Source organism: Schistocerca nitens, chromosome 7 (genome assembly GCF_023898315.1).
Source record: "Schistocerca nitens isolate TAMUIC-IGC-003100 chromosome 7, iqSchNite1.1, whole genome shotgun sequence".
Classification (NCBI taxonomy): Eukaryota; Metazoa; Arthropoda; class Insecta; order Orthoptera; family Acrididae; genus Schistocerca; species Schistocerca nitens.
Genome location: NC_064620.1, coordinates 520,957,650 through 521,029,738, shown reverse-complemented (window position 1 = coordinate 521,029,738; position 72,089 = coordinate 520,957,650). Strand labels below are relative to the sequence as shown.

At 44.1% G+C, this 72,089-nt stretch overlaps 1 protein-coding gene across 1 annotated transcript; it reads right to left on the bottom strand.

The window, feature by feature from the left end:
• Positions 1-21,440: 21,440 nt before the first annotated feature.
• On the bottom strand, positions 21,441-59,286 carry LOC126195723 (uncharacterized). Its single transcript, XM_049934352.1, has 4 exons — positions 59,041-59,286; positions 49,301-49,444; positions 31,761-32,119; positions 21,441-21,552 (listed from the first exon to the last, which is right to left on the bottom strand). Exons 1-4 carry the CDS (start codon positions 59,284-59,286, stop codon positions 21,441-21,443), a joined length of 861 nt encoding a protein of 286 aa, XP_049790309.1.
• Positions 59,287-72,089: the final 12,803 nt, after the last annotated feature.

Here is a 72,089-nt window from a genome sequence, read left to right as displayed (position 1 = left end):
AATAGATCTCGCCGCGACGAAAAACGTCTTTGCTGTAATGACTTCCATCCCAATTCGCGTATCATATCTGCCACACTCTCTCCCCGACTACGTGATAATACAAAACGAGCTGCCCTTTTTTGCACCCTTTCGATGTGCTCCGTCAATCCCACCTGGTAAGGATCCCACACCGCGCAGCAATATTCTAACAGAGGACGAACAAGTGTAGTTTAAGCTGTCTCTTTAGTGGACTTGTTGCATCTTCTAAGTGTCCTGCCAATGAAACGCAGCCTATGGCTCGTCTTCCCACAATATTATCTATGTGGTCTTTCCAACTGAAGTTGTTCGTAATTTTAACACCAAGGTACTTAGTTGAATTGACAGCCTTGAGAATTGTACTATTTATCGAGTAATCGAATTCCAACGGATTTCTTTTGGAACTCATGTGGATCACCTCACACTTTTCGTTATTTAGCGTCAACTGCCACCTGCCACACCATACAGCAATCTTTTCTAAATCGCTTTGCAACTGATACTGGTCTTCGGATGACCTTACTAGACGGTAAATTACAGCATCATCTGCGAACAACCTAAGAGAACTGCTCAGATTGTCACCCAGGTCATTTACATAGATCAGGAACAGCAGAGGCCCCAGGACGCTTCCCTGTGGAACACCTGATATCACTTCAGTTTTACTCGATGATTTGCCGTCAATTACTACGAACTGCGACCTTCCTGACAGGAAATCACGAATCCAGTCGCACAACTGAGACGATACCCCATAGGCCCGCAGCTTGATTAGAAGTCGCTTGTGAGGAACGGTGTCAAAAGCTTTCCGGAAATCTAGAAATACGGAATCAACTTGAGATCCCCTGTCGATAGCGGCCATTACTTCGTGCGAATAAAGAACGCACAAGAACGATGTTTTCTGAAACCATGCTGATTACGTATCAATAGATCGTTCCCTTCGAGGTGATTCATAATGTTTGAATACAGTATATGCTCCAAAACCCTACTGCAAACCGACGTCAATGATATAGGTCTGTTTAGATGGATTAATCCTACTACCCTTCTTAAACACTGGTGCGACCTGCGCAATTTTCCAATCTGTAGGTACAGATCAATCGGTGAGCGAGCGGTTGTATATGATTGCTAAGTAGGAAGCTATTGTATCAGCGTAATCTGAAAGGAACCTAATCGGTATACAATCTAGACCTGAAGACTTGCCCGTATCAAGCGATTTGAGTTGCTTCGCAACCCCTAAGGTATCTACTTATAAGAAACTTATGCTAGCAGAATATTCCATTCGTCTTCCCTGGTGAAGGAATTTCGGAAAACTGCGTTCAATAACTCCGCTTTAGCGGCACAGTCGTCGGTAACAGTACCATCGGCACTGCGCAGCGAAGGTATTGACTGCGTCTTGCCGCTTGTGTACTTTACACACGACCAGAATTTCTTCGGATTTTCTACCAAATTTCGAGACAATGTTTCGTTGTGGAACCTATTAAAGGCATTTCGCATTGAAGTCCGTGCCAAATTTCGCGCGTCTGTAAATTTTAGCCAATCTTTGGTATTTCGCGTTCTTCTGAACTTCGCATGCTTTTTCCGTTGCCTCTGCAACAGAGTTCGGACCTGTTTTGTGTACCACGTGGGATCAGTTCCATCTCTTACCAATTTATGAGGTATGAATCTCTCAATTGCTGTTGCTACTATATCTTTGAGCCACATCTCGTCTACATTTATATAGTCAGTTCGGAAGGAATGGAGATTGTCTCTTAGGAAGGCTTCTAGTGACACTTTATCCGCTTTTTTAAATAAAATTATTTTGCGTTTGTTTCTGGTGGATTTGGAAGAAACGGTATTGAGCCTAGCTACAACGACCTTGTGATCACAAATCCCTGTATCAGTCATGATGCTCTCTATCAGCTCTGGATTGTTTGTGGCTAAGAGGTCAAGTGTGTTTTCGCAACCATTTACAATTCGCGTGGGTTCGTGGCCTAACTGCTCGCAATAATTTTCAGAGAAAGCATTTAGGACAATCTCGGAAGATGTTTTCTGCCTACCACCGGTTTTGAACAAGTATTTTGGCCAACATATCGAGGGAAGGTTGAAGTCCCCACCAACTATAATCGTATGAGTGGGGTATTTGTTACGAGACTCAAATTTTCTCTGAACTGTTCCGCGACTATATCATCGGAGTCTGGGGGCCGGTAGAAGGAGCCAATTATTAACTTAGTTCGGCTGTTAAGTATAACCTCCACCCATACCAATTCGGTTACATATTATCCCATTCCATCAGTTCTCATCATCCTATTACACCAACATAATTCTTTATGCGTCCCTTAAGAGTGGGTACGTAGCTGAACGTCTTGCATGGTTTGTAACTCCCAAGGAGTTCGCCTTCGATCTTGACGATGCGAACCTTTGTAATCGGCGTGCCACTTTTCATTTGGTTTTCGTTGTTAGTTTGTTTTGTACATTACTGGAATTTAGTCGATGTCCGTTTTCTGAAGTTTAATACATGCATCCCATAGAGGGCTGAGCTCTACACCTCCCATGCACTCATTTTCTGTAGCCCTCCTGCTGAACATGCTGAGTCAGTAGAAGCTAATATTTTTCCTGCCATAATTGTTAACACAGCACTTTCAAATCATCCTTACTAAAGATTGAACTTGTGTGACCTCGCAGTCGAGGGTTTCGTTGTGAGCTGCTATCGGGCTACACAAGTAGCCGAGCGACTGTGTCTCTGGTTGCGCCTACCTGTAATGCCTCCGCTCAGCTATCGATAACGTACGCTGATGGGGATTTTAAAACTTGTGTGATCTGTAGACATGAGTATGGAAATTGGTGCAGAAGTGGGAAGTATATGGTACTTATTTGCCAAAAAAGGAATTTACAAAAATACATGAAAGAGTTACAGAACCTTTACAGCTCATAGCAAGAATAACAGATTATTCACTCGTACGAGCAAATATAAAAATGCAGTAAATGAAGCAGGTTAAACGGAATACAGACATCTAAAAACAAGATTTACAGAACATGCAACGTGGCTAAGGAGGAATGGCTAGAGGCCAAATACGTACAATGCTGTAGGAGCAAAATAGCTTTACCAGCACTTCACGATCTTTCTTCTCAATAGCCATTAAGTTTCCTACGGATAACTTCTCAATACTTTGTACCAACTGTCACTTCGCAAAAGAAATCGACAAGCTTCACCCAGCGACAAAAGCATACTGTCGTTAAAACAGGAAACGCTTCACATTGTGACTGCTCAAAGCGCAATATTTTTACCTCGTGGCAGGAAGTGAAAAAGTTATGTTTTTCAGCATATTCCTCAAGTGCAGCCATTAATGAACATACCTACGATATTTCATATTCCTGACACGTTTACAGCTTACACTGCAGCACCCAGAATATCGTCATTTTAATTATAACCACACGGTGCATGGCCGTACCTCTAAATGGGGCGAACCTTCCCATTACATTCTGAAAATCAGTTTATACCTGATCGTAGTCGTCGTCTAACGTTCATGAGCTCAGTTACGCTTCATTTTTTTCTAATAAATTTCCTAATATACACATCTGGAAATGGAAAACAGAACACATTGATACCGGTGTGTCAGACCCACCATACTTGCTCCGGACACTGCGAGAGGGCTGTACAAGCAATGATCACACGCACGGCACAGCGGACACACCAGGAACCGCGGTGTTGGCCGTCGAATGGCGCTAGCTGCGGAGCATTTGTGCACCGCCGCCGTCAGTGTCAGCCAGTTTGCCGTGGCATACGGAGCTCCATCGCAGTCTTTAACACTGGTAGCATGCCGCGACAGCGTGGACGTGAACCGTATGTGCAGTTGACGGACTTTGAGCGAGTGCGTATAGTGGGCATGCGGGAGGCCGGGTGGACGTACCGCCGAATTGCTCAACACGTGGGGCGTGAGGTCTCCACAGTACATCGGTGTTGTCGCCAGTGGTCGGCGGAAGGTGCACGTGCCCGTCGACCTGGGACCGGACCGCAGCGACGCACGGATGCACGCCAAGACCGTAGGATCCTACGCAGTGCCGTAGGGGACCGCACCGCCACTTCCCAGCAAATTAGGGACACTGTTGCTCCTGGGGTATCGGCGAGGACCATTCGCAACCGTCTCCATGAAGCTGGGCTACGGTCCCGCACACCGTTAGGCCGTCTTCCGCTCACGCCCCAACATCGTGCAGCCCGCCTCCAGTGGTGTCGCGACAGGCGTGAATGGAGGGACGAATGGAGACGTGTCGTCTTCAGCGATGAGAGTCGCTTCTGCCTTGGTGCCAATGATGGTCGTATGCGTGTTTGGCGCCGTGCAGGTGAGCGCCACAATCAGGACTGCATACGACCGAGGCACACAGGGCCAACACCCGGCATCATGGTGTGGGGAGCGATCTCCTACACTGGCCGTACACCACTGGTGATCGTCGAGGGGACACTGAATAGTGCACGGTACATCCAAACCGTCATCGAACCCATCGTTCTACCATTCCTAGACCGGCAAGGGAACTTGCTGTTCCAACAGGACAATGCACGTCCGCATGTATCCCGTGCCACCCAACGTGCTCTAGAAGGTGTAAGTCAACTACCCTGGCCAGCAAGATCTCCGGATCTGTCCCCCATTGAGCATGTTTGGGACTGGATGAAGCGTCGTCTCACGCGGTCTGCACGTCCAGCACGAACGCTGGTCCAACTGAGGCGCCAGGTGGAAATGGCATGGCAAGCCGTTCCACGGGACTACATCCAGCATCTCTACGATCGTCTCCATGGGAGAATAGCAGCCTGCATTGCTGCGAAAGGTGGATATACACTGTACTAGTGCCGACATTGTGCATGCTCTGTTGCCTGTGTCTATGTGCCTGTGGTTCTGTCAGTGTGATCATGTCATGTATCTGACCCAAGGAATGTGTCAATAAAGTTTCCCCTTCCTGGGACAATGAATTCACGGTGTTCTTATTTCAATTTCCAGGAGTGTAGATGATACCTACACGAAAATTAAACGGATCTTTGGTGAAAAGTGAAGCATCTGTGTGACTATCAATAGTTCTAGTAGCAAGCCAGTACTCAACAAAGAAAGAAAGGCTCAAGGTGAAACAAATGCATAGAACGGCTAAACAATGCAAATTAACCCGAAGACAGTACCATATAAGGACGGATCAAAAAGTTTCCGATTGAGGGCGTATACACAATTCCAATCAGGGCACGTAAGCACCGACGTGTAGGCAAGGTGTTAATTTGGAGACCTTTTGATCGGCTCTTATAGAAAGGGGAGAGGAAGTACGTGAAGGTGAAATGGGAGACATAACACTGTGATGAGAATTTAACAGGACAATGTTGAAACAATGCCCCTGGAGTAAATGACATTCCTTCAGAATAACTGAGATCCGTGGGTGAGCTAGCCAGAAGAAAAGTACTCCAGCTGACGCGCATGATGTAGGAGATAGGCGAAAGAATGCTAAAGATTAGATAGAGTAACTCATGAAGATGTAATTAGGGAAAAATATTAATGTACGTCGCAATAACTAAGAGAAGGGCTCGGTTGATAGGAAGGTGTGAAGGAACTTTCCGCTTCGTTGAGGAGTGAAGTGATGAGATCAAAATTGTACAGAAATAGCAGGGGATGAATTATGTAAGCAGGTTCAAATGGATGAAGTCTGCAGTATTTATTTAGAGATGAAGAGGCGTGCGCAAGGTAAAATGGCATGGAGGGATGCATAAAACCTGTGTTCGGAATGAAAACTACAACGAGAACAACAACAACAAAAACAACAACAGTTCCGTTGAAATATGTCTGTAAACTTGTATTCTTACGCCACGGTACGATGAGAAAGTCCTCTCTCTGATGGCATACTCCAAGGTAAAGTGATACTTAAATTTTGGAATTTATGTCGCATATAGAAACGTGCGATAGCTTCGTGCTGTTATATCTGTGGTTTCTGGGCGCTCTGGTTTCCAGAAACGAATTGGATACCTTGTTAGCAAAAGGAGCTCGGGTTACCAATGCAAGTGCTTCAGATTTACAGATTCTTATTCATTAACGTATATCAACTTCTCATAAAGAGTACATACTTACATGGTCAGTCAGTGATTGTCCGAAGAGGCAGAAGAGAGCGGTCTGCGCCATATAGATGGGGCAAGCGAGCAGTCTTTTCATCACGGCTGGTCCCTTCCAACCTCCTTGGAACAACTGCAACAACACATTCTGAATCAGAAGCAGAAACAGTCCCTCTGATAAATAGTTTACGTTCAAATTCAAGGTTTCCCGGCGATTTACACGTTTTATCAGAGTATTACAGGCTACTAGACGTTGTAGAGAGGGCTTAGCAGATAAAGTTTCGGTACAAAATACTTGATCAGGCGAACATCCGCAACTGAAGAATATACAGGCTGATTAATTATAATTAATTATAAAGTGAAACATTCAAAAAGCTGTATAAATAATACCACTGGTCAGAATTACGTCAAACTGCAACAGAATATTATCGGAGGAGGAGGAAAACGTGTGGCAGAAGAAAAAATAGTGTAAAAATTTATCAACAGGTGGCGCACTGTGTGTCAGAATACGTAAATGGAAACACCTGTCATGTGCACGACCCACTGAAGTTGGTATAAAAACGCCAGGTACTTGGCTTTTGCTCCTTTCCTGTCTGCGACGTTCGCCATGACTGTCTCAATGCAGGATCTCGCTCTGATTGTAAACCTGTATTACAAGAATGATGACTGTGCACACGTCGCTCTGCAGAAGTTTGAAAAAAGGCGTTGGTCCGATGACTACCGTGGGTCTGGAGAAAATGATCCGGAAATTCGAAAAGACGGGTTCTTTTGGTGTGCGACCTGGCAGAGGGAGGAAATGAATTGATTCGACTTAGTGGAAACAGCGGCCACAGCAATGCAGGAGGAGACAAGTGGTGCAGCGCAAACGTGTAGTGCACGGAGAATTGCCCGAACATTGGACATACCCGTGAGCACGGTGCGTAAAATCCTACGAAAAATCCTACTTTGCTATCCATTCAAAATTTATGTGGACGAGTTGCTTCCTGTTGCCCTGCCAGCAAGAGAGACCTTTGCTTCAGAATTTCTTGCGCTCATGGATGTGGACAATGATTGGCCGTGGAAGATTTTGTGGACAGACGAAGCCTACTTCCATCTGACAGGATATGCCAATACACAGAAGTATCGAATATGGGCAATGGATAATCCACACGCAAATCAACCAGTACCACTTCATCCTGAAAAGGTCAGTATGTGGTACGGGTTTTTGGAATCATTTATCATAGGCTTCGAAGAGACTGGTGCTTCCCGTCCTGTTGCCTGCACCGTCACTGGTAAGCGGTATGAGTGTCTTTTGCGCAACCACGTCATTCCAGCTCTCGGACAGAATAGATGTGTGGATGGGATCATTTTTATGCAAGGTGGCACACCTCCGCACATTGAAAATCCAGTTAAGCAGCTGCTGAAGCGCCATTTCGGAGATGCTAGAATTATCAGCTGCCATTTCGCAGCAACCTGGCCGTCCAGATCACCTGATCTCAATCCGTCTGACTTCTGGCTGTGGGGCTATCTGAAAGATGTTGTGTTCGTTGTTCCGATTGTAAACTTAGCTGCACTGAAGACATGCATTGCGCAACACATTCTGAACGTGACCCCAGAAACACTTCGATCAGTTGTGGAACATGCTGTTTCTCTATTTCAACTTGTTGCAGAAAACGGAGGACAGCATATTGAAAATATTTTGCTCCAGTCACATGGAAATTAATAATCCGGTTTGATTTTGACTGATGCTTTTCATGCGGTTTTTGGCCTGATGACAATTAAAAACCGATTTGTCCCCTCCGATGTGATATGACCTTGGCGTAGTGGATGGGCTTACGTAACTAACAGTATCACAACTGTACACCCATGCACAATGAGTTGTACAGGTTGTTTAACGTCAGACGAACACCTTAGGCATTGCTGTATGATTCATTTGTCATCTGCCGTCGACCAGTATTAAATTGTGATGCATCTATTGCTACAGTTTGAAACTATTTATTTTCCTTCTGCCATACGTTTTCTCCCTTTCCCGATAATATTCCATTGCAATTTGACGTTTTTCTGACCGGTGGAGTTATTTCTACAGCGGTTTGAAAGTTTAACTTTAATTGTAATCGTCGTGTATTAATAGAATAAAAAATCCGCGCCAGTTGCCAGTAATTTATATTTATTACACGACACTGGTTTGGAAACCGAAAGCTTTCTATTCATGTGACACCAAATGATCATGGAAACATGTGTGGTGGTTGAGTCAGTCGTGGGAAAACCGGGTTGGGGGGGGGGGGGGGGGACCGGGGCGAAGGAGCGATTTATTTATACTCACTTCAAACAAATGCATGGAAGCGTGAAGTAAGGAACCGCGGCGCCCGCCTCAACATAGCGACATGTCCCTGTGTCGTCACTGGCGCTCACTCAAGCACCGCCGGCCGCAGTGGCTTCAGTCTGAAACCGCGCGACCACTACGGTCGCAGGTTCGAATCCTGCCTCGGGCATGGATGTGTGTAATGTCCTTAGGTTAGTTAGGTTTAAGTAGTTCTAAGTTCTAGAGGACTGATGACCTCAGAAGTTAAGTCGCATAGTGCTGAGAGCCATTTGAACCATTTGAACTCAAGCGCCGTATATAGTGAGCGCCCTGTGTATCGAGTGGAAGCCGTTTCGTACATTGAAAGTCATCCGAAAGAACTGAGCCACTTTCGGAAATTGGCTACAACAATCGACAAATTTTGCAAGTCATTTAACCGAATACATCTAAGCGTATGTCCTTAGGCCTCAGAATGCTAGGACTGTAGAAAAAAAAATTGAAAATGGGGACAGTTTTATGTTGGATAGACTAGGCGTACTGTCAAACGGCGCCGTAAAGAATACGAGAGGTGTTTCCGTCTGTGGTATCTTGAGAAATCCGATGTATCAGGTCGTGCTTTGGAAAACGGACGACACATTGCATTCGGCATGATAGCTAGAACCCCACTTAAGCAGAGAGCGTCCAGGTAACTATAGAATATGTCAATGTAAAGTATATATAGACAGAAAACAATTGTTAAATTACAATTCTTTGCAAGAAATTACTCGTTTTTCTCAAGCGGAGCTAATAAAATCGTTCGTTGATAACACGGGTCAACAAAATTTGAGCTTTTTGAAGTTAAAAGAAATGTAATGTGTGATTCTTACAGTGGTTCTTTTTCTTTCTTCCTTTTTTTTTTAATATTCTTACATATATTTCCCATCACCCACATTCGTGAGTCATCATATGAATAATATTTCTAGTTATTAGAGTAAATGTAAAACCGTAAATGAAATACATTTTATCAACCCAAAATGTACGTGAAGCAGATTTTCGACTATGCTTGAGGAAAATCTTGTTCGGTGTCACTGGTAGCTTATTCCCAGTTTAGCGATGTCCTGATCGAAACGCTAGCCATGTTCGTAGTTGACTGTGTCGTGGTTCTCAGAGCATAAATGAAGATGGGACTCCAACATGTGTATTTTCAACGAAATATTACACCCCATGATCCCGTATTTCTCGATCAACTCCCTATCCAGTTCTTTGTAATGTGCAGGCATGTAGTTTCATACTAAACCTGTGACAGCATTTTTGAAAGTGATTAGTGCAGCTGATTCTTACATGTTTACAAGTTTAAAAGGCTTTCAAAGAGTGAATCTTTCGTTCTTTCTCTAATTTCAGAGCCAACTAATGTTACCTCTTTTAGGTTCGCTTCATTGATCTTTGAGAACTTGTTTTAGGAACAGAAATGGACTCTCTTTATGATCCATTGATTTCACAAAATTCTTAATCAAACCTAGCTGGATGTAAAGGAGGCAATAAGGTTTTGTCAGTACTTACAAGCAGTTGATGAATAACGTTTGCCTGTCCTGGACTGGATGACTTTCCTTTTGGCCAGCTTTTCTCAGTATAACGATTGTCTCTACCTCTGATATCTAACATGCACAAGAAGCAGCGATATTTTGGATAGTCAGGTTGTAATCCAAGTAGAGTAGCTACCACTTCGAAATCTTCACATATCTTCCATGGTCGTCATATTTGGTACTGGGCAGCAAGAGATGCACGTTCAATTAACTTTCATTCATACCAACTGCGTGAGCTATAGGAAAGGACGGAAACTTATTTCCATTTTGTGGTAAGACTTCATTCAAGCTTTGAGTGAGCAACCGCCAATCTTCAGGTTTATGTGCAAGACCCGATGACTCCACCACCGAATCAAGAGTTACATTAATTTGTAGTAACTTTTTCCACAAAATTTGGGTAATTCTATTGGTACATTTCACTAATGTTATCAATATTCCAAAATCTTCAGTCACATTTTTGACGTTAGTTGGAGTTGGTGTGGGAAGGCTTGGTCCATGAAGCACTTGCCGAATTTGTGATTCTAGAGATCATATTGAACATTATGTTTAAACTTTGAGGTAACTGAACTAATACTTCAAGCACAAGAACCTTCTGTTACATGGTACTTAGATTCCTGCTATATGTTAGAAACTGCAAAACTACATGTGTCAGGACACTTGTAATTAGCCACTTACTAATGCTATGCACTGGAAACATACTTCTCGAACCCAAAACTTATTCTGGTCTGTATTATTGTCAAAATAACACTCGTAACCTCTTTTAATCCTGGGATTCAAATTTCGCCTCTGCCCTTTTAAAGTGAATTTTATACAAACATAACAAACATTGTTTTTATCCTTAAACATTTGCGGGACGTTTTCCTGCTTCCGAAACACAATGCTTAAGAAAATATACTATTTCCTGACACTACACTTGTCAGTTCATACCTGAGAAACACACAGCATTACCTTCTTTAATTAAATGAAGGTTTATTTTTCTGGCACTAAGCAGGTCAGTTTCTAACTGTAACAGATCTGCTTCCTTATTTGTTGTTCGAGCAAACTTTAACCTGGGCATGAACGTGGCGAAAATTTCGTTGTTGAACATTGTTATCATTACTGAACTCACAGACAACAATAGCCTAAACCAAATATTGCAGTTGTTGACCCAATGAAATAAAATTATGTTCTCTTAATCACTGCTTTAACACCCTAATAAATTTCAAAACGGTTTTTTTAACATTACAAAAAAAAAAATGATCGGTGATGGAACGTTTCTGAGTTCAGTATTGGATATGTCAGGTGCAAATATCCGAGAATCAACTGAAACTCTTTATTTAACATTTTAATTGTTGACGACTGTAATTTTTGGCCATATAGAACGCTCCTGTATTAACGTTGGTGGAAACTGAATAGTCTTCAAAGAATGACTTGAATCATTCCGAACATCGAAGGAAAAGTTTAGTCCTAGGGCCTATCACTCGAGCACAATCAACTACATCGACCTTTAAAATGTTTCGGAGTCCCAAACGCAACCAGACATGATAAGATTCAAATGGCTCTGAGCACTATGGGACTTAACTTCTCTGGTCATCAGTCCCCTAGAACTTAGAACTACTTAAACCTAACTAACCTAAGGACATCACACACATCCATGCCCGAGGCAGGATTCGAACCTGCGACCGTAGCAGTCGCGCGGTTCCGGACTGAGCGCCTAGAACCGCTAGACCACCGCGGCCGGCAGACATGATAAGCTAAAGACTACAACTAAGAGGAGGAATTTACTGTGAGTATAAGGAACAAAGCTGACTGAAAGTAAACCATTTGTAAAATCAGAGTGCCCCTTGTAAAAATTATTACAATTAATATATAAAAAATTATTGAAATAGTTGACTGTAAATCTTTTTGTACCACTGCATGTTTCTTATGACGCTGATAAAAATGATTCCTAACCACATTAGAATATTTTAATAGTGAATATCAAAATGGCTCAAATGGTTCAAATGGCTCTGAGCACTATGGGACTTAACGTCTGAGGTCATCAGTCCCCCAGAACTTAGAACTAGTTAAACCTAACTAACCTAAGTACATCACACACATCCATGCCCGAGGCAGGATTCGAACCTGCGACCGTAGCGGTCGCGCGGTTCCCGACTGTCGCGCCTAGAACCGCTCGGCCAGTCAATATCAAATTAATCAATTTACATAAATGCATCAACAAACCTGCAAACTGAATAGATAAAGAGGCATGTAAATTTTATAAACTAGTGTGACAAATTAGACCAAACAGGTTTTCCTTGTTCGAAAATATCTCTATAAACCACGGTAGTCATAAAATGTCAACGTAATTGTTACAGAAATTGCACTTTTATTTAACCATTCTATAACCATGAGTGATGCATTCACGGGATGTTTGCTGTTCCTGATTGCCTCGTGTTGTCGTGTTACATTGTCTCTGGTGACAAAAATGGTCAGAATTAGTTATTGTACATAGCAATGTTCATTTGTCTCTGTAGACAAGTTCCCATTATATGCCGAACTTACTCAGTGGCCTGCTCTGGTACTTTACTCTTCAAAAGGTTGCTTGTAGCTACTTATTCTTTCCTTATATAACTATATATTTCCATCAAACAGTCTCCTTCCTCAGTATGACTCAAATAGGGATCGCGAAGACGAAGGATTAGAATAGTTACATCCTGCACAGCGACGTTTAAGCAATCATTCTTCCCACGATACATGCGTAAATGGAACATAGAGAAGTCATAATAACTGATACCAATGGAAGTACTCTCAACTACGCACAGCACAGTGGTTAGCAGAGTACAGATGTAGATATTTAAGACGGTGTATCCTTTGGCGCTCTGACGCGCGTAAGTGATAGCTTTCTTTCGTTGAGCAATTCACTAGTGCCTTTGCCCGAAAATTACAATAACTCAGTAGTCCATAACGGTCACTTGATCACAGGGAAATGTTCTCAGCATGTGAAGTCAGCTCGTGACTTCTGAGATCCTGCATTGCCCTATAGACCACAGATCCCGCCATCAGAACCGAGTGCCAGGTGGCTTTTAAATGCGGCCGCGTCGTCACGTAGTCGCACCCACGTGCTAGGCGCTCAAGAGTCGTACACATTGGGCTTATTGTGTTATGGCTCACTCAAGGGAGAATTAATTTTTTGTAGACATGTATGTGAACGCCTTAGATAGGGCGGCCAACGGCTGAGCGATACTCGATCTCCTGGTATCTATTCACAGTCATCACCGATGTGAGCAGATTTATTGGCGCCGCAATCCAGCCCCAATGATAGGCACTAATCCCCCACATGAGCGCTATATGACTGTTCGTTCACAAGTGGTACGTGTGTTTTTCTCTGGTCTTCAGTCGATAACTGGTTTGATGCATCTCTCCTCGCTAGCCTACCACGCAGGTTCCTTCATGGCTCCATAACTACAGCAACCAACATTCATTAGCACCTTCTTATTGTACTAGAACCTTCGACGCTCTCTCATTAGTATTGCTGTCCACACTTCTCACAATTATCAAATTGTCGAATCCAGGATGCCTCAGGACGTGTCCTATCAACCTATCCCACCTTTTTCAGTTTCCCTCATACATTTCTTTTTTCCCTACTGGATTCAGTACCAGTCTTAGGTATTCCATGTATCCATCTAAAATTGAACATTCTTCTGTAGCACTACATTTCAAATTATTCTATTTTCTTCCTGTTGGAACTGCTTATAGACCATATATCAATTTCCAACTACATGCCAGACAAATACCTTCAGAAAATACTTCCTAACATAAAAAAAATTACATTTGATGCTAATGTTGTTCTCCTAATAGTCAATCTTCTTTCTAAACTCCTGGAAATTGAAATAAGAACACCGTGAATTCATTGTCCCAGGAAGAGGAAACTTTATTGACACATTCCTGGGGTCAGATACATCACATGATCACACTGACAGAACCACAGGCACATAGACACAGGCAACAGAGCATGCACAATGTCGGCAATAGTACAGTGTATATCCACCTTTCGCAGCAATGCAGGCTGCTATTCTCCCATGGAGACGATCGTAGAGATGCTGGATGTAGTCCTGTGGAACGGCTTGCCATGCCATTTCCACCTGGCGCCTCAGTTGGACCAGCGTTCGTGCTGGACGTGCAGACCGCGTGAGACGACGCTTCATCCAGTCCCAAACATGCTCAATGGGGGACAGATCCGGAGATCTTGCTGGCCAGGGTGGTTGACTTACACCTTCTAGAGCACGTTGGGTGGCACGGGATACATGCGGACGTGCATTGTCCTGTTGGAACAGCAAGTTCCCTTGCCGGTCTAGGAATGGTAGAATGATGGGTTCGATGACGGTTTGGATGTACCGTGCACTATTCAGTGTCCCCTCGACGATCACCAATGGTGTACGGCCAGTGTAGGAGATCGCTCCCCACACCATGATGCCGGGTGTTGGCCCTGTGTGCCTCGGTCGTATGCAGTCCTGATTGTGGCGCTCACCTGCACGGCGCCAAACACGCATACGACCATCATTGGCACCAAGGCAGAAGCGACTCTCATCGCTGAAGACGACACGTCTCCATTCGTCCCTCCATTCACGCCTGTCGCGACACCACTGGAGGCGGGCTGCACGATGTTGGGGCGTGAGCGGAAGACTGCCTAACGGTGTGCGGGACCGTAGCCCAGGTTCATGGAGACGGTTGCGAATGGTCCTCGCCGATACCCCAGGAGCAACAGTGTCCCTAATTTGCTGGGAAGTGGCGGTGCGGTCCCCTACGGCACTGCGTAGGATCCTACGGTCTTGGCGTGCATCCGTGCGTCGCTTCGGTCCGGTCCCAGGTCGACGGGCACGTGAACCTTCCGCCGACCACTGGCGACAACATCGATGTACTGTGGAGACCTCACGCCCCACGTGTTGAGCAATGCGGCGGTACGTCCACCCGGCCTCCCGCATGCCCACTATACGCCCTCGCTCAAAGTCCGTCAACTGCACATACGGTTCACGTCCACGCTGTCGCGGCATGCTACCAGTGTTAAAGACTGCGATGGAGCTCCGTATGCCACGGCAAACTGGCTGACACTGACGGCGGCGGTGCACAAATGCTGCGCAGCTAGCGCCATTCGACGGCCAAAACCGCGGTTCCTGGTGTGTCCGCTGTGCCGTGCGTGTGATCATTGCTTGTACAGCCCTCTTGCAGTGTCCGGAGCAAGTATGGTGGGTCTGACACACCGGTGTCAATGTGTTCTTTTTTCCATTTCCAGGAGTGTTTATCCTATCTACTTTGGTCATGTTATTTTGTCCATTCTCTACTTTTAGTGTCTCATTTTCCTAATGTAGATCTCTCATCATTGCTTAGTTTAATTCGACTATAGTCCGTAATTATTGTTTTACTTTTGTTGATTTTTATTTTAAAACCACTTTTCAAAACGCTCACCATTCTGTTCAGCTGGTGTTCCAAGTCCAAAGGAGTTCATTTGGCTTTCAAAACCCGCGGTACATGAAGTCGCACACAGCCCATCTACGGTATTCTAAACGAAACAGTTTGCTTATCAGATCCTGGAATATGATACGCGAGTCGGCTGTCTACATTTGACAGACTTTGGAGCAATTGCAGAGTGTGAACTGAAAATAAGCATACTACGATTGGGCACGACGTAACGGGCTGAACGTGAATGTGTTGTGTGTCTATTGAAGACTAGCATTATGGGACAATTCTTCTTTCACGGAACCACCTACTGCAGATATACAAAATTACCGTAAGATACACGGGATGGCATCCGTTCCCATTGCAACAATATTGTGCACTTCTTTTCTAATGAGGCATTTCCGGACTATTGGACAAGAAGAAGCCGATCAGTCTTACAGCTACCATACTCTCTGTATTTGACACATTTGACACTTTTTCCTACAGCAAATTGAGAGAAATCGAATGTTTGGCCGTAGTGTTGCTGATGTTGCAGACCTGCTGGAATGGATAAAGACATCACCAGGACAGGTTGCACTCTCCATGCTTGTGAATGTGAGGCAGGATGTTGATTACCTCTTACACATAGACCACACTATCAACTGGACTCACGTCATTGTCTAAAAACTCTGTGACTTCATCTTTTTAACTGTGTAAGGAATTATTGCCAGCATACCAGTATGCATCTTCAGTTTTCTCAGCTCTGGCTCAGACACCGAGTACTTAATGATATTCCACTGTTTTACCCAACAATAGTAGCTACCTGTATACAGTCAACACAGAAGTGTCTAACCCATACGTGGTCACCACTGTGGGACAAGCTGAACTGGAATGGATAAAGACATCACCAGGACAGGTTGCACTCTCCATGCTTGTGAATGTGAGGCAGGATGTTGATTACCTCTTACACATAGACCACGCTATCAACTGGACTCACGTCATTGTCTAAAAACTCTGTGACTTCATCTTTTTAACTGTGTAAGGAATTATTGCAAGCATACCAGTATGCATCTTCAGTTTTCTCAGCTCTGGACCAGACACCGAGTACTTAATGATATTCCACTGTTTTACCCAACAGTAGTAGCTACCTGTATACAGTCAACACAGAAGTGTCTAACCCATACGTGGTCACCACTGTGGGACAAGCTGAACTGGGCCTTGTCCTAAGACGCAACACCTTCTAACTCAGCACAGCGACAATGCCTTCATGGTATCTACAGCCTTGTCATTTGTGAACAGCATATCCAACGCAGTGGCACGACAGTCATCAGCGCAGACCATAGCAGACGAAATAGAACTAACGACGCAAACAGATTTCATTCCTATAGCTACATTACTCTAGAGTCGATGCTGACATGTCCCCATTTGTGAAGTTTAAAGCATTCTGGGAGTATAGACCAATCAGTTAGCTGCCGGATGTCTGTAACTCGTTGCCACGATGCTTCGGCGCATAGTCTTCCAGCGATCTCCTACTGGCGAAAATACACTGATCTGCCTCATTCTAGACCCTGCCGGCACATGTATGGTGTATCCAGTTGGCGCTGCGTTCGCGCTACTTGAACGACAACCTAGACATGCGCAGGCCGGTGTTTGTCGGATTCCTTGTGATTCTGGCAAAAATTATATAGGGGAAACGATGCGTACTGTTCAGAATCGCATCACGGAACTTCGGTGGCATGCGCGCCTGCTCTGAGCCAATAAGTCCGCTATCGCCAAACACTGTATGTCTATTGCTCAGTGAAATAAAACGGTCCATTCGTCAAAGTTCTGGAGCTCTATTATCAGTGAATCGGTGGAAATTAGTCAGTCTAAGTCCCTTATTATCACGACGGCGGCTTCCAGTCATATTCTGCACAGATTCTCCTTGAAGAAGAACTTTGTGCTCTGTGTGTCCGACGTCGTTCTGCTACGTTGTGGTCGAGTACTCTTCGTTGCGCTATCCCTCCAACATCCACCGTTTTTACACATGCATCTCTTTTGCGACATGGCCAGTGGAAGCCGAAACGAAACAGTGTGACAAAAAAATGGTTGAAATGTGTGGTGTCACCGCCAGACACCACACTTGCTAGGTGGTAGCCTTTAAATCGGCCGCGGTCCGGTAGTATACGTCGGACCCCCGTGTCGCCACTATCAGTGATTGCAGACCGAGCGCCGCCACACGGCAGGTCTAAAGAGACTTCCTAACACTCGTCCCAGTTGTACAGCCGACTTTGCTAGCGATGGTTCACTGACAAATTACGCTCTCAATTGCCGAGACGATAGTTAGCATAGCCTTCAGCTACGTCATTTGCTACGACCTAGCAAGGCGCCATTATCATTTGCTATTTATCTTGTGATGCATGTACCGTCAAGAGCGATGTTCACCAATTATGGATTAAAGTTAAGTATTCCAGAAGCTACGTACCTTTTTCTACTAGTCTCATTTCCGTGTCCTGTTCCAGACCTCACGCCAGCCTGCGTGAGCTTAACGCGTGCCTTTCGGCTACCGGTCATAGTGGATTGGCTGTCTGGCCACTCCACAACAAAATGGTTCTGAGCACTATGGGACTTAACATCTGAGGTCATGGTCCCCTAGAACTTACAACTACATAAACCTAACTAACCTAAGGACACCACACACATCCATGCCCGAGGCAGGATTCGAACCTGCGACGGTAGCGGTCCAGACTGAAGCGCCTAGAACCGCTCGGCCACCTCGGCCGACAAACAGTGTGACAGATCCATATCTTAGAGACCAATCGTTTCGCATCATTACAGATCATTCATACTGTTCTGTTGCATTCTTTGTCTTTATCTAGACTTACTGGCCTGATATATTCTTTATGCTTAGTTTGATAGGTTGTAAGATGGTGTAGGTATATTTCCTTACCTAACTTACGAGTCGAAACAGTAGAGCAATGCATGGTTGGCTCCGCTCAGAGAACAATGTTCACACGTTGTCAACGAACCATCTCATTAACAACTATGCAACTACAAAGAAACACACGAAATAGTCTCTAAATTCATAAGTTCTGAGCAAAGTTAGTCGCGGGCGTGGTTTGCTCTGAAAAAAGGCGCGACGCAGTAAAAAAAGGCTGACGCCAACCAAGAAAGCAATCTCGTCCCCGAGTTTCACCTGCGAGGGGAGGAGTTAGTAGTCTTCAGCTCAAGAAGCGGCACGGGACACCATTTACACGCTCGACTGCGTAGCGGGGGTTGAGACGGGGCGGCCCGGATGTCTATCGGCGCCGACGCCGAGTAAGAACCGACGGCGCGAGAAGAAAATGGGGGCTGGCTGAGGCAACGTCGGTGGAAGTCTCGGTACGGACCGACCTAATCCTCTCAACCGGTAGCCAGCAACCGTAGTATGCCAGTATCCGGTCACACGGCAGGATCAACAGCCCGGGCCGGGAGTAACACGCGAAAGGAGAAAGTCGTTGCCGTAGCAGACGGCAGCTGCGAGTTAGGGATGTGCGGAAGTGCTAAGACAGCTACGTGGCGAAAGGTCGCCACAATACCAACCAATTTAACAAGCCTTTTGGCTGCTATAATGATCTGCAGTAGTTGCGCTGACCTAGACGAATGTACTCGTTTCTTTCTGTTTCCTCAGTTTTATCGCGGACTGCATGGATTTAGAAATTTTCCACTAAGCTACGCGAGAATACTAGATACCAAATACACTACTGGCGATTAAAGTTGCTACACCACGAAGATGAAGTGCTACAGACGTGAAATTTAACCGATAGGAAGAAGATGCTGTGACATGCAAATGATTAGCTTTTCACAGCATTCACACAAGGTTGGTGCCGATGGCGACACCTACAACGTGCTGACATGAGGAAAGTTTCCAACCGATTTATCATACACAAACAGCAGTTGACCGGCGTTGCCTGGTGAAACGTTGTTGTGATGCCTTGTGTAAGAAGGTGAAATGAGTACCATCACGTTTCCGACTTTGATAAAGGTCGGATTGCAGCCTATCGCGATTGCTCTTTATCGTATCGCAACATTGCTGCTCGCGTTGGTCGAGATCCAATGACTGTTAGCAGAATATGGAATCGGTGGTTTCAGGAGGGTAATACGGAACGCTGTGCTGGATCCCAACGACCTCGTATGACTAGCATACGAGATGACAGGCATCTTATCCGCATGGCTGTAACGGATCGTGCAGTCACGTCTCGATCCCTGAGTCAACAGATGGGGACGTTTGCAAGACAACAACCATCTGCACGAACAGTTCGATGACGTTTGCAGCAGCATGGACTATCAGCTCGAAGACCATGGCTGCGGTTAGCCTTGACGCTGCATCACAGACAGGAGCGCTTGCGATGGTGTACTCAACGACGAACCTGGGTGCACGAATGGCAAAACGTCATTTTTTTCGGATGAATCCAGGTTCTGTTTACAGCATCGTGATGGTCGCATCCGTGTTTGGCGACATCGCGGTGAACGCACATTGGAAGCGTGTATTCGTCATCGCCATACTGGCGTATCACCCGGCGTCATGGTATGGGGTGCCATTGGTTACACGTCTCGGACACCTCTTGTTCGCACTGGCGGCACTTTGAACAGTGGACGTTATATTCCAGATGTGTCACGACCCGTGCTCTACCCTTCATTCGATCTCTGCGAAACCCTACATTACAGCAGGATAATGCACGACAGCATGTTGCAGGTCCTGTACGCGCCGTTCTGGATACAGAAAATGTTCGACTGCTGCCCTGGCCAGCACATTCTCCAGATCTCTCACCAATTGCAAACGTCTGGTCAATGGTGGCCGTGCAAATGGCTAGTCACAATCCGCCAGTCACTACTCTTGATGAACTGCGGTATCGTGTTGAAGCTGCATGGGCAGCTGTACCTGTACACGTCATCCAAGCTCTGTTTAATGTCCAGGCGTATTAAGGCCGTTATTACGGCCAGAGGTGGTTGTTCTGGGTACTGATTTCTCAGGATCTATGCACCCAAATTGCCTGAAAATGTAATCACGTGTCATTTCTAGTATAATATATCTGTCCAATGAATACCCGTTTATCAACTGCATTTCTTCTTGGTGTAGCAATTTTAATTGCCGGTAGTGTATGTTACATTAACTTCCTGCCCTCATCACATGATATGTATTGTGTTTTGTTGCGACTGAGTATCAGTTATAAATAAGGAAAGGATTCTCTGCACTATATTATTTGTGTTGTAGTTCATCTCTTACCCTGTATGTGTGACACGATTTTGTCGGCGACATCTCAGCTGTCTAGAGCTCCTAGTGCTATATTATTGACAATTTATAGAAATGGTGTCTAGTATGGAAAGTGGGTAAATGCACATAGCTATACCATTCAGTAAGATACTTCACCATTTTCCCCTAAGAACTAATTGGCTCAAACGTACAGTAAGAAGTAACAGTATTTTGTTAGTGAAAGGCTACTGAGGAAATTTAGAGAACCAATATTTGAGGCTGACTGCAGTATAGTTTTACTGCCGCCAACTTACATCTCTCGGAAAGACCACGAAGATAAGTGAGATTACTGCTCGTACAGAGGCATATAGGCAGTCATTTTTCCCTCGTTCTGTTTGGGAGTGGAACAGGGAAAGAAGATGTTAGTTGTGGTACGAGGTACCCTCCGCCATGCACCGTATGGTGGATTGCGGAGTATGTATGTATATGTAGATATTACAGGCAAATGCCGAGATGGTTCTTATTATAAGGTCAACGTCACCTCTCCTGTCCTTGGTTAACTACACATGTAGGGTAATGCCTGTCCACTTGAATTACGTTTCTTATTCGTAAAATGTAACACGATGACATGTATATTACCTTGTGAAAATGACCCTTGGATGACTAAAACGATCAGTACTACTAGTACTATCATGCTAACGTTACTATTAAATGTCCGCTCAACGTCATGGATATCCTGAAGAGTAATACGTGGTGGTCCAGGCGTGTCCATTCACTAGACAGAATAATAATCATAACGTTTTATTTCATTACACTGTGTCGAGGACTGTGGTCTACTTTATACTGCCGCTACTTTAGAATATTTCTTACAGATAATGAATAATAATAACGTCCATCGCTTTGCCGGCAGTTTCATTCATAGAGAATTGATCACTAGGTACCTACCTCAACAAATCCGAAGGCTTGCAAACAAATGGTAAGGGCGTTCACCAGCAGAACGACGTACGTGGACTCACTCATCCCCTGCTCCAGCTCGCTGACGCATCTGTCAAGATAGAAACGGCACACAAATTTCAGTCCGTTGAGTCTCATTTCTGTGACTTACAGTTACGTTTAACATTGGGTTGTAATCGTGATAAATGGGAAATTTTTGGTTAGTTATTAGTAACAGTGCTTAATAGCTGCTTTGGTGGAGTAAGAAATATTGTTTCGCCACAGCGGATGGAATAGTTTTGCGTGTTATGCGACGAGTGTATATATCTTCAGACCTTATTCTGGCTGCGACATTCGAGTGTAGGTATCCAGGACATAGGACGTCATAATACGTGAATTGGAGTGGCAATCATTAAAACAAAAGCGTTTTTCGTTGCGACGGGATCTTCTCATGAAATTTCAATCACCAGTTTTCTCCTCCGATTGCGAAAACATTCTGTTGGCACCCAGCTACATAGGGAGAAATGATAATCACGATAAAATAAGAGAAATCAGAGCTCGCACAGAAAAATGTAATTGCTCGTTTTTCCCGCGCGCCGTTCGAGAGTAGAACGGTACAGAGACAGCTTGAAGGTGGTCCATTGGGGATTGAAGTTTGGGTTGGGGGGAGGGGAGACGGTTTCGCAATGATATCCAGGTCTCGTTTGAGTCCAGAGCACTTCGTGTCGCCACCATTACCAGGAAAAAATGCGGGCACTACATAATAATAGTGTGTGTAACACAATTCCTCACGAATGTGTATAACATCTTTCAGAATGAACAATAAATATAGCCGAATATAACACAGTAACAAGAAAATTTAAAGTAAGGCAATGTTATTTAAACGTGTAACTTAACTATAGCAAATATCCACAGTTCCGATGCTGGAGGACTGTTAGGAAAGACGACATATGACACTGGCTGCTACCTTGTATCAAGCTGTCCCCGTATTTCTAAGAAATTTGAATAATAAGACACACGTTGAGAGTGAGCATTAAAAGTGACTGAGAGAACTGTTAGCGGTAACTTCAGTGTTATGATTACAAAAACTGACGTTTGACCATGGCGAGACTTAATCACTGACAATGTGTCTTTCATTCGTCACTGCTATTGGTGTCAACATTCAAGTGTTCTGAAATAGGTCTAACGAAACAATTCGTTTCTCAGCCGTCGAGAAATTTATACGGATTAATACGGGATACTAAATAATTTTTCTGTTTACATTTCTTGCCGCATATTAACAACCGAATTTTCTCTCAGAGAGAGTTGTTTCAAATCCACGGACAATGGAAATTTAGACGACCATCGAATCTAAACTATGTTTATTTCTTATTTGTGTAATTCCATCGTGAAGAAACACGTAGCAACTTCCATATGAATGAAGCTCTGATGGTGTAGGTAAATAAAAAATAAAAATAAAATAAAAAAGTCTTGCTGAGAAAATAAGGAGAGCAAAGTCACATAAGAAACGTGAATACGTTTATCTCCGTATTGTGCCAACGGATACAAGGGGCCATACGTATGCAATTAAATATAAAACGGTTCTAAGTTGCTAGACATAAATCTAACAGAGATGACAATGCTTTTCAAACCGAAATAAACCATTAGCGCTTTGGTCCTGTACGAGAAGTATCCACATTCCAGTTTCTTCATTTATTTTTTGTCTCGCCAGAAAGCTAAATTCCCCCTAATTTAATATCATGAAGCCACACTGAGTCGAAAATAGAGAAATTATGATTATTGTAGCGAGGCTTTACATTAGCACTGCCAATGCCACAAGCTGTGGAAGGGTTCCGATGACGTTGTCTTCGGTTGACTTATTAGAAAGTTCAACTTTTTCCGGTTGAGGAAATAGTAAGACTATTATTTTTGAAAAATCGTCACTTATTTCGTGGCCCGAGCCTAAAGTGAACCTCAAACACGGTTTAGCAAATTCTGATCACAGTTTCTTATCTTTAGATAATATGTGACGTGAACGAACCTATTGTTTTCCTCATGCCGTGGCTAAATTTGCACGCTTCTGAATACTGATCGAACTTTTCGTCGTTGGTAAATAATTTCGTTATTGCTTTGAATTGTGAGTCAGTCATCCTACTTCTCTCCGAGAAATGCGTCTCGATCACCCTAAAACTTTAGGCTACTGCAAACTAGTTAACCAAAATTACCACTAGACTCTCATCCCCGGTCCTTTTTATAATTCACATCATTATAATTAAATTCACTAGAAAATAAGGAAATGGGTTGTTTCCATGGGTTTAATGTGTAAGGGGCTAATAGACTGTCAAGGATCCTATAAAGAATGATGGACATGCCACAGCGAAGACATTCGGCTTGCAGTTCGATTCCAAAGTCTAAAGTATGGAAGAAGAAAACGGTGAAGCGGGATCATGAGCAGTACCTGAATAGTTCTGCTGGTAACGGTTGCAAATTCGAGCTACATAGTTTCAGTCTGTCATAGTACTCATTTTGTTAAGGCCTTTGGAGGTCAAACCTGGAAAAACATAAATGAATTTCTTTAGAACGATTAAAGAAGTTCTAGGCGAGCACAGATATTTTTCCTGTCTAGTGTTCACTGCAATTCCTTTTATGCAAACCGATGTTAGTAACTATAATACTCTTCGTCGTTATGTATACTGGGATGGCACTGTTAGAATTCTTAAGGCGTTAACAACAGCCGACTCAGAGTATCTGGAGCTATACTTTGTAAGTTGCTGAGTTTGCCATTTCCTTGACATTCTTTGTCAGTACTGAAAAACACCACAGAGTACGATCTGAGACGATCCAGCTAATTAAATAATTTTTCGCGTTTCAGTTGGTTAGTTGATTGAGTCAGGGGAAGGGACCAAACAGCGAGATCATCGATCCCAACGGATTCGGGAATGATGGGGAAGGAAGTCGGCAGAGCCGTTTCAAAGGAACAATCCCGGCATTTGCCTAAAGCGATTTAAGGAAATCACGGGAAACCATATCAGGATGGCCGGACGCAAGTTTGAACCGTCGTCCTCCCGAATGCGAGACCATTGTGCTAACCACTGCGCCACCTCACTTGGTCGCGTTTCAGTATGATTAAGGCTGATGCAAATATTCCAAATGACGAGGAAAATGCACGCGACAGGACTGGCGCATTGACTCGTGTGCGTGTTGTGACGTATTCTGGAGCAGAACAGTACACGTTCCACTAAAAATATTTTCACGCATGCTATTACATCAACTATGACTGACTTTTTGAGGCTCGAGTGACGTTAATATGGCAAATTGTCTCCCCTTTTCAACGTACTGATCCTTTCGGAATAATATCAGTGAAATTCTTTCTTTTTGTGGGTGTGGTATCAGTAGCCACTATACACGGCGGTCCATTGATCGTGACCGGGCCAAATATCTCACGAAATAAGCGACAACGAAAAAACTGTAAAGAACGAAACTTGTCTAGCTTGAAGGGGGAAACCAAGTGTCGGTATGGTTGGCGCGCTAGATGCTACCATAGGTCAAACGGATATCAACTGCGTTTTTTAAAATAGGAACCCCCATTTTTCATTATATATTCGTGTAGTACGTAAAGAAATATGACTGTTTTAGTTGGACCACTTCTTTCACTTTGTAATAGTCACAAACATGTGGCTCACAATTTTAGACGAACAGTTGGTAACAGGTAGGTTTTTTAAATTAAAATACAGAACGTAAGTACGTTTGAACATTTTATTTTGGTTGTTCCAATGTGATACATGTACCTTTGTGAACTTATCATTTCTGAGAACGCATGCTGTTACAGCGTGATTACCTGTAAATGCCACATTAATGCAATAAATGCTCATAATGATGTCCGTCAACCTCAATGCATTTGACAATACGTGTGAGGACATTCCTCTCGACAGCGAGCAGTTCGCCTTCCGTAATGTTCGCACATGCATTGACAATACGCTGGCGCATGTTGTCAGGCGTTGTCGGAGGATCACGATAGCAAATATCCTTCAACTTTCCCCACAGAAAGAAATCCGGGGACGTCAGATCCGGTAAGCGTGTGAGCCATATTATGGTGCTTCGACGACCAATCCAACTGTCATGAACCGCACGCGAGCTATGTGCCGGACATCCATCAGGTTGGAAGTACATCGGAATTCTGCCATGCAGCGAAACATCTTGTAGTAACGTCGGTAGAACATTATGTAGGAAATCAGCATACATTGCACCATTTGGACTGCCATCGATAAAATGGGGGCCAATTATACTTCGTCCCATAATGCCGCACCATACATTAACCCGCCAAGGTCGCTGATGTTCTACTTCTCGCAGCCATCGTGGATTTTCCGATGCCCAGTAGTGCTTATAATGCCGGTTTACGTTACCGCTGTTCATCAATGACACTTCGTCGCTAATTAGAACGCGTGCAAATAATCTGTCATCGTCCCGTTATTTTTGTGCCCAGTGGCGGAACTGTACACGACGTTCAAAGTCGTCGCCATACAACCCCTGGTGCATAGAAATATGGTACGGGTGCAATCGATGTTGGTGTAGCATTCTCAACACTGACGTTTTTGAGATTCCCGATTCTCGTGAATTTTGTCTGCTTCTGATGTGCGGATTAGTCGCGACAGCAGCTAAAACACCTACTTGGGCATCATCATTTGTTGCAGGTCGTGGTTGACGTTTCACATGTGGCTGAATATTTCCTGTTTCCTTAAATAACGTAACTATCCGGCGAACGGTCCGGACACTTGGATGGTGTCGTCCAGGATACCGAGCAGCATACATAGCACACGCCCGTTGGGCACTTTGATCACAATAGCCATACATCAACACGAATCGACCTTTTCCGCAATTGGAAAACGGTCCACTTTAACACGGGTACTGTATAACGAAGCAAATACAGTCCGCACTGGCGGAATGTTACGTGATACCACGTACTTATTCGTTTGTGACTATTGCAGCGCCATCTATCACAAAGCGAAAAACAGTGGTCCAACTAAAACATTCATATTTCTTTACGTACTACACGAATATGTAATAAAAAATGGGGGTTCCTAATTTAACAGAAACGCAGTTGATATCCGTTTGACCTATGGCAGCGCCATCTAGCGGGCCAAATATAGCGCCATCTGGTTTCCTCCTTCAAGCTAGACGAGTTTCGTTCTTTGTGGTTTTTCGTTTGATGCTTATTTCGTGAGATATTTGGCCCGGTCACTATGAGTGGACCACCCTGTATAAGTTGCTTATTAACAATTGTGTTTTCAAATACAGAAATGTGAGTTTTTTCGTGATATAGTATAATTCCAATTAGTTAAGCAATCGACAGTGAGAGGTTTTTATCGTCTGCTGCTTGCTTACAATGACAATGCGATGTTTGCATGCATATTTCAGTAGAATTACCCCTGTTGGCTTGAAACAAAAAACAAATTAAACTATGAGACTATAAACAGCAGACATCGAAACTCGGCGCAAAGGGGTTGACTATGAGGTTTACTAGTACGGTAATATTGTTCTTACGGACAGTAGCACCGACCCTGGGCAGCCGCAGGAGGAAGGGAACGAGGAGAAGGAATGTGCCCCCGCCCCTTACCCCCCACCAGCGCGACGACTCTCGCAAGCTATCTTCTGAGCCAACTGTAGCATTACAACAATATTTAATGTTCTCCCATTTCGAAGTTCCTCTGACTTTACCGTACATCGTATGTAGTAACATTTGTCGCTCTAAGTGGGAATAGGAGCAATGGTATAGACGGAGTTGACAATACCAGGTTATTTTCAAAATCTGGCTTTTGACATTTTTGCCACATTGCCACTTACGTTTGTGAAATACGCCATACAGTTTGCTTATGCTTATCCGCTGTGCACAATGTCAGCCATATTACGTATCTTTGAAATTTATTCATTTCCTGCGTGTGGGACCAGATATATATTATTCCGACGATGAAATTTCATTTATGTGGGTGGGAAAATTTTGTAACATTTCAACATACACCTGAGAATGGCTATAACGCAAAAAACATGATAACGTAAATAAATGAAGAGTTATTTACAGTCCTCCTGTAGAAAATTCTTTTTTTGCAATAACTAGTCTTGTTTTTCTTTCTCGACTGCTTTTCTCTCCTCCAAAGTACTTAAAGTTATCAATTTGCTCCAGTATCTCTGCCCACATTTTCGCTTTTGTCTTCTTTGCATGTCTTGGGAAAACCATTCTATTAGTCGTTTTGACCATATTGCTAATTCCTTTTCCATTTTCAGTCTGTAATACTTCTTCTTAAGAAAATCTTACACCACTGATTACCCTTCCTTCTACTATGCTTGCTAAATGGAAATGTCGTGTGGCTAGGGCAGCCCGTCGGGTAGACCGTTCGCCTGGAGCAAGTCTTTCGAGTTGACGCCACGTCGGCGATGGGGATGAAATGATGATGATAAGGACAACACAACACCCAGTCCCTGAGCGGGGAAAATCTCCGACCCAACCGGAAATCGAACCCGGGCCGTTAGGTATGACATTCCGTCGCGCTGACCACTCAGCTAAGGGCGGGCACTATGCTTGCTGATCATCAAATTCAAATTATTCGTTATTAGGTTCTTTACGAACTGTTGGTCAGACTATGAAACGACTCATTTATTGGAAGTGCTTTTTAACTAAATCATGCAAATATTCTACAGAGTAGGCGAAATAAAACGACTCTCCCGTTCTTAATTTCTGCAGTAATCGAATCTCGTATCGTATAAGTAAACAAATGGTAGGAGTTGAGATGAAAGAAAATATGTAGTTTCTCCTTTGTTGATAATATTGTTACAGAAATATACAGTCGTGTTTAAAACCTACAGCCTTAGTAAAAGCAAAGAGCCTTAATATATTAGGAAATTTATTAGAAAAAAATAAAGCGTAACTGAGCTCATGAACGTTAGACGACGACTATGATCAGGTATAAACTGATTTTCAGAATGTAATGGGAAGGTTCGCCCCATTTAGAGGTGCGGCCATGCACCGTGTGGTTATAATTAAAATGACGATATTCTGGGTGCTGCAGTGTAAGCTGTAAACGTGTCAGGAATATGAAATATCGTAGGTATGTTCATTAATGGCTGCACTTGAGGAATATGCTGAAAAACATAACTTTTTCACTTCCTGCCACGAGGTAAAAATATTGCGCTTTGAGCAGTCACAATGTGAAGCGTTTCCTGTTTTGACGACAGTATGCTTTTGTCGCTGGATGAAGCTTGTCGATTTCTTTTGCGAAGTGACAGTTGGTACAAAGTATTAAGAAGTTATCCGTAGGAAACGCAATGGCTATTGAGAAGAAAGATCGTGAAGTGCTGGTAAAGCTATTTTGTAAGAACGGCAGCAATAGGAGCGCGGGAATATCGCCGACACTAACAGCTGCGAAGAGGCTCTGTGTCAATAAATGGGCTAAGGAATGTGATGGTTCAAATGGCTGTAAGCACTATGGGACTTAACATCTGAGGTCATCAGTCCCTTAGAACTTAGAACTACTTAAACCTGACTAACGTAAGGACATCACACACATCCACGCCCTAGGCAGGATTGGAACCTGTTACCGTAGCAGCTGCGTGGTTCCGGACTGAAGCACATAGAACCGCTCAGTCACAGCAGCCGGCAAAGAATTAGGTGGTGTATCAGGGAAAGGGAAGCAGACAATTCCAGTAGCAGTTTTATAGCCTTAGCAATAACCGACCTTGCATCACGTGCTTCAAATTCTGCAACCGGTACTGGTACTCTGTCAGGGAAATTCACTCTCACCTGATCAATAGTCCAAAGGATTCTGTTGAGCATTTTACGCTGGTACCCTTACGAGATTCACTATAGGCACCAAATAAAGTCCCAAGATGGGCTATAACGCCATAATTTTGCCCTTCGTATTTTAGCACACATAGAAATAACATGTGGCTGTGGATTATTCTTCGGAGGGATGAGGCAAATTTTACTCTGTACGGGGTCGTGAACGCTCAGAACTGTCGCATATGGGGTTTTGCTCCGTCACAAGCACTGCAGGGACATGTACTGGTCTCAGTTTATGTGACTGTGTGGTGCGTTTCACAAGTTCCTTCCTTCTCGGTCCGCTTTTCTTCGAGGTGGTGACACCTCGCAGGGGTGTTAGGTGTATAGTGTTTTGACCTCCTTGGGCAGCATGTGATTACAGCTTCGCAAGAACGGAACTGTTTCCACACCACTATTTTCTTGCGAGATGGGTGAAGCCAAATGTATGCAAGGTGAAAGATTTTCTTCAAGAAACCTTCGGTAACAACCGCATCGTATGTAGGAAATTTCAATTTTCCAGACACCCCTCCCTAAATCTATGTGACTTCTGGCTGTGAGGATATCTGAAACATCGTGGCTCTCGGTGATGTGTCCGTACTTTTCCCGATCTGGAGGATAGCATAAGACGACATATCGCTCTGAATACAGCGCTTATGCTACTATCAACTGTCGACAGTGCCGTATTGCTGAGTCGGGACACCACATTAAATACATGTTGCAACTTGTGACCACTTTACTTTACTTTTTCGTGTCCGGAAACTACAATTTGTTTGCCCAGTATTGGGCAATGTCCAATGCTTCTTCTTTAGCGATCCATAGATCGTCGAGGGTGCATCTGTAGGGGCAGGCAGGGCATTGTAGGAGATGTTCCATGCCCTGTCGAGTGCCGCAGTCGTATTTGTCGTCATTTTCGTCCAACAAACCCCATTTGATCAGATTGGATTTCACAGGAGCCACCCCAGTTCTGATGCGGTTAAGCATTCTCCAGGTTTTCCAATCACCAGAAACGCCGCTTGGTGGGTCCTCTCTTAGTGGATAGTAGATGGGGGGCTCATCTAAGGCGCAACTTAGGAAACGGCGTCTGGAGCAAGGAAGGTGCCTCCACGTGTGCATTTTACTAACATGCTATATAGAAGAAAGTAAAATGCCGGCGCTCCCCGGAAACTTTACCCAATCGGACAACGGCCAAACCTTCCACCATCGGAAACCAATGCAATCAAAAGCCTTGTGACCACATCTTAATAAACGGCCAGAACCACCGTTATCATGTGCCTAACCGTTCCTCTACTTTTCCCGCACCCACACCACATCCTGACTGCTTACAGTGAAAAATTTTCGCCTAGTATCAGAAAGTGGAACTTAGTTTTTTGAACACACTACACTAGAACACTGACTATATAACATATATGCTATATTTCACGGTCTTGCTATGTTCACTGCCCGCACAGCAGCCCTCGGAGCTCGTCAGTTTCATTATAACTGTCCTGTACTAGCGATTGTGTTAGTAGTAGTAGTAGTAGTAGTAGAAGTAGTAGATTCAATAGTTTCAAACAGTAGGTCTGATGGCCATCTCAGATTACAATAACTTCCCAAAGAGCTGCAGCTAATAACGAAAGATTCTCAGCCAGCTGTACCGCAGCGACCCACACACTCCTTCGATAGACGAAACTAACATTAGAAATTCTTCCAATCTATATGTGGCATACAGCAAACCAGTGCTCAACAGTATTGTTTAAAAACAGTCTTGGTTGCAATTTAATTTTTTTATTTTTTAAGTACGCGTTTCGCCTTATTGAGGCATCTTCAGGCTCATTTCAATTTGGTATTTCTTAGACCGATCCTTTAGACAGTGTAGCCAAAGGGCATCGTCGAATACATCAGGTCAACATCGCCTTCGTTAAACTCAGTTAACGTCACGTCTCTCCGGTAGGTACGCGGGGCGATCGACGATCTGGCAGGTCGTCGCCAGTTTGATAGTCCAAATGGCTCTGAGCACTACGGAACTTAACATCTGAGGTCATCAGTCCCCTGGAACTTAGAACTACTTAAAAATAACCTAAGGACATCACTCACATCCATGCCCGAGGCAGGATTCGTACCTGCGACCGTAGCAGTCGCGCGGTTCCGGACTGAAGGGCCTAGAACAGCTCGGTCACTGCGGCCGGCGCCAATTTGAGTGTGTCGCATCTAGAACCCATTTATCCCAGGAGTGTTCACAGTCAGAGGCACAATGGAGGCATCAGCAGACGACGATCGGTATCACATCCAATGCTTTATCATTAATTTTGATCAAACAATGCAAAATTATAACTAACAATATTTCCAGAGTACTGAGATAAAATGTATGATGGACTGTAAATAAAATAGTGACTTACAATATAATGGTCTGATGGTGTTGAATATTCGTCTTTAAAGTGGCGTATAGTCGTCTCTTTGCGTCATCCGTGTCCTGAGATGAGAGAAATGTGCTGCTTCGAAGTGGTCCGCTTGCTGCAATTGCCCGTTCGACAGTCTCTTCACTATCTGTATACAGCTCTCCACCAGCAGTCATATCTACAAGCTCGAGCAGCTGACTCCGCTCTCCATTCAGACCGAGTAAGTGTATGCTGGAGACGTTCTTGTTGAGAACAGCTATCTCGGCCGTGACGTGGATCATGAGGCAGACGAAGAAGATGTCGAGCAGGATGCTGACCTCGGACATGGCGACGACGCCGACGACCTGCAGCACGAAGACGATCTCGTAGGTGGGCGACTGCTGGGTGTCGAGCGGTAGCCAGAGGACCATTGGTTCACGGCGCTCGACTACGCTGGAGTTGCCCGCCGTCACCAGTTTCGGAGTGTCCGTCACCGGACCCAGGGCCCACAGCGAGATAGAGGTGAACGGCAGAACCTGCAGCACACCGTATCAAAAGCGACAGTGATTCTGAATGGTGTTAGATTTTCCGTGCCAAATACTAGGAAGCCGGGAGGAAGACAAAGTATATTTGGGAAGTTCCAGGTCCGAAAATTGTCTGATAACCAAAATAAACCCATCAGGTATAGGAAAGTACCCTGTAGGTTGTGATGAGGGAAGTTGTCAGTGTGTGAATAATTTAGAGTTTGTACTGCTAGATATGTTACTGGCAGCCTCGGAATAGCTCTAGGTTTTCCGGCTAACTACAACTATACGAATTTCTAAAACTGTGGTTGCTGCACTATTATGCATTGCACACACTGGTATGAGCGTGCCTCGGCAACCCTCGAGTCTATACATACTTGTTTGGGTCGTCATAGCATTCTTTCTTTCTTCCTTTTCAAAATATATATATACGAAGATGGTCCGAAAGTACAGATACCATCGGTGACCATACAGCTCGTTAGAATGAAATTACAATGAAATGAAAATCCTTAGTTGCTTACAGGCGTTGCTATACGTCAACGGGACAGATGAAAATTTGTCCCGTGACCGGGACTCGAACCCAGGATCTCCTGCTTACATGGCAAACGCTTTATCCATCTGAGACACCGCGGACACAGCCGAGGACACAGAGGATAGTGCGACTGCAGGGACTTATCACTGCCACCCACATTCTCAACGTATTGTCCCGCATTACATTCGTAGTGCCCCCGCCCATTACACTCATTACTCGCGTCGCGTTGCCGATTCCCGTAAGAGGTCGTGTCGTCGGTGGCTCAGATGGATAAAGCGTCTAAGCAGGAGATCCCGGGTTCGAAACCCGGTCAGGGCACACATTTCCATCTGTCCCCTTTGACGTATGTCAACGCCTGTAAGCAGCTAAAGTTTTTCATTTCATTGTAAGTTTACTATATAGCCAAAGTACCATAGACTTCAGTATGTACCACAAATTTCAGCTTGGTACGTCTACTCTTACTTGAGAAAAAGGCGTCTTAAGTATCTGAAGGACGGACAGACAGATAGACTGATAATAAATGAAAAAAAAATAACTTTTTCGTGTGACATAATTACAGATTAACAGTTTTCGCATGTTTTTCTTCGGTTGCAGCGTGAGACTTTGCTTCTTACAAGGGAACCTCCCCATCGCACCCCCCTCAGATTTAGTTATAAGTTGGCACAGGGATAGGCCTTGAAAAACTGAACACGGATCAATCGAGAAAACAGGAAGAAGTTGTGTGGAACTATGTAAAAAATAAGCAAAATATACAAACTGAGTAGTCCATGCGCAAGGTAGGCAACATCAAGGAGAGTGTGAGCATCCGAGCGCCGTGGTCCCATGGTTAGCGTGAGCAACTGCGCAACGAGAGGTTCTTGGTTCAAGTCTTCTCTCGAGTGAAAAGTTTAATTTTTTATTTTCAGACAATTATCAAAGTACAGGCACTCACACATAATCAACTTCGCTCCCAAAATTCCAGAACATATTCAGATTTGCTTGGACATATGCAGGATTTGACGGTCTACACACGGAAACATTTGAAAACGTAAAAAACATATGTTTTGACAGAGCACGGGGAAAACTGTGCGACTGGGAAACTGTTGCATTCATTTGTTGCAGTTTATGTGGCAAACTCTTATGTTTTCATCACTTTTTTGGGAGTGATCATCACATCCACAAGAAAACCTAAATCTGGCAAGGTAGAAGAATCTTTTCACCCATTCGCCAAGTGTGCAAGTTAGGTGGGTCGACAACATATTCCTGTCATGTGACGCACATGCCGTCACCAGTGTCGTATAGAATATATCAGACGTGTTTTCCTGTGGAGGAATCGGTTGACCTACGACCTTGCGATCAAATGTTTTCGGTTACTATTGGAGAGGCACGTCCTTTCGTCTACTAATCGCACGGTTTTGCAGTGCAGTCGCAAAACACAGACACTAAACTTATTACAGTGAACAGAGACGTCAATGAATGAACGGACAGATCGTAACTCTGTGAAAATAAAGAAAGTAAAATTTTCACTCGAGGGAAGACTCGAAGCAAGAACCTCTCGTTTCGCAACTGCTCACTCTAACCACGGGACCACGACGCTCTTCAGCTCACATAGTCCATGATGTTGCCTATCTTGCGCATGGACTACTCAGTTTGTATATTTTGCTTATTTTTTCATAGTTCCACACAACTTCTTCCTGTTTTCTCGATTGATCAGTGTTCAGTTTTTCAACGCCTATCCACTGTGTCAATTTATAACTAAATCTGAGGGGGGTGCGATGGGGAGGTTCCCTTGTTAGCAAATTTGATGATACTAGGTCAACGGAAACTACCGCTTAGGTTCTGATGAGTGAGTGTGCGAGTATTAAAATAAGTGACACGAATGGCCATATCCTTTGATTGGATTGACTTAGAAGCTTCACTTGCTTAAATCGCTAAGGGATCGTAGACCTTAAAATGTCACATAACATTATTTTCATCATGACAGCAACACCAGCAACGGTTACGAAATTGTCTCGAATGAAAAACAGCCCAGAGCTGCACTAATTATGTATATTCTAAATTTTTACCATGTTTTCAACTATAATAATATAGCCTTCTTCAGAAGTCTTAAAAAGTGATCAAAATAACATCTAGACCAGTAATACAATCTCTGCATAAACTTCTAAAATTACGTATGTGATAACATATTACTTACATAAGCTTTTAAAAATGAAAAACGTCCTAGCCCAGCGGCTGCGTCAAGATCAATAAAATAAAATAACTTCAACAGACATAGGCCTGTTTCGATCATAAATAAAACTACATGTGGCACCGTATGTCCTCCGCCACTACATCTGTTATACTAGGCGCACGGTCGTCAAATGTGCCACATCCTGCGCTCCATAGGTGGCGCTCCCCACATTCAGCTACAACGCACCGTTTATCAGGAAACTAGTTCAAAAATGGTTCAAATGGCTCTGAGCACTATGGGACTTAACTTTTGAGGTCATCAGTCCCCTAAAACTCAGAACTTCTTAAACCTAACAAACCTAAGGACATCACACACATCCATGCCCAAGGCAGAATTCGAACCTGCGCCCGTAGCGGTCGCGCGGTTTCAGACTGTAGCGCATAGAACCGCTCGGCCACCCCGGCCGGCAGGAAACTAGTTGATATCTACGATAAAACATTAGTCCAGCACTGAAGGACCATGTGCTTATTAATACGACTGTCCAACAGTTGAAATGCTGTTGCATACGATCATTACAGTGGTCAAACATTAACAAATTCATATAACGAAGTTTGCATCACTATTTGAAGCATCATTCAAAAACGGGGCTATTATATGCAAATAAAGCTCCAGCTTACATCGTACGCTCTAACAGCTTAAAGGGCTAATTCTACCAGCCGACCTAAGTCGTTGTACATAGGCACACTACTAATGAATGACAATAGTTCTACGAATAGCAGTCTGGTGCATAAGTGCGGTAACATGGCACAAGACAATGAAAGGCACATTAACATAACTGTTCAACACAAACTACTGTTAACATAATAACAGCTCATGCCTCTTTACGACAATTTCCTACTGGAGCATTGTCCTAAAACAGTAGTTTATTTGAATCATATAGTAATATGGCACAATCGAGTCAGCACTAGTACCTGTCTGCTATGACCAATACGGGATGAAAACCTTCAAGAAAGCTGGAACTTTCCGAATAACACTGATCATTCAGCAAATTCCTATTGTCATACATTTTGTGCTTATATATCTGCACCTCCTCCAGTAAATGTATCTTCATACCCTTGGCTTCTTTACACAATAGCTCGGTGTCATTAACAGGGTGGGGCGTATGTCCTTCTTCAGTGACGTTCGGCAAACGTTGACCCATTCTTATTCGTACCCATTCTCGACGGCATATGCTCTTTACATCTTATAACTATAGCTCCACCTGGCTGCCATATGTACTACGCTGAGCAATCACTACATTTCAATTTATAAACTCCCCATTGCAATAGCTTATGTAAGTAATATGTTATCACATACGTAATTTTAGAAGTTTATGTATAGATTGTATTACTGGTCTAGATGTTATTTTGATCACTTTTTAGGACTTCTGAAGAAGACTATATTATTATAGTTGAAACATTGGTCAAAATTTAGAATATACATTATTAGTGCAACTGTGGGCTGTTTTTCATTCGAGACGAATGTCACATAAATTTAAATTTGATACGGCTACGTATTCCTGACAAAAGGAATTTAAAAAGTGGGACAGACAGACAGATGGACAACAAAATGATCCCATAAGGGATCCTTTTCTCGGATTCAGATACAGTACCGTAAAACTGATTTTTAGTATTGAATGGTATGATTCGAATGAACGACAATTCTCAGTACAATACTCTTGTTTGGGTGCTATGTTGACGAATCGGTTCCCTGAATGTCCTGCTTTTCAACAAATCATCGCTATCAGGTGTGCGGCGCCATCCTGATAGTCGAAAGTTTCGGAGAGCTGATTTGTTGCTGTGCGATGATACAAAGTTTAATTATTGGTCGTACAGTGCTTGTGCTTGTGGGTTCCGCGACCTGCAGAAACCGAAGGACCGGTTCTGTACTGCTTAAACAGAATTTACCACTACCTGTATCTTCACCTCTGTGCGATGCAGCAAATCACACTCGCTCACCACGCCGCGTTCACCGTGCGTTAAACATTGACAGGGACTGATAAAATACCAAGGGCGCCACTGCATTCCCAACACGACAGAGAGAACACCGTTCTTTATTGAAGCTATTGCAAACAATCAAGAACATATTTTCTCAGTTAACGGTGCTGATGTAATCTAGTATTATTTACCCTAAAATGTCTGGACCACGAACAATTCCTTCATTCAGAAAACCAGGGAAACGCTGCAAGGTAACCATTTACGACAACCCAACATAATGCCAATGGTATGAAATACCAGAATCAGATCTGTTTACATCTGCTTCTACCTACATACTCAGCAAGCCATCCAGTGAAGCATGGCAGAGGGTACCACGTATGTCTAATAGTCATTGCCCTTCCTGCTCCACTCACAGATATAGCGAGGAAAACATGGTTGTTCAAAAGCCCCGGTACCAGCCATAATTCCCCATCTTACATTCGTGGTCCTAACACGAAATGTACGTTGGCTGCAACAGAGTAATTCTGCAGTCTGACTCAAATGGTGGTTCTCTAAATTTCCGCAATAGTGCTTCGCAAAAAATCTTCCCTCCAGGGATTCCCATTTGATTTCACCAAACAGCTCCGTAATAATTATATGCTGATACAACGCACGGGTAACAAATGTAGCAGCAAGCCCCTGAGCAGCTTCATGTCTTCCTTTAATTGTCCGCCCCCGGTAGCTGAGTGGTCAGCGCGACGGAATGTCAATCCTTAGGGCCCTGGTTCGGTTCCCGGCGGGGTCGTAGATTTTCTCCGCTCAGGGAGTGGGTGTTGTGTTGTCCTAATCATCATCATTTCAGCCCCATCGACGCGCAAGTGGCCGAAGTGGCGTCAAATCGAAAGACTTGCACCCGGCGAACGGTCTACCCGACGGAAGGCCCTCGTCACACGTCATTCCTTTAATCCTACATCTTATTGATTCGAAACACATCACCTTGGAGTGTTAAACCCAGTTATTTAATCGTTGTGACGTGTGTCAAGCGGCACCCTGATAACGCTGTACTCGAGCGTTACAACATTTTCTTCATACTCATTTGTATTTACATTTTTCTACATTTAGAGGACGACGGTTCAATCCCGTCTCCAGCCATCCTGATTTAGGTTTTCCGTGATTTCCCTAAATCGTTTCAGGCAAATTCCGGGATGTTTCCTTTGAAAGGGCACGGCCGATTTCCTTCCCAATCCTTCCCTAACCTGAGCTTGCGCTCCGTCTCTAATGACCTCGTTGTCGACCGGACGTTAAACACTACCCACCACCACCACCCTACATTTAGAACAACCTGCCATTCATTAATTCACTGGAAATTCTGTCGAAGTCATCTTCTATACTACTACAGTCACTCAACGGCGACACTTTCCGGTGCACCACGACCGCTACTGTCGCAGGTTCGAATCCTGCCTCGGGCATGGATGAGTGTGAGGTGCTTAGGTTAGTTAGGTTTAACTAGTTCTAAGTTCTAGGGGACTGATGACCTCAGATGTTAAGTCCCATAGTGCTCAGAGCCATTTGAACAATTTGAACCGTGCACCACAGTGTCATCAACAAAAATATGTAAACTGCAGCTCACCCTGTCTTCCAAATCATTTATGTATGTAGGGAATAAGAGCGGTCCTATCACACTCCTGACGATGCCCTTGTCTCTGATGAACATTTACCGCCGAGGACAAGGTACTAGGATCTGTTAGTTCAGAGGTCTTCGAGCCACTCAAATATCTAGGAACCAAAACCGTATGCTCACACATTTATCAACACCTTGCAGTGGAGCACCGAATCAAAATCTTTCCGGAAATCTAGGAATATGGAGTGTGCCTGTTGGACCTCCACGGTTTGTACACTGAAGAGCCAAAGAAACTGGTACGCATAATACCGTGTAGGGCCCCCGCGAGCACGCAAAAATGCCGCAACAGGACGTGGCGTGGACTTTACTAATGTCTGAAGTAGTGCTTGAGGGAATGACATCATGAATCTTGCAGGGCAGTCCATAAATCCGAAAGAGTACGCGGGGGTGGATATCTCTTCTGAACAGCACGTTGCAAGGCATACAAGATATTCTCAATATTGTTCATGTCTGGAGAGTTTGGTGGCCAGCGGAAGTGTTTAAACTCAGAAGAGTGTTCCTGGGGCAGCTCTGTAGCAATTCTGGACATGTTGGGTGTCGCATTGTCCTGATGGAATTTCCCAACTCCGTCGGAATGCACAATGGACATGAACGGATGCAGGTGATGAAACAGGATGCTTACGTACGTGTCACCTGTCAAATTCGTATCTAGACGTATCAAGGGTCCCATATCACTCCAACTGCTCCCGCCCAACACCATTAGAGAGCCTGCACCAGCTTGAACAGCCCCTGCTGAGATGCAGGGTCCATGGTTTCATGGCGTTGTCTCCATAGCCGTAAATGCCCATCCGCTCGATACAATATGAACGAGACTCGTCCGACCCGGCAACAAGTTTCCTGTCATCAACAGTCCAATGTCGAAGGTGGCGGGCCCAGGAGCGGCGTAAGGCTTTGTGTCGTGCAGTCATCAATGGTACACGAGTGGGCCTTCGGCTCTGAAAGCCCATATCGATGATGTTTCGTTGAATGGTTCACACGCTCACACTTGCTAATGGCCCAGCGTTGAAGTCTGCACTTCTGTCACGTTGAACGATTCTCTTTCGCCGGCCGAAGTGGCCGTGCGGTTAAAGGCGCTGCCGTCTGGAACCGCAAGACCGCTACGGTCGCAGGTTCGAATCCTGCCTCGGGCATGGATGTTTGTGATGTCCTTAGGTTAGTTAGGTTTAACTAGTTCTAAGTTCTAGGGGACTAATGACCTCAGCAGTTGAGTCCCATAGTGCTCAGAGCCATTTGAACCATTTGATTCTCTTTTAGGCTCTTTTTCCGGCAGTAGCGAAGTCAGAGACTGGATGTTTTACCGGATTAATGTTATTCACGGTGCACTCGTGAAATGGTCGTACGGGAAAATCCCCACTTCATCTCTGCCTCGCGGATGCTGTGTCCCATCGCTTGTGCGCCGACTACAACACGACGTTCAAACTCACTTAAATTTTGATAACCTGACGTTGTACCAGTACTAGCCGACCAAACAAACGAGCCAGACACTTGTTATCTTATATAGGCGTTGCCTGTTTACATATCTCTCTATTTGAGTACGTTTACCTATATCAGTTTCTTTGCGGCTTCAGTGTCTATCCATCCATAGGTTGTATATACACATCAAAAAAAGTCTTACATCATCCCGGTTCCCAGAACTCTTGAAGATAGACGTTGACTGTGGATTTCGTATCACAGACACGGTCCCTCTGACAGTTCAGGGATGTCACTGAACCCGCCCAAAGATGTCAACAACTATGCATGAGCAGCGCCTATTAGACAAAAGGGGTCCGACAGCCGATCAGTTCCAGTGATTCCACCAGGAAGGGCTTACACGGCTCGCGTCGTCTGTAGTTCAACCTTGCCTAGACGGTCAATACCGCGGTTCGATTGCGTCCGCATTTGTGCCAGGAAGGGCTCTTAGCAAGGGAAGGGTCCAGGCGTCTCTTAGTGAACCAAAGCGATGTTGTTCGAACATGGAGGTGATACAGAGAGACAGGAACTGTCGACGACGTGCGTCGCTCAGGCAGCCCAAGGGCTACTAGTCCAGAAGATGACCGCTACCTACGGATTATGGCTCGGAGGAACCCTGACAGCAACGCCGCCATGTTGAATAATGCTTTTCGTGCAGTCACAGGACGTCGTATTACGCCTCAAACTGTGCGCAATAGGCTGCATGATGCGCAACTCCACTACCGACGTCCATGGCGAGGACCATCTATGCAACCACGACACCATGCAGCGCGGTACAGATGGGCCCAGCAACATTCCGAATGGACCGCTCATGATTGTCATCACATTCTCTTCACTGATGAGTGTCGCAAATGCCTTCAACCAGACAATCGTCAGAGACGTGTTTGGAGGCAACCCGGTCGGGCTGAACGCCTTAGACTCATTATCCAGAGAATGCAGCAAGGTGGAGGTTTCCTGCTGTTTTTGGTGGCATTCTGTGGGGCCGACGTACGCCGCTGCTGGTTATGTAAGGCGCCGTAAAGGCTGTACGATACGTGAATGCCGTCCTCCGACCGATAGTGCAACAACATCGGCAGCATATTGGCAAGGCATTCGTCTTCATGGATGACAATTCGCGTCTCCATCGTGCACTGCTTGTGACTGACTTCCTTCAGGATGACGGCATCGCTTGACTAGAGCGGCCAGCAAGTGCTTTAGACATGAACCCTATCGAACATGCCTCGGAGAGATTGAAAAGGGCTGTTTATGGACGACGTGACCCACCAATCACTCTGAGGGATCTACGCCGAATCGCCGTTGAGGAATGGGACAATCTGGACCAACAGTACCTTGATGAACTTGTGGATAGTATGCCACGACGAATACAAACATGCAATAGTGCAAGACGATGTGCTACTGGGTATTAGAGGTACCGGTGTGTACAGGAATCTGGACCACCACTTCTGAATTTCTCGCTGTCTAGTGGTATAACATGCAATGTGTGATTTTCATGAGTAATAAAAATGACGGAAATGATGTTTATGTTGATCTCTATTCCAATTTTTTGTACAGGCTCCAGAACTCTCGGACTGAGGTGAAGCAAAACTATTTTTGATGTGTTTATATTCGTTAACTAGCCACGTATACTTTGGTCACACATTCTGTGTCTTTAACACTTGCTATACCGACGATGGTAGGAGAGGGGGGGATACTTTATACCCACCTTTTAATCGAAGTGACGTGTATCAAGCGGCACCCTACTGACGCTGTATATGAACGTTACATGGTTTTCTTTATAATCATCTGCATTCAAATTTTTCTACGTGTAGAAACAGCTATCATTCATCACAACACCTAGAAAACGAAGAAGTCATCTTGAGTACGACGACACATTCCCGTGCACCACAGCGTCATCAAGAAAAATCCGTAAATTGCTGCTAACCCTGGGCGCCAAATCATTTTTGTATATAGGTAGTAAGAGCGGTCCTATCACACTTCCATGGGGCACTCCTGACGGTGCCCTTGTCTCTGACGGACACTTACCGCCGTGGACAACGTATTGGGCTGTACTGATTAAGAGGTCTTCGAGCCACTCACATATCTAGGAACCAAAACCGTTTGCTCAGACATTCGTCAACAGTTTTCAGCGGCGCTCAGTGTCAAATGCTTCCGGATACCTAGGAATGTGGAATCTGACTGTTGCCCTCCACGTTTTGTATATCCACCCATTGTCTGCATATATTCATTAACTAGCCAGTTCATGGACTGTGCGGCTGGTCCCGGCGGAGGTTCGAGTCCTCCCTCGGGCATGGGTGTGTGTATTTGTCCTTAGGATAATTTAGGTTAAGTAATGCGTAAACTTAGGGACTGATGACCTTAGCAGTTAAGTCCCGTAAGATTTCACATACATTTGAACATTTTTGAACTAGCCCGTTATCCTGTGGTTACACATTCTCTGCCTTTAACCCTCGCAATACCATGGTGGGCGGGCGAGGAGGGGTTTACTTTATACCTACCTTGTGAAAATATTGTTCTCTAGTCATATACTTTAAGTTTTAAACTTTTGAAAAAAATTATGGTTGTTTTTGATAATTTCTCATACCAGTTTCGGTAATTATTTTAAAATTATCAATAAAACGTAACTCAAAAATTTAAATCTTAGTAGTGATTGTGACTTTTGGCAAGAAATGTTTATTCAAATTTTCAAGTATAGGACCCTTCTACTCATCCATAAACCTTTAAAAAGTACGTTGTGAATACCATGACAGTTAATGAAACCTGTATTTTTTAAAATACCCCTTCGCTCTGTCTACACATTCTGAAAATTCATTTCTATTGGTAAGCTTATACAAACAAAATATTTTCTTGTTCTGGAAGTGATTGATATTTCAGTGCCTCTTTAAAATGAATGTTTTTGATATAATTTAACGACTTTTAAATGAAACTTCTCTGTTTACTTTTTTAATTTCTTTGTAGTGGGGGGTGGGTGGCGTAAAGTACTCCTATCCCCTTGGTAATAGGCATTACGGGAAATGCGTTAGATTTACCAGGGTAAATGTAGTAGCTTCCATGACCTTTTGCATATTCATGTCTTCGATCATTGCAGATATTTCCCCATTTTTGAAGCATTTTATCGTACCAAGGGCAAGAGGGTGCCCGAAACCTCTGTGCGGCACTCTTCCCTCTTTGAAGAAGCTGTCGGTAGAACGAAGTCACTACGAGTGGCCGGGATAGAACCGTGGAACCAGAACGTTTTGACTATAATTCGAAAGCGCTGCCCCGAGACCATTATCATTCGCTCAAACTTGCATTGTCCGACGAAGTACCTTTTTCAGTTATGAGAATTCTTCTGTGAATGGTCAGCATGAATCCGTATTTAAGCACAAACTAATTTTTTACTCCATAAATTTATGCGTTCGGCAGCATTATGATGCAACGTGTGGATAACCTACGGACACGAGACTTTTGCTCGTTGGAAGTTTTGTCACTGTCTCTACATCCTGGAACAATGCGCATTTTCCTACTCTTTTTGTATCTGGCTACGTTCTCCCAGTCATATCTTGTGCTGCTTGATGGTGTTCCTATACACTCTCAAACGAGTGGAACACTTCCACCTCTCTTACACGTCTGGTAAGCCGGCCGAAGTGGCCGTGCGGTTAAAGGCGCTGCAGTCTGGAACCACAAGACCGCTACGGTCGCAGGTTCGAATCCTGCCTCGGGCATGGATGTTTGTGATGTCCTTAGGTTAGTTAGGTTTAACTAGTTCTAAGTTCTAGGGGACTAATGACCTCAGCAGTTGAGTCCCATAGTGCTCAGAGCCATGTCTGGTAAACCTGAGAGCAAACCTTAGCGGCAGCCGCTCCTCTACCAACACACCCACTGTCCCTTCGTCTCCAAACATTACATGAGCTTCTAAACATAATCAACCCCATCAAATCCAAATAAAAGCTGCAACTCATCTCTTCCTCGTACAGCTCGCATCCTACTCACCTCCTAACACCCGCAGATCAGTTCCGTCCCACGCAGAGATCTGATTCCCATCTACATATAATGTCTTCACCAACAGTTCCCCCATCCATTTCGGTACTACATTCTCTGCAGTAGTTCCCACACCCCATTCTCTACCCACTATTACAAGGAGCTGCCATCATATCATTCTCACAAGGGGAGGCTGGGGGAATGTATATCATATCGCTATAATCTTGTCATAAATACTGCCGGGTCAACCGACTGGTTTTAACAACCGGTAGGTCAGTAGATATTTTTTTGTCCAGTTGGTTTTTTCAGTTGAATGGAACAACCCAATGAAATTAGTATATGTGGCCACATTATTGACCCACTGTCTGAATTTGATTGGCTTCAGTCAGTATGAGAGAAGCGATCAATATGAGAGAAGCGACTGACACAACATGGTGCGACCCGTGGTATCAGGAGACTGTTGGTGGCTGAGACACCTCCTCGCACTGTCTACACTCCTGGTAACAGCAGGAGGATTAGGTGGAGCGCACAGCAGGCGCGCTGTGCAATCTGAGAGCTTCTGAAAGAGGTTTCAGTTTGACTCATGACTCACGCAGTGCTTCGATAATCTCTTTGCCTGTGAAGCTGAGCAACCACCTCCTCTGTGTCCCACCAGGGGCATTTGCACACCCCACCGCTCTGACATATCAGCATTGTGCATGAGGCCAGTCTCATTCATTTACCACCGACAACTGCAGGATAGCCATCCAACGTTTGTCAGTCATGTAGCACATGGATGCCATTAGCACAGGCAGAAACTGAACATTACTTTTAGCATTTGTACGACTTTCTATTCTATCACTTACAAGTCCCTCAGATTGCATGCAATACGGGCTTGGGACTTTGTCTACTACACTCCTGGAAATTGAAATAAGAACACCGTGAATTCATTGTCCCAGGAAGGGGAAACTTTATTGACACATTCCTGGGGTCAGATACATCACATGATCACACTGACAGAACCACAGGCACATAGACACAGGCAACAGAGCATGCACAATGTCGGCACTAGTACAGTGTATATCCACCTTTCGCAGCAATGCAGGCTGCTATTCTCCCATGGAGACGATCGTAGAGATGCTGGATGTAGTCCTGTGGCACGGCTTGCCATGCCATTTCCACCTGGCGCCTCAGTTGGACCAGCGTTCGTGCTGGACCTGCAGACCGCGTGAGACGACGCTTCATCCAGTCCCAAACATGCTCAATGGGGGACAGATCCGGAGATCTTGCTGGCCAGGGTAGTTGACTTACACCTTCTAGAGCACGTTGGGTGGCACGGGATACATGCGGACGTGCATTGTCCTGTTGGAACAGCAAGTTCCTTTGCCGGTCTAGGAATGGTAGAACGATGGGTTCGATGACGGTTTGGATGTACCGTGCACTATTCAGTGTCCTCTCGGCGATCACCAGTGGTGTACGGCCAGTGTAGGAGATCACTCCCCACACCATGATGACGGGTGTTGGCCCTGTGTGCCTCGGTCGTATGCAGTCCTGATTGTGGCGCTCACCTGCACGGCGCCAAACACGCATACGACCATCATTGGCACCAAGGCAGAAGCGACTCTCATCGCTGAAGACGACACGTCTCCATTCGTCCCTCCATTCACGCCTGTCGCGACACCACTGGAGGCGGGCTGCACGATGTTGGGGCGTGAGCGGAAGACGGCCTAACGGTGTGCGGGACCGTAGCCCAGCTTCATGGAGACGGTTGCGAATGATCCTCGCCGATACCCCAGGAGCAACAGTGTCCCTAATTTGCTGGGAAGTGGCGGTGCGGTCCCCTACGGCACTGCGTAGGATCCTACGATCTTGGCGTGCATCCGTGCGTCGCTGCGGTCCGGTCCCAGGTCGACGGGCACGTGCACCTTCCGCCGACCACTGGCGACAACATCGATGTACTGTGGAGACCTCTCGCCCCACGTGTTGAGCAATTCGGCGGTACGTCCACCCGGCCTCCCGCATGCCCACTATACGCCCTCGCTCAAAGTCCGTCAACTGCACATACGGTTCACGTCCACGCTGTCGCGGCATGCTACCAGTGTTAAAGACTGCGATGGAGCTCCGTATGCCACGGCAAACTGGCTGACACTGACGGCGGCGGTGCACAAATGCTGCGCAGCTAGCGCCATTCGACGGCCAACACCGCGGTTCCTGGTGTGTCCGCTGTGCCGTGCGTGTGATCATTGCTTCTACAGCCCTCTCGCAGTGTCCGGAGCAAGTATGGTGGGTCTCACACACCGGTGTCAATGTGTTCTTTCTTCCATTTCCAGGAGTGTATATATGTCTACAGAATTCGCAGTCGAAGTTAAATTAGAGAGCTGTAGTCGTTGGCGCTCATTGGACACGGTAAGCAACTTAATTATTTGGAAATATATGCTGTGCTTTCTTTGGGTTAACTCAGATTTTATTTAAAAAGATTACCATTTCCAACTTGCCTAACGTAAGTTACTAGAACTGTTTATGTCATAGGCATTTGGGATGTTCTGGTTCGTTTCTATCTATTTTTGACCCCTATTGATAATTTATGAATACTATTGATGCTGGTTATGTGTAATTTATTTGATATTCGAGATTTATATAAGTTCAGTTTTATTACCTGCTGTTCTGGTCTGAACAATGTGGACACGGTCGCTTAAATTTCATATGTATATAACTAGCCTGAGTTACAACAACTTGAAACCAAGCTGTCTACATCGCTACACTCTCTCTTGGCTGAGATTTACATTCTACCTTATTCTGTGTTTGGCTATCTGTTCTTAATCTCGGATTATTAAAGGAGACAGCCTTTACCGATATATGAGAGTTCAAATAGTCTTCCTCTGTTTACATGAAGACTATATTTCACATGTTTTTATTGTGCCTCAATGCATGTTGTTATCTGGAGTGTTTACAAATGTTAACTGATGTGTTAACCCAGTTTTTATTCATGCTTGATGTACTATTTTGGAACATTTGTTGATTGAAATGTTTTCATGTGTGTTCAAATAGTACCTGAATTCAAACTGCGCATTTTTAAGTTTATTGTGAGATCGAAGCCACTTGGGTGAGGTAAAGCTCAGTCAAACGTCACTGTTTGAAACGCCTGGTTAATGCTAACGAAATTTGAAGTATTAAAGGTTTATTGCTGTTTTTTTAGATTGTTACAAGCAGTTACATTCATTTCAGCTACTCAAATCTCACTTTTAACAATAATAATAACAACTTGCCCTGCTCATTACATAAAATTAATGTGTTTTGACTGATGTGTTACCTTTTTTCATTGTCTGGCATCTTACCATTCCCATCTCCTTGCTTGCTAATGTTTTCATAATCTATGGACATCATCACAGCTTTTCAGTAAAATATAATATAAACAGCTTTTAAAATTTCGCAGTGATCTTTTCTTGTTCGTGTAACCCTAAGGGAACTTTCATGCTCAAGTTTGTGTCGCCAATAACACCTGTGTTCCATTACTTGTATATTATTGCATTAGCAACCACTTAATCCCCAGCAATATATATATATATATATATATATATATATATATATATATATATATATATATATATATATATATACACTCCTGGAAATTGAAATAAGAACACCGTGAATTCATTGTCCCAGGAAGGGGAAACTTTATTGACACATTCCTGGGGTCAGATACATCACATGATCACACTGACAGAACCACAGGCACATAGACACAGGCAACAGAGCATGCACAATGTCGGCACTAGTACAGTGTATATCCACCTTTCGCAGCAATGCAGGCTGCTATTCTCCCATGGAGACGATCGTAGAGATGCTGGATGTAGTCCTGTGGAACGGCTTGCCATGCCATTTCCACCTGGCGCCTCAGTTGGACCAGCATTCGTGCTGGACGTGCAGACCGCGTGAGACGACGCTTCATCCAGTCCCAAACATGCTCAATGGGGGACAGATCCGGAGATCTTGCTGGCCAGGGTAGTTGACTTACACCTTCTAGAGCACGTTGGGTGGCACGGGATACATGCGGACGTGCATTGTCCTGTTGGAACAGCAAGTTCCCTTGCCGGTCTAGGAATGGTAGAACGATGGGTTCGATGACGGTTTCGATGTACCGTGCACTATTCAGTGTCCCCTCGACGATCACCAGTGGTGTACGGCCAGTGTAGGAGATTGCTCCCCACACAATGATGCCGGGTGTTGGCCCTGTGTGCCTCGGTCGTATGCAGTCCTGATTGTGGCGCTCACCTGCACGGCGCCAAACACGCATACGACCATCATTGGCACCAAGGCAGAAGCGACTCTCATCGCTGAAGACGACACGTCTCCATTCGTCCCTCCATTCACGCCTGTCGCGACACCACTGGAGGCGGGCTGCACGATGTTGGGGCGTGAGCGGAAGACGGCCTAACGGTGTGCGGGACCGTAGCCCAGCTTCATGGTGACGGTTGCGAATGGTCCTCGCCGATACCCCAGGAGCAACAGTGTCCCTAATTTGCTGGGAAGTGGCGGTGCGGTCCCCTACGGCACTGCGTAGGATCCTACGGTCTTGGCGTGCATCCGTGCGTCGCTGCGGTCCGGTCCCAGGTCGACGGGCACGTGCACCTTCCACCGACCACTGGCGACAACATCGATGTACTGTGGAGACCTCACGCCCCACGTGTTGAGCAATTCGGCGGTACGTCCACCCGGCCTCCCGCATGCCCACTATACGCCCTCGCTCAAAGTCCGTCAACTGCACATACGGTTCCCGTCCACGCTGTCGCGGCATGCTACCAGTGTTAAAGACTGCGATGGAGCTCCGTATGCCACGGCAAACTGGCTGACACTGACGGCGGCGGTGCACAAATGCTGCGCAGCTAGCGCCATTCGACGGCCAACACCGCGGTTCCTGGTGTGTCCGCTGTGCCGTGCGTGTGATCATTGCTTGTACAGCCCTCTCGCAGTGTCCGGAGCAAGTATGGTGGGTCTGACACACCGGTGTCAATGTGTTCTTTTTTCCATTTCCAGGAGTGTATATATATATATACCATTTCCAACTTGGCTAATTAATTGTAAATGATGGAAAGGAAAATTAGTGCATTCAGTATATAATTAAATGAATATGAATAATCTTTATTTTAACTGTGACCTACACCAAGACACCTCTTCACTTTCCCATGGGAGGGAATGAATAGACATACTGACGGATACAATTGTTTTCGCTTTATTGTTCCCATAGGCGGGTTTCACTAAAATGGATTAATGAATCATTCAACCGTTACGTAAAGGTACAACCGGATGCGTCGACTGTTATACAGTGACTGATTGAATCGTTTGTTTTTATTCAGTTTTTCCCATCACTAGCCGAAAACACGATCACCAACTTTATGTTCTTAAATGTTTTGTATTAAACCTCTTTTATGATGTAAAAGCAGCAGTGAAAATAAAGGTTAAGAGAACAATGAAGAATAAATTCCTAACTGACCTGCCAGGCAAAGAAGATGATCACTGCGCCCCGATCGTAGCTACTTCTGATGCCGGGGACTAACTCGGCGTATCTCTTCCTTGTGTGCAGCAGCGTCATCACTAGATGTCCCAGGCGCGCCCTCTGCTGCATGAACAGCACTATCTGTCAACATCAACAACACAGGGGGGTCAACCACTACGATCAGTATCGTGGCGGGGAGCAGTTCACCGAGAAAAAGTCATCACGAACACAGACGTTGGAGTCGGCTAAGCCGTGTCCGGAAACAGCCGCACAGATATCCGTAAGTTAACCGTGGAACACATTTTCTGAACAGGAAATTGGTTGGATTGTAGAACAAGGACGAAGCAACACAAATACGACATCAAAGAGAGTTCAGAAATGTAATTATAACAGTTGTCAAACCAGCGACACACATCACAGGTAAAAAATCGATGTGATTTATCCTATATGGAGCAAATGAATTGCAGGGACGTTGCGTCCTTTCTGAGAGTTTGCACAAGAGACCTACTGACGGCTGATACCATTCTTGAGAAAGAACACTGAGGGAGGGGGCGGTGTGGTAAGACGCTGTTGCTTCATATTCTCCCATCAAGCCATCCACATTTATTGTTTGTCTGGCTTACGTAAATCGCTCTAATGAATGCCTGCATGATTCTTTTGAAAAGCTGCGCCAGATTCGTTCCTTACCTTTCCCCTATTCCAGCATGTGGTCCATCTGCCATGATTTCATCATTTCCAGGACGATAAACCCCAATCTTCCTCTCTTTTTTTTCTATATGAGAGAGAATAGTGTGGAGGTACAGGTGAGTCAGTCATGGAAGCTGATGGAATTAATTTACTGTCCAAACACAGTCCACACTTTTTTCCCTTTTTCCTTCGATACCATAAGGTGTGATGGGCTGTCAGCGATCCAGCGTAATGTAGAACCTGGGTATTTTCAACCAAATCACAGCGTTTTGACCGCGGAACCATTGCAGAAATTCTCGTCTGGAAGACTAGAGGCATCATCTGAAATAAAGACATCATTATGCGACTACAGACGAAACGGGGCTTCCACCATTTCTGTGTGAAGAAAAAAACCTGGATGAAAATTATCTGTCGACTAATGTAACAGAACTCTGAAAAAACTAGGAAAGTAGTTATGACACGGCAGAAAAGGCAAGGTTACTGTTTCGTGGGGCTCACTGGGAGTGATCAGCGGTTATCTGAAAACGGGGTATCACAGCAACTGACTATTATTAAGTAGTGAGTAGCTGTTACCCATGGCTGTATCGCACATCAGTAGTTTTGTTATGATGAGAGATGATGTGTAAGTGAGCTACTGTACATGCAGTGACGTCAGCTGTCCTCACACTTCAACCTCGCTCTACTCCCTCCCCGTCTGTCCCAACGCATGATGCATCGGCATGCGCAGTGTAGCTGCCGAGCAGTGTGTACACAGAGGCATGGGCAGGAGTGCACATGTATGCATCGTGCTACTGAAGTAGCTATACATCACGTAACGTGTACATTATGCAACAAATAGTGAGCAAGTATGGATTAAAACACATTGAAGATTGGAAAAGCATTCTATTCGTTACTTTGAATAGTATCACACGGCACATATCAACCAATAAAAGCATTTTCACAAATATGATACAGGTCGAAAGTCAAAGAGAAAATAGATATTTCAGAAAGTAAATATTTTCCCCCAATTCACGTAATATTCTGTGTATGAGTAAGTATCTTGTACTATACACTGCGTAATGCAGACTGTTTTCTTTCACATGGTTGAAGCTATCTCCTTATCTAATTTCAGCGGGTTAGTAACAAGAAATGTAAAGGACATGCATGACGCGGGAGCTTTCCATGCATCTCAGCGTTCACGACATCTTATATTTTGAACTGTGTCTTAGATGATACTGTTTTTCAGCTACATTTGGTGGTCTATATGTGCCTGCAAAATGTGTTGCGAATTTAGTTAGTAGCAAAGAAATAATAAATTAAAACTTCATGCCTGACGCGAAAATGTAGTAAGAAATATACTTTTCCCTTTCAGTATTTTGTTGGGCAATCAGTGAAAAAAAGTTTCGTAAATGTTTGAAATGACGTGTAATGTGTGTTGCAAGTCGCTTATCGCTCTCGTTTTTAATAATGTATGAATTACATTTGGCCATTCACGGATCGTGACCTACACTTCTTTTCCATCTCCAGCTCCACCCGTTTGATAGGTAGGTGGTTGCTAACCCATAGCAACTCTTTTCAGGCAGTAAATGATACCCGTACGAAGTTTGATTGAAATCAGTCCAGTGGTTTCGAAGATGTGGAGCACCCCTCCCCCCCCCCACCCCCCACACACACATACATACATACATTTTTATAATATGTATGGATATATTTTTCTTCGTGATCCGAGTTTGATGAAATTAGCCCTGTACGGTGCCCCAAGCTATGCTCAAGTTACCTCCGAAAAACCGATGAAAATTATTCTATTTCTTTTGGGAATTAGCATGTTCAAGCAGACAGACAGAAAGACAGACAAGAAAGTTTTAGCAAAATTTTGAATCGCTGTACCATTTTTCCGTGATCCCATTTTGGTGATGTAAAGCCTTTTCGCTGCCCGATAATATGCTCAAGTTACCTGCGAAAAATTCCATGAAAATTTCTTCTAGTAGCCGGCCGGAGTAGCCGAGCGGTTCTAGGCGCTTCAGTCTGGAACCGCGCGACCACTACGGTCGCAGGTCTGAATCCTGCCTCGGGTATGGATGTGTGTGATGTCCTTAGGTTAGTTAGGTTTAGGTAGTTCTAAGTTCTAGGGGACTGATGACCTCAGATGTTAAGTCCCATATTGCTCAGAGGAATTTGAACACTTTTTCTTATAGTAGTTTTGGCTGGGGGGCTGTTTGGAGAAGGAGACCAGACAGCGAGGTCATCGGTCTCATCGGATTAGGGAAGGATGGGGAAGGAAGTCGGCCGTGCCCTTTCAAAGGAACCATGCCGGTATTTGCCTGGAGCGATTTAGGGAAATCACGGAAAACCTAAATCAGGATGGCCGGACGCGGGATTGAACCGTCGTCCTCCCGAATGCGAGTCCAGTGTCCAACCACTGCGCCACCTCGCTCGGTGTAGTTTTGGCGCTAGTGTGTTCAAAGACCAGATAGACACCACAGTTTTACAGATTTATTGTTAATATGGATATACATTCATTTTCAATGTGAGATTAAACAAACTCAACTGAGATCAACGCTTAAAATTACGCTTACTCTTGGACATGAATCTGCTAAAACATAAGCAACTCCTACGGTGCGGGTGCAACAATTAGCTTCGAAATGCTTTCCAGCAGACCTCATTTCCAAAGTTTGACTTCAAAGGTAACACAAAATTATGGAAACAGAATTCTGTTAAATGAAGAGCTTTTTTGTAAAGAAAACTACGGAATGTTGCTACTTATAAAGCAGTGAAAAATAGAAACTTCTAGTGGAATGTATTATTTTATGTCAATGTTTTTTTAAGCGCATTTTCAATGCAGGTATCACTAAACTGGAAGGTGTCGGAAATAGTCCTCTGAAGCAACACGGTTCTTTTACTCATTCGAACAATTTCCGGTATAGAACTTGAAAGTTTTTTGCCGACGCTATTGTGCTTTTCTTAAATGATGAGTTTATATTTGCAATGCTTTGAGTGTATGTGCCGTGGTCAGCTCCGATGATTCGAAAGAAACTCTTTGAACTATTTCTATGTGGCAGTACTCATTCATTCGTATCTCTGGAGGCCGGTCTCGCCAGGAGTCAGTGGGAAACATTCGCGGTCGTGGAGTCAAGGCGTATAGTTTCTAATGAGTTTTTGTCATTCTGTTCAGTTTGGAGGCTGTCCGATCTATTCTGCCGCTTGTTTTGACAGTTGTCGATCTAAATTGGTTTGCAGTTTCTACAATGTAGAAGATTATGGGTGAGATTGTTTCAATAACATGGCATGGTGACAGACAGCCGTTGTTAGGTTTCATTAGACATGCTTTCTAGATATTCGCACAGTTATCTTGCTAACAATCCACGTACAAAACTTGTAATGGTATCCTTCCACTTGGTAAAGCGAAGGTTTAGTTTGCTGACTTTTTGTGAAACGTAAGCTGATTACAGGATTTACATCTACAGACGTTAAACAAAAATATGGAAATACCACGGGAAATGCATGGTTGAACATGAAAGCAGATTCTAGCCAAGTCTGCTTCTAGCCAAGTGTGCAAGTTGTGCGGTTGTATTTGACCGCGAACAACACTTTTGCAGTGAACTCGATAGGTTTCAAGTGTCAGTCGTGATCAGGAGATGTTCTGTGTAGTTATGAGTGCACGATCTTGGAGATAAATAAGAAAGTGGATAGAGTATTGAGGTCTATGTGATGGGTGCTTCCGTAACCAAGGTAGCCGAAATGTTTGGTGATGCAGAGGCACCATATCCAAAATTTACACCGCATACACGTAAAGTGACAAACCTTCATCCGATAAGTCACAAAGTTGACGAAAATGTGCTTTGTGTTATTGTGGCAGATGGTCATTAAAGTGGACTGTAATGATAAATAACAGGACAGCTGCAAATATAACTGCAGTACAGAATGTCGTACGCGCAAACACTGTCAAGACTCTTACATGAGTTCTAAGCTGAGATTTGCAGCGCGAGATTGAATTCCAAAATCACACACCACTGTTGCAAATGCTCGTAACCGGGAAACGTGTTGCAGAAGCCATAAAACCTGTATCAGTGAGCAATGCAAGAATTTCATTCTCTCGAATGAGTCTTGTTGCAGACTGTTTCCAACCTCAGGCAGAGTTTACATCCGAAGACCGAAACGTGGCGGGTTGTTCGGTGATCATATGGGCAGCCATATCGTGGTATTCTATGGTCTCATGGTTATACTGCAAGGTCTAATTACTTCCAAGGATTATGCAACCATTTTGGATGCTCAGGTCGATCCCATGGTACAATGTTTGTTCCCCAATGCTGCTTCCAAAGCGACAGAGCCGCTGTTCATTGCAACGTCCAGGACTCGTTTTATGAGCACGAGGATGAATTGTCGCATCTCCCTTGCCCACCGGAGTCGCCAGACATATTATCTCTACTTTGGAGAGAAGGATGCGAGACTACTATCTACCGCTATCATCATTTCCTGAACATGCCACAATTTGACAGGAAGAATGGTAAAGATTCCCTTCAAAACCTGTATTTGTCCACTCCGGGACGACTGGAAGATTTGCCTACACAGTATTATGCATGGTAATGGGTTGTGTTAGTGGTGTTTCCATATTTTTGTACATCCCCGTATACATCCATAAACTGCAAGCCAATGTGAGGTACATAGCATAGGATGATTCTCGTAGTGCTTTTTCCCTTTCCATTTGCAAAACGGATCTTGCAGAGAACGTTTAGATGGTACTACGTGTGCTGTAACTAATATAATCTTCCCCACATGATCCCTACAGGAGTGATATATAGATGGTTGTAATATATTCCAAAAGTCGCCAGTTAAAGTCGGTTGTTGAAACCCCATGTATGGTGTCCTGGGTAGTTTATGACTACCTTCACAGTCCAGTTGTTGCAGCGTCTATGTGACAGCGTCCCGTGGGTCAAACAAACCCGTGACCATTCCTGCTGCCCTTCTCTGTGTACGTTCCATGTCTCCTCTTAGTGCTATTCGGTACAAGTGAGTAAATCTACGATGGGTCGCATGAGTGATTTGTAAGAAATCTCTTTTTCAGACTGATTGCATTTCCCTACCGATCTGCGAATGCCGGCCGCTGTGGCCGAGCTGTTCTAGGTGCTTCAGTCCGGAACCACGCGGCTGCTACGATGGCAGGTTCGAATCCTGCCTCGGGCATGGATGTGTGTGATGTCCTTAGGTTAGTTATGTTTAAGTAGTTCCAAGTCTAGGCGACTGATGATCTCAGATGTTAAGTCCCATAGTGCTCAGAGCCATTTTTTTGACTCTACGAATATTCCAAAATATGCTACCTGTCTTATCCATGACTGAGCCTCTGTGATCGCTCTATTTCATGTCCCTTCAAAGGGCTACATCCAGGTATTTAAATGAATTGATCGATTCCAAGTGTGAATCATTGATATTATAGGATACTATATTTCTTCATTTTGTGCAACTGAAAAGCAGCAAGCCCATCGACTCATTTCCTTTCATTTATGTATAATAACGATAGTGCAAGAGTGTTGAGTTAGTTGAACAGGATTACTAAGATTAGAGTGGGTGTATGAGGCGAGAGTGGAAGAACAAGATCGGAGATTAAAACGGGTATGAGATAGGGACGTATCTGTGCATCGAAGTAGCAATGACGGAAATAAAAGGAAGATTCAATATTGGAATTAAAATGCAAAGTGAAAGGATATAGAAGATAAGATTCGCTGATGACATTGCTATCCTCAGTGAAAGTGATGAAGAATTACAAGATCTGTTGAATGGAATGAACAGTCTAATGACAGTATATTGAAGAAAGACAAAAGTAATGAGAAGTACCAGAAATGAGAACAGCGAGAAACTTAACATCAGGATTGGTGATCATATAGCAGATGAAGTTAAAAAATGTTGCCACCTTGGCAACAAAATAATCCACCACGGACAGAGCAAAGAGGACATGAAAAGCAGTCTGGAACTGCCAAAAAAGGCATTGCTGCCAAGAAAAGTCTACTTGTATCAAACACAGACCTTAATTTGAGAACGAAGTTTCTGAGAATGTACGTTAAGAGCACAGCATTGTATGGTAGTGAAACACGGACTGATGGAAAACCGGAGCAGAGGACAACGAAGCATTTGAGTTGCAGTGCTACAGAAGAATGTTGAAAATATGGTTGACTGATAAGGTAAGCAATGAGGAGGTTCTCTGGAGAATCGGTGAGGAAAGGAGTATGTGGAAAACATTGACGAGAAGAAGGGAGAGGATAGGAAATGTACACTATGTGATCAAAAGTATCCACACGCGATATTTCCACACAACATCCCTAGGTCCACTGTTTCTGATGTGATAGTGAAGTGGATACGTGAAGCACAAAAGCGTACAGGTCGACCTCGTCTGTCGACTGACAGAGAATACCGACTGTTGAAGACGATCGTAATGTGTAATAGGCAGACTCTATCCAGACCATCACACAGGAATTCCAAACTGCATCAGGATCCACTGCAAATACCATGAGAGTTAGGCGGGAGGTGAGAAAACATGAATTTCATGGTCGAGCGGCTGCTCTTAAGCCACACATCTCGCCGGTAAATCCCAAACGACGCTTCGCTTGGTGTAAGGACCGTAAACGCTGGATGATCGGAAAAACGTTGTGTGGAGTGATGAATCACGGTACACAATGTGGCGATCCGATGGCAGGGTGTGGGTAGGACGAGTGCCCCGTGAACGTCATCTGCCTGCGTGTGTAGTGCCAACAGTAAAATTTGTAGGCGGTGGTGTTATGGCTTGGTCGTGTGTGTTTCATGGAGAGGGCTTGCACCTCTTGTTGTTTAGCGTGGCACTATCACAGCACAGACCTACATTGATGTTTGAAGAGTAATTCGTGGATGGTGTTTGCATCTTTCAATACGATGGAGCACCTGCTCATAATGCACATCATGTGGCGGATTGGTTACACGACAATAACATCCCTCTAATGGTGTGGCCTGCACAGAGTCCTGACCTGAATCCTATAGAACACTTTTTGGATGTTTTGGAACGCCGACTACGTGCCAGGCCTCACCGACCGACATCGATACCTCCTCCTCAGTGCAGCACTTCGTGAAGAACAGGCTGCCATTCCATTAGAAACCTTCCAGCACGTCAATGAACGTAAGCCTGCGAGAGTGGAAGCTGTCATCAAGGTTATGGGTGGGCCAACACCATATTGAATTCAAGCATTACCGATGGAGGGCGCCACGGACTTATACACTCCTGGAAATGGAAAAAAGAACACATTGACACCGGTGTGTCAGACCCACCATACTTGCTCCGGACACTGCGAGAGGGCTGTACAAGCAATGATCACACGCACGGCACAGCGGACACACCAGGAACCGCGGTGTTGGCCGTCGAATGGCGCTAGCTGCGCAGCATTTGTGCACCGCCGCCGTCAGTGTCAGCCAGTTTGCCGTGGCATACGGAGCTCCATCGCAGTCTTTAACACTGGTAGCATGCCGCGACAGCGTGGACGTGAACCGTATGTGCAGTTGACGGACTTTGAGCGAGGGCGTATAGTGGGCATGCGGGAGGCCGGGTGGACGTACCGCCGAATTGCTCAACACGTGGGGCGTGAAGTCTCCACAGTGCATCGATGTTGTCGCCAGTGGTCGGCGGAAGGTGCACGTGCCCGTCGACCTGGGACCGGACCGCAGCGACGCACGGATGCACGCCAAGACCGTAGGATCCTACGCAGTGCCGTAGGGGACCGCACCGCCACTTCCCAGCAAATTAGGGACACTGTTGCTCCTGGGGTATCGGCGAGGACCATTCGCAACCGTCTCCATGAAGCTGGGCTACGGTCCCGCACACCGTTAGGCCGTCTTCCGCTTACGCCCCAACATCGTGCAGCCCGCCTCCAGTGGTGTCGCGACAGGCGTGAATGGAGGGACGAATGGAGACGTGTCGTCTTCAGCGATGAGAGTCGCTTCTGCCTTGGTGCCAATGATGGTCGTATGCGTGTTTGGCGCCGTGCAGGTGAGCGCCACAATCAGAACTGCATACGACCGAGGCACACAGGGCCAACACCCGGCATCATGGTGTGGGGAGCGATCTCCTACACTGGCCGTACACCACTGGTGATCGTCGAGGGGACACTGAATAGTGCACGGTACATCCAAACCGTCATCGAACCCATCGTTCTACCATTCCTAGACCGGCAAGGGAACTTGCTGTTCCAACAGGACAATGCACGTCCGCATGTATCCCGTGCCACCCAACGTGCTCTAGAAGGTGTAAGTCAACTACCCTGGCCAGCAAGATCTCCGGATCTGTCCCCCATTGAGCATGTTTGGGACTGGATGAAGCGTCGTCTCACGCGGTCTGCACGTCCAGCACGAACGCTGGTCCAACTGAGGCGCCAGGTGGAAATGGCATGGCAAGCCGTTCCACAGGACTACATCCAGCATCTCTACGATCGTCTCCATGGGAGAATAGCAGCCTGCATTGCTGCGAAAGGTGGATATACACTGTACTAGTGCCGACATTGTGCATGCTCTGTTGCCTGTGTCTATGTGCCTGTGGTTCTGTCAGTGTGATCATGCGATGTATCTGACCCCAGGAATGTGTCAATAAAGTTTCCCCTTCCTGGGACAATGAATTCACGGTGTTCTTATTTCAATTTCCAGGAGTGTAATTCATTTTCAGTCGTGTCCGGATACTTTTGACCACATAGTTTATTAAGATATCAGGGAATAAGTTTCATAGTACTAGAGGGAGCTGCAGAGGGTAAAAACTATAGAGGAAGAGAGAGACTGGAATACATCCTGAAAATACTTGAGAACATAGATTGCAAGTTCAAATCTGAGATGAAGAGGTTGGCACAGGAGAGGAATTCGTGGTGGGCCATATCAAACCAGTCAGAGTACTAGTGAGTCTAAAAAAAAGAACTGAGATGATAACGAAATGTTGGTGAGGACAACACAACACGGAGTCCTCGAGCGGATAAAATCTCCGCTCTGGGCGGGAATCGAACCTGATGCCCGCACATGGCAGTCAGCCGCACGGCCATTCATCTACAAAGGCGAGTACGAATGCGTTGACTCACTCTGATGGTCCAGGAGCTACAATTGGTGCACTGGAAGAAGACGTCGCGCAGCGTCTCCGGGTCATCGGGGGTGTCGACGACGAGCTGCACGGCGCTAGCGACGGCCACGATGGCGCAGGTGGCGACGATGAAGACCGCCCCCAGCAGGCGCGGACCGGCCGGCCCGGAGGCGGGGGGGCGCCACATCCCCAGCTGCCTCAGCGCCGCCCCGCTGCGGCCCAGCAGCGCCAAAGCCTCCGCCTCCATCTGGGAAGAGGTCGGCAGGCGTGGTCAGCCCTCTGCGGCGAGCAGGTGAGCATGCACTCCTCAACTGCAATAACTACTACCTCTTTCACAATTTTGTACCGATTTTTGTTCTTGTTTTTGAATTGAGACCCTTACAGAGCATGTAACTCAATTTATCTTCCTTCTGAAACGTTTAATGTTTCATTAGAAATGTTATACAAAGCTCAGGTGCGTACTTTTTGAGTTTTTACCTTAGATGTCGTCAATAAGCTTAATTATAACTTAAATTTACATTTTTTCGAAAATTTCTTTTTTGTCTGTGTAAAAGTGTCTAAGTCTAGTTGTGTTGTAACCAGGAGGGCGACATGACTGATAACAAACACATTCATCGTAGTAAGAAATATTGTATTGATAAGTTAAATACAATCATTTAACATTATTTTCTACTCACCATCGCTACTTTCGTTTGAGTTAGATAGTGGTCCGAAGTCAACAGCATTCTCACTGGAAACAAGGCTGTCCTAATAGCGATGATGAATCAAATTTATTAGTAGCACTTTTTCTCGTTTTGGCATTAGTTTATGGTCGACGATGTTGTCGTGTTTCCTGTTTTACCAGACCCACATACAGCAAGCGAAAGAGAGAGATAGAGAGAGAGAGAGAGAGAAGTGGCGAGAGTGATTTTCGTGTATATGATAAGTCCCTTCCCTCGAAAATTTCGTCCTTTCATATCTCCGCCGGCCGGTGTGGCCGTGCGGTTCTGGCGCTTCAGTCTGGAACCGCGTGACCGCTACGGTCGCAGGTTCGGATCCTGCCTCGGGCATGTCCTTAGGTTAGTTAGGTTTAAGTAGTTCTTAGGGGACTGATGACCACAGATGTTAAGTCCCATAGTGCTCAAAGCCATTTGAACCATTTCATATGTCCTCTGTGTTACCACAGATGCCGAGTCACTGATCTCATTTGTACTAAGACTGCAGTACACACGAAGCACTAGACGCTTCCACCGCCCTGAGTGGAATGTATAAGTTCTGAATAATGTTCACCAACCTGCAGTGTTCTACAGCAGCTGTCCTCTGCGCAGAAAACAGCTCTTAGGCGTGAGTCCATTATCTCGAGGCTGTAATAAACTGTTATCGGGAAACTAGCACTGTAAAAAAAAATATTTGAACTGGTTTATTAAAACGGGATGCCACTCGCTTTTGACTAGCAGAATATGAGAAACTGGACAGTTATTTTTAAAAAGTGACTTGGGTCTTTGCTTAGTTACTACCACACTAGTTCTGAGTTGCATGTCCAGAAACCCAGAGATTGCTAATTAAATTTTTAACTAATGCCGACCGCGGCAGACAACATGTCCGTCCTCCAAAACTACGGATCCAACTACTTTATTTACAAACCAGAGATTGCTAGGTAAGTCGTAATTGATACCGGCCGCGGCAGACAACACATTGTACTCGGAGACTGCCGGTCCAGCTCTGATCTTGCAGCTGAGCCCCATCGCCCGCCATCCAAGAAGATCTCCGAGTGTGTTATCTGTCTCTTCGTTCAGCAGTTGTTTATTAACCTACTGGTAACTAACCCTTTTGAAAAATACAATTATAGCCTGGTATTGAGAGAAGCTTTTGTATTAAATGCTAGCAAATTCACTTTTTAGTTTTTCTAATGTAATAACAGAAGTTTATTACTTTGGCGCGCTGTTTTCGAACACAGCAGCCAATCGCGGTGAAGAACCACAATTTATGCGGTCTTTCTCACTATATCCGTACCGAAAAAACCACCTCTCATCGGTAGCTCATGCCACATTACGTCATCTTCCCACTGCTGTGTTCTCAAGTACAGCTTCTAGCAGCTGAATAAGATGGCTATAAAGCCAGAAATTTGCGCACATATCAATGCATTTTGAGCAGAATAAGTTCCAATTTTACAAAAAGACTCAAAATTACTTCGTCGTGCTTGCTCTGAAATTATATTAAATTTTTTCTTTCTATGGCAGCAATCGGAATAGCTAAATATTTTTTGGAAAGAAGTTTTCCTTTTCTTGTAACGTAAGATTTCCATGCATTACGTTTTCTCTCTCTTTCGACAAGTTCCCACTCATTCATTCTTTTTTTCCGACATCTGTTTGGCCGGTCCTCTACAACCGATTCTGCTTCATCGTCATCACTCATCCTCTCAAGCAAAGGAATTACCATAAGTAAACCTCAAAAAATTACAGAATTTCCATGTCTGTCACTTTGATTTTCAAAAAGGTATAGGCAGTAAGCCACAAGGATTTACTGAGATTTTTTGTTTACTTATAGTTACTGTTATGGTCTTACAGACATCCAGATGTGTAACCTACGCTACACACTCTAGGTTTAGATGGCGATAGGACGAACAGTGTAATTCCATTTTTAGGTTATGTGCACATTTAATTTTTAACCTTATAAAATAGTTTTGGCTCTTCATTTTAATTAATATAGAAAACTTTATATAATAAAGGCTTGTAAACATATTAAACTTTGAACAGTTAAGGGTAATTAATACAAAATAAAGGAAATAAACCACTCTTACCTGCAGCTCTGGATAGTCCCGAATCTTATAGTAAATATTCAGTTTAGGATCAATTATCTGTCAAAACACTTGGCTCACCAATACTCCCTTCGTCTCTGGAGTGCATGGTAAACCACCCTGGACTTAATCTAAGGATATAAAAATCTGTGGTTTGAACACAAGTACACAACATAGGTACTTAGTGTATCAGAAAACCTGCATTACAGTTACATGTCTAGTGGAGTAACTCCCAGCTGCACCCCTTGTGCTGTTTGCTAACAGTAGGAGTTGTTTACTACAAAACCTGTGCTGTTACTTTTGCGGTTCGTGGGTGAACTACAACGTTCAAAGTTTCTGCTCTTAAACGACTTTTTCTTAATAAGATACCATCGCTAACTTAAAAGAAACACTGAAAAATGGAGTTACACCACTTGTGCTTTGAGGATCAGAATTGTTAGTTTCATACCCCTCGCCTCAAATGGTGTGTGCTGCTACCTTTGCGGATGGTCCGTGAACTACAAACTACACTGACATGGTGAGACCGTGGCTGTGTACAATTAATGTGATTCTTACAAAGAAGAAGTCAGCAACAAGCCACTATTAATACTGTTATTTATTTAATAGCGCCGTAACCGGTTTTGAACTGACAAGTTCATCATCAGACCGCTGTTCACAAGATTTGCAAGACACAATTTACATAAACGTCAGTTTTCGATTTCTATTCTTCCTCTGTGGCGAAATTTTCTTGGTGTGTTGGTGCCCTACGGTAGAAAACAGTGTTAGAAGCGCCCTATGTGAACATAAATAACCTCCAAACGATGAAATACAGAGTAAAAAAATAAGTGAGGTTAAGTAGTTATGGTACTTACATCGAAAATACCGCGCCATTTTGTTGCCAGGTTTCAGGATTGTATTTTTCAAATATTCCAAAATATATGCAGCACTTACATGCATTGCACATCACCATATTGTGCAAAGACCCCCCCCCCCCCACACACACACACACACCACTTATATGATCTGCACAAGCCGGCCAGTGTGGCCGTGCGGTTAAAGGCGCTTCAGTCTGGAACCGCGTGACCGCTACGGTCGCAGGTTCGAATCCTGCCTCGGGCATGGATGTGTGTGATGTCCTTAGGTTAGTTAGGTTTAATTAGTTCTAAGTTCTAGGCGACTGATGACCTCAGAAGTTAAGTCGCATAGTGCTCACAGCCATTTGAACCATTTTTTGATCTGCACATCACCATATTGTGCAAATTATGTAAGTGTTGCACACCAGGAATATTTCGTCACAGTGGAAGAATAAAAATCGAAAACTGACGATTATGTAAAGTGTATCTTGCAAATCTTGTGGACAGCTGTCTGACGTTGAACTTGTCAGTTAGAAACCGGCTACTGCGCTGGAATGAGGTTTTCACTCTGCAGCGGAGTGTGCACTGATATGAAACTTCCTGGCAGATTAAAACTGTATGCCGGACCGAGACTCGAACTCGGTTACTGCGCTATTTACTTAAATAAAGAGCAGTATTAATAGTGGCTGGTTGCTGTCTTCTTCTTTGTAAGAATCAACCTTCATTAATTGCAACGTTTCTGCTGGTAACAGAACGACTTTTTATTAACAAGATGCTATCGCTAACTTAAAATGCTGAGAAACGGAGTTACACCACTTGCGCTTTGAGAGGCTGAATTATTCGTTTCATCCCTTTCGCCTCAAATGGGCAGGTGTGCCGCTGTCAACGGAAGAAAATTCCGCTCGGAAGCTAGGAGGATTTTTAGAGGTATGACAAGGTTGAGATAAAGGACATGAGGACTGATCTATTATTTTAAATTAAAAATTCACCGACAGACATCTAAAAACGAAAATACATACATTTTAAAAGCACATTACAAAATGATGAAATTCTTCTTGTAAAAACCACTGATGCACTACAAGTTCACTTCAAGGCCTTTAGGACTTCTACTCGGAGAAAAGTATTTCGGGAGGAGAGAATATAGTCCATAGAGTTGAGGGGGAAAACTATGGAGACGAGGGTAGCCGCTGATGTGGGTAGCGGGAAGTTAGAATTTGGGAAAGATAGAGTTTGGGGAGATCTGATTGTTTGAGACAGGGAGGTGGTTGAAGTTACATTTGGATAGGATGTGGGGTGCTTGTAGGTGTAGGGAGGATGGACGTGTTTATATATGCGCGGCAGCATACCAGGGTTGGTGATCAGAGGAGAGACAATGAGGTTGAGGTTACCAGAAAATAGTTTTCAGATAGTCCAGGAGATGCAGATGCGTTCGATTTGGGTGAGGAGGTACATCGGCTCTTACGCGAGGCATCTCTTAAATCAGTGGCGGAGTAATGTGCAGACGGGTCCGGACAGAGTTCATACTTCGCTAAACACTTCATCAAAGAGAACTAAATGCTGTCTTCTTCCTTGTCTTATGCTTTGTCCCGCTTCGGCGCAGGGTCGGCAGTGTTGTTAAACGGATCTGGCGCGGTTAATTTAAGGCAGTAGATCTCACCCTCTCCGCTCGGAGCCGACGTTGTGCGGCGAGCTTCCGTCACGTGCCCTATATTCTTTTCATCATAAAAACAAACCTGATGTAAACAAACACAAACTTGATGATTGGTCAGAAGCCATAGCACACGTACACTTGTGTTGTTACGCACTTAGAATTAGGTTCTACTTGCGTACTGGATATCTTATTATAAGGTTACGTTAAATGAAACTTTAAGATATGCTAATGTTTTGACAGCCATCAACGATTTTCTTAATCAAGCTTTAGCTACGTAGTTTGTATTTCAAAAATCATGTACAGTCACAATATCTGTACTGTTGTGCTCTGATTATCGCGCTGTTAATACGCAGTATGAAAATGGCAGAAGCTGCTTCCTGCTCCATAGTGAAACACGCGTGTGGAACACGGCTGAAAAGTGCCGAGAAATAGGCTGTTCTTAACGTTCTTCATTCGGCTTTGAAGTTTTCCGAAGGACTATATTTGACACAGTTGAGATACAAATACAGAATGGATATGCAGCGGACTTGGTAACATGGCAGATTGATAATGTGCTGCAATTCATGGATAGCTGATTCAAATTTCATCTTGGCCATCCTGTTTTTTTTTTTTTCATTTTAATTGAAATACTTACATCTTGAAATTGTAAAATTCATCACCATTTTTTTGTGAATAGTGCATGTCTTCTTATTTCTAATTGCAATCGGACGCGAAATTTCTGTTTTCATTTCAAATATAAATTCTTAGTTAAACATAAATTCTTAAATAAATATCAATTTTTAATTACCGATATTGCTTAAATTGAGGAAACATAACAGCTTAATTTTTAGGACAAAAATGAAAAAACAGATATAAGATGTAATCTCACACGAACCAGAGTGGTGAGTGTAGTAGAAACACGAAAAACAATTATTCTCACAGCATCTAGCGCACCATGCAAATACTGCATTTTTACATTTGTCACTGTACAGTTACAATATGAACGCAACGTGAGTGATGTGGGGCCGAGTTAAGGGATTTGTCGCGAGAAATAACAAGCCTGTTGGGCTGACACACGTACTGGAACTAACGCACGCATCTTTCCCTCATGCCACCGCCGATCGCTGGCGGGGTACAAACGGCACGTTACAAAAGAAGATGAGAAAACGAGGCGCCTGGGTGGCTTCGTTGATTCTGTTCTTGATTGACTCCTAATCAACGTAAGAGATGACAGTTCCAGAACTGAAATGTATTTCTCGGATTCTAATAAGGAAGAAGCTAAGAGACTATCAGACGACTGACTGTAATTAATACCTTCAGTGGCTTCAACACTGAATGAAACGGAGAAATCCCTGCAGTATGCTTTTGCGTCACACGAGGCTCGCTCGGAAAAATTACGCTGTGTTTAAGTTAGGAATTTTCTTCGCTCTTGTTTGTAATTAGAAAATCATGTTTGGTGAGGACGAGAGCATTTTATGCCTTTTGTCTGGTCACGTAAGAAGCAAGCGGTAGTAATGGACTTTAGCTGAATATTATTTCGTTTCTTTAAAATTTAAATGACATTCGAGGCCGGCCGAAGTGTCCGTGCGGTTAAAGGCGTTGCAGTCTGGAACCGCAAGACCGCTACGGTCGCAGGTTCGAATCCTGCCTCGGGCATGGATGTTTGTGATGTCCTTAGGTTAGTTAGGTTTAACTAGTTCTGAGTTCTAGGGGACTAATGACCTCAGCAGTTGAGTCCCATAGTGCTCAGAGCCATTTGAACCATTTTTTTGACATTCGAGGCTATATTGTTTCTCTGCTCGTCTGTTTTTACGTCTGAAGTGCAACTGCTCCCATTAATGAAGGGTACTTGCACCAGCTGCCTGGCCAGTGCTATCCAAGTTAAACGCGCCGGCAAAGCTGTTGTCCCGTATTATTGCTCAGTCTGTGTGCGTGTAACACAACACAAAACATATCCTCATGATCGTACTTGAAGGTACTGGACACAGCTTGGCTTCCGCTCTACGTGAAACCAAATCCAATGAGGCTCAAACAAAAGTGGAAGAATACATGGTGTAACGTTTACATCAGGTTTATTCTTATCGTGAACAGGGAATAGTACTCTGTGCTGGCACAAGTAAACAGTTTCACCTGCGCCTGTTTAGCTCTCTCTGATGTATAGTTGACACAGCAGCCCACTCACTATTCGATTAGAAGATACGTATGTCTTCAGCTACAGAAACGGTCGTTCACAGTGCGTGCTACGTCAGAAAACGTTTGTACAGCCTCCTTACAAGTGCTTCACTCAGTGGATTGCGATCGAATAGAAGCGAATGCTCCTGAGGAATTGGTTTCCAATTTTAAAAGTGTTGTGACTGACAATCCGCAATTTTTCACAAAATCGACTTTTTTTGTGCAAGTTTACAAGGTTGATGACTGAACAACAAAAGAAAGTTAACAATAACAGTGCCAATAAAAGTCTTCTAAGTTAGGTAACAACAGTTCGCTTCTAATTTTCCACAAAGGTACGTGGTAATACACACACACTAGTAAACGTACAATTCAGGGACGAAGACGTAATCTTCAGCCGTCGAAGTCCACGAGGTCGGCATCCGGAGTCAACTGAACTTCGGGGCTGGTTGTAGCCCCTAAATAGCTGTCTCTAGCCAATCAGGTTTTGGCGTAGTGATACTTCCTGCAGGCCGTGGCTCGAGCTCCCGCTGCAGGAAGTAGTGCTCGGAATGTCTGTTTCCATTATCTACTACGTAAACAGCCGGTGTTTACCATGGTGCTTTTGGTACACCTTGCATATAGACAACCCCGTCCTCTGTGGTGTAATATGGGTTGCCGGCCATTAGGGGCTACCTTGGCTCCGGCATAACATAAAGCAACATATAGGACGATATAAGTTGAAAAAGAACTGTAAAAATTTCGTGTACTACTGTGTGTTTATCCATTAGAGCTTAATGCTGCTGAAGAAAACCTAAATGACGTCGTAACTCCTGCGAGTTACCCAGCAGCTTCGTTTAGGACTTGGAGTTATGTTTAGTAGGAGATTTTGCCCTTAAAAGCCGGACTTCTGGTTTTAAATAGAAATAAAGTAAATTTGGCGCTTCCGATTGTTTATTATAGTCCGATGGCGGTTCGCAGAGGCCGAAGCATGGACGATGTTTGCATTGTTGCCGGTACTAAGCGAAAGGTGCGGTACGCGAATACATGTGCTTTGCGACCGAAGAAATCGTGTAGCTCTGCAAATTATGTCTCTCGCTTACTTATATAGAATTTTTCGCTTTCGACCACCGTCAACGAGGATAACTCGCATAAGTGGATTAAAACTTCACTGAACACATCGCTACGATCACGTTTAATGCGCGCATTGGCTGCAGCATTCACAGTAGAGCGCTGAGAACACTACTGAACACTCACTGGCTGTCGAAGATTCGAAGATTGCGTGACGTAGGTGCGCAAAACAAGTCTAAACTCAACCGCCGTTGTTCGTGATTCTAATTGTAATAACCAGTTACAGTCGGTTTTTCGCTAGGTCAACCTTAAAAGCGCTTAGAGCACAGACTGTAATGAGTAAACAGCCCTATTGTGATCGTAACTAAGTGTTCAGTCTTCTTACCTGATCAATCTTCATTTAAGATAACCTTATGCCAAAGTAATGTAAAACTTCCTCATTATGGAAAATAAGCAATTATGTTTCTTCTGGAACGAAAAAGAAAAGATATACAAAAACTTTGGTCATTTCACTTACGCTTTCAAAGAATTAACAATAATATGAAATTAAATGTTAATAATCCTTGTTTGAACCGACTTTATCAAGAACAATAATTTTTCTTGGCAATCATTTCATGGAACTCGTAACAGGATTATTTCAAACTGCACAAGAACAACTTCATTAGCTTGAGCCGGGCGTTAGCTTTAGATTCTCTACACCATCGCTAAAAAGCCTAAAAAAGCCAGACAGTCTGGACTCGTGTATATTTGGCCGGACACGACTGTAAAATGCCGGCCATGTCAGGCTAAAGTCAGACACCTAGTAATCCTACTCATGTTATACCCGGTAACAGTAGCAGAATGCGGAGTTACAAGGCACTTATAAACTTCTGAAGGCTTTTTCTCTGAAAGCAAACGGTGACCCGTCGAATTCTCGACATGGGAGCTCATTTGAAGACACAACTCAGGAATAATGCCCAGAGTTCCACAGGTTCTTCTCTCGCAGTCGATGAGAGCACAGATATATCCGGCTATGCTCAACTTGCTATTTCTGTACATGTTGTGGACATCAAACCATAAGTTACGGACAAGAAGCTCGAAACGGTACAACTGGTTTATACGATAACAGGGCCCATATGTGAAGCCGTATATGAGTCCCTGGACAGCATGAACTTGCCGTGGGAAAACTTTCATTCTGTGGGCACAGAGGGTTCGTCACAAGGTTTTATCTCTCACTTAGAAAATAAATTGAAGAGTGGTTTTTTCAAGAATATCTACTGTATAAACTGTTTCAGTCATTGTGTGCTAAAGCTGTGAAACTTCATCACATAATTGACTTTGTCGTGAAGTTTGTGAATTTTGTCGGTAGTCATCAGTTCATAGGGTCTCTTTGATGGATCAGCAGAAAGTAAGGCCCCTTTTTTCAGTTCGTGAGAAAACTAGTTTGTTTGCCGATATGAAAGGGGAAGAAATTTCTTGCCTCAGAGAAACAAAACGAATATGAGGTCTTGCTTATCTAGCTAATATAACGGTGCACTTAAAACTCTGAATGTATCACTAAGGGAAAAAAGTTTTGTTGATAGTAGGCTACACACGCTCGACAAATTCAGAGCGTTCAGAGGTAAGTTCGTTTATGAGAGGCAAATGGGGAACGGAAAGTTGACGTTCTTCACTCGTCTAGCTACATCAAACTAACATGTTGACATCTTCTTTGTAAACTACCGATATGTAGTTGCTCAGCTAATAATAAATTTCGAGTAATGTTTCCAAGAAATGAATTTTTTAGAGACGATACCGAAACTGTTCAGTACTCCTTTTCCAGTTCAATGGATGATGTAACACTTGCAGTGCAATTAGATATAACTGACTTACGAAATTCGACGTTGTTGAAGCTCAGATACTAGAACTGTTTAAATTCGTCTCACACGTAAAGCTACCCAAGAGATATACTTTGATTTAATTTGACTTGAATATGTTGTAGTATAGAGTGAAATAAGAGAGACATATTTTTTAAAGGTGCACATGTGGCAGTTAACGAAGTGGAACATCCCCATGAAAAAAAAAAAAAAATTCTGCATGAATACCGTTGAAACGGTGAGAGATAGTTAAAAACTCTCAAATAAAAGTACTATGCTTTTTAATGTACGCAAAATGTGCACCAAGATTTTTCGAAAAGTAATATTATTTCGAATCCTATCCCACCTCCAATTTACTTTTCATTTTCATATTTGACCAATGAAAAAACGTATAAATTCAATCATATATGATGAAGTCACATTTAAGGACGTATTTGTCAGAAATAATATAAAAATATCACTATTAATATCACTATTACATGTGGCAGATATGTGTCAGCTTCAATTCCAACTGTCATTTTCAGTTGCTTCAAAACTCTTTCCCAGATAAATATATTATAAATATATATCCTACATATATTGTACTATTACGTATACTTATTTTAATTTTAAGAAATATAAAGTGTCTTATTTCGTATTTGCGTTTTACTTTTATATTGGTGTATTTGGTGTGGTTTCAAGTTCTAACCTATTAAGATTTAATTATGTTACACTTAAAACTGTTGGTACATTATTGTATATCTGTACATTACAGGGTGTTTCAAGAAGAATCTACGTATTTCGAATGGATATATTTATTAAACTTTAAGACAAACGAATATGAAACTTTACACACATATATTTACAAACCTCTCAAGTTCAATATACAGATGTTCAATACATCCTCCATCAGCGACACATACAATATCACATCAATACTCAAATTCCTCCCATACTCGGGCAAGCATGTCCTTCGTCACTGATGTTATGGCAGTACTGATCCAGTTCTTCAACTATTCCACGTTCTGTGGGAGTGGTGGTACATAAACGAAACTCCACAGTAAGAAGTGAAAGGGTGTCAAATGCGGTGACCGTGGAGTCCGGCTGAGACATGCTAAGTTGCCAGCTCTTGGACGACAAATCCAACGGTTCGGTAGAGTTTCATTCAGATATTCACGCATTTGGTGACTCCAGTGAGGGGGTGCCCCGTCTTGTTGAAAAATGAAGTTGTCTTCGTGCAGCCTCGGAAACAACCAGTTTTGTAATATAGCGAGACACTGCTGACCGTTAACCGTGTTTCCATCAAAGAAGAATGGGCCGTAAACAGATGATCGGGGTATCGCACAAAACATATTGACTTCGGGCGAATCTCGTACATGTTCAATAGCTGCATGTGGTTCCTTTAGGCCCCAACTGCAAACATTTTGTTTGTTTACCTGACCACTAACATGGAAAGTCGCTTCATCACTAAACACGATGCGTTGTGCAAAGGGGTTACCATTGTCAATAGCAACTAGAATCTGGTTACAAAATGCCGCACGTTTGCGTTTGTCATCAGGAAACCGAGCTTGTAACAGCTTTAACTTGTACGGATTCATAACCAACCGACGTCTCCAAACACGCCAAATTGTTGTTGTAGGCAGTTGTAACTCCCGAATGGTACGACGAGTTGATTTTAAAGGACTACGTCGGAAAGCAGTTTGAATTCGTGCAACATTTTCTTCGGGAACACGAGGGCTGCCAGGACTCTTTCCTTTACATACACATCCTGTATCTAGAAACTGTCGATACCATCTGCGAATGTTCCATCCATTCGGTGGTGGTACCTCAACCTGAAACTTCGCAAACTCGAAAACACAAAATGATTTCTGCTGCGGAGTAGCGATTTTAAACATATGACTGTTACCAAGCAAAACAGAAGACAACTGACATCTAGAGGCTATTAATATCAACTATATATTCATTTCTCCAATAGCTGATTCGAGGCGCAGGGATCGATGGTTTGGACAAAATAATACTTTGTTAATAAGTATATTCTTTTTGAAACACCCTGTAATAAGGAAGCACAGAATTGTTTGTATCAAAAAAATCCTGAATGCACTTTGATTTTGAGCACCAAGCACGTCGGACGATTACAATTTCACGAAAGACGTCACAAATATGTTTACAGTTTTTAAAGCAAAAGTGAAAAAATGCCTCACATTTAGGTAGTTTCTGTTCAATGTGACCGCTCTTGTACTGTGTATCATTAAAAAGGTTGGCGAAGTTGTGAGAAAAAATCTGATTGTGAACGAGGGATTGATTTTGTAGAATATTATTTGTTAAATACCAGTGAACATCGTAAATGCATAATTAAGTCTGAAATATGTGAACGTGGGCCGAGAGAAAGCCCAGACGGGGCGCCCAACACTGGGCCTGATCGGATGTGAACTAGGCGTTCCAGCGTTCAGCGTTTCGTTCACACCCCTTGTTCCCGCTCCCTTGCCCGTGCACTTGGCTAACGTCGTTAAATTGTGACTGTCGAACGTGCTTTGTGCGCAAAATCAAGGTGTATTCAGCATTTTTTCATCCGAAGAACTCTGCAGTTTCCCATTATTGTACAAATATATATAATAACGTCATAGGGCCGGCCGCGGTGGCCGAGTGGTTCTAGGCGCTTCAGTCTGGAACCACGCGTCCACTGCGGTAGCTGGTTGGACTGCCTCGGGCATGGATGTGTGTGATGTCCGTAGGTTAGTTAGGTTTAAGTAGTTCTAAGTCTAGGGGACTGATGAAATG

Bases quoted from the DNA above. Each gene is read 5' to 3' on its own strand.
- LOC126195723 (XM_049934352.1), bottom strand. From the start codon at position 59,286: ATGGAGGCGGAGGCTTTGGCGCTGCTGGGCCGCAGCGGGGCGGCGCTG. The intron at 49,445-59,040 runs GTGAGTCAACGC...TGATGTTGACAG, and splicing joins GTAGCTCCTGGACCATCAGA to ATAGTGCTGTTCATGCAGCA. The intron at 32,120-49,300 runs GTCAGTTAGGAA...GGTGTGCTGCAG, and splicing joins TCATCTTCTTTGCCTGGCAG to GTTCTGCCGTTCACCTCTAT.